We start from the raw sequence: 72,089 nt of genomic DNA, 5'->3' as shown, positions 1-72,089 counted from the left end.
GGCCACTTAAGCAGTATGGAGTGATCAAGATGGGTGGGATTGCTAGCTGGTGGTTGTACAATGTTCTTACATAGAATGTGTGGCTAGTGTTGATGGTGAGGTCTGATTTTCAACAACTTGAGTGTTGCGGACCTAAACCAAATTATTGTGAGATCAGTTTAGATTATGGCACCATGTAAAATTTTAAGGTAAATAGCCAAAGATTGTTGTAGTAATCTTGTCTTACTCTATGCACAATTAAAAGTAGATAAAACTAATAAAGGAAACAATGCATTACTTTGTGATCCTTGAAATGTTGGAGAGAGTATTAAAGCAACATAACTATCTACAACAAGAACAAGAAGTCTTATTATGTGGGGTTAGCTACATGAATCGAATGACATCATTGTGCTCTCTCAATAACCAAGTCTTTGGATAGCTTGTTAACCAAAAGGTCAGTGTTTTCCTCGGTCTTCCTTTGCCTCTTTACAAGGGACTCTAAACTGTTTGATCCACCTTCCTTATCAGCGCCTCTAATGGCCTTTTTTGCACATGCCCAAACCATTTCAAACGATATTCAACCATTTTCTCTTTGATAGGTGTCACACTTACTCTTGTTTTAATATTTTCATTTTGAATCTTATCTTTTCTTATATGATCACACATCCATCTCAACATTCTTATTTTTGTTACCCTAACTTTATGCTCTTTTTTTCCATTAGAGCCCAACATTCACTACCACACAGCACAACTGGTCTTATCGTAATCCAATAGAATTTTCTTTTAAGCTTACAAGGTATTTTTTTTATCACAAATAACTCTGGTAGCCTTTCTTTACTTTGACCACCCATGTTGTATTGAAATATCTCCATTAATTTCACTATCGTCATGTATAATTGGTCTCAGATATTTGAACTTTGACACTTGAAGAATGATTTAATCTCCCATCTTAACCTCGAAATCACCAATGACTTGCTTTCTCCCAAAGTTGTAGTGTATATATTTTGTTTTGCTCCTGCTCAAGTGAAAACCTTTTGGCTTCAATGTCCTTCTCCATAATTTTAATCTAGAGTTAATCTCTTGAAAAGCATGCACTTATGGATTTTTTCTTAGGTAAGCTCAATTAGGACGTCTAGAATAAGATCAAACAAGTAATGACTTAAGATTCTTAGTGGAGGCCAATTTTGATAGGAAAGTTCTCTGTGTCACCTTTAAGTATTCTTACACTAATAGTTACCCTCTTATACATATCTAATATGGTTTTGATATATGTAACCCTGCAAACCTTTCTTTTCCAAAATTTTTCAAAATACTTCTCTTGGCATATGATTATAAGTTTTTTCCAAGTCAATAAAAACCATATATAAATCTTTTTACTCCTACACCTTTTTATTAATCTCTTAGTAAATAAATCACTTCTGTTGTGGATCTCTAACATAAATTCAAATTGGTTTTTTAGAAATGGAAGTCTCTAATTTTAACCTATGTTCAATCATTTTTTCTCACAACTTCATTGTATATCTCCTTTATTCTTGTAAGAATTAAAGTGTTTTAACTCCATTCATCTGGAGTTGGAGAGAGTAAAAGATTTATATGAAACGGAGGTTACATCTTACTTTGTTTCGAAATAAATCTTGTCATCTTACACATTTGTAAACTTCAATAGAACATTGTCATGTCTAACGGCTTTACCATTGTCTATTTTTTTAAGAGCTGCCTTAATCTCCCCAATGCAAATCCTGTAATAAAAAGCTTATATCTTGAGAGCGTAAAAGATTGATATGAAACAGAGGTTACATCTTACTTTGTTTTGAAATAAATCTTGTCATCTTGTTTTACTAGAAAGATGAGCTTGGTGCTTCTTATATTGAATAGTGATGTAATATGTTTAGTGGATGTAGATATACTGGTTTCTATCTATGCTTCTACGTGTCTTGTTGGATTCACTACAAATAATCACTTATGCACTTTACGAGACAAAACTCCTCTCATATATTTATCTTATACATGTAAATTCATTTAAAATAAGCTGATCCAAACAGGCACTACAGATCTTACTGCATTACTATTTTAAGTTGTCAGTTTTGTTGGGATGATTTTCTTGGCTTTGATGCCTGTATTGTTTTTATGCACTTTCATTCAACAAGTTTAGAGTCCTTATACTTCATTATTTTTCATGTGTTAGCAGGATACAAACAAGCGGTTGAAGTTTAAGGGGTTTGTAAGTATTATCTTGCTGCTATTCTCTTGTAACAGTTTTAGATACTATTTTATTTGCTTGTGTGATGCTATTAGTTTTTCTTGCAGTCTTAGAATCTTGATTGCTTTTTCATTGAGATTGAGTGAAAACTAGAGCTGAGATTGTGGTTTGGTTTGGCCCTCAATGAGTTGTAAAAAAAGTGGATCGAGCTAGGCCAACCCTCTTTTTGGTGATCTGGGATTTCATTAACCCAAGCTCTCATGGGTGGCTTGGTAGGCACATAACACACCATAATTTTTTCAAAACAAATTTTATAAATTTAGGAGTTGAGATTTAAATTGGATAATATACTTATGCTTTATGATCCTTAAACATTAAATATAGAATACCCTTCATGATTTAAATTTAAGCATTATTCCATTATTCAAACATAAAATATGAATTTTCACCCAAAAAAACAAAATATGAATGACTTTCATGGTTCAAATTTAGAAATCAATGATCAAGTCAAAAATGAAATTATCCTTCTAATTGAAACAATTTGATAATTTCTTTCATATTCCCAAGGAACAAAAAACCGGACCGGGTATTAAACCGGTCGAGACAGTGGGTCGAACCGAGGTCGAACCGGGGTCAGACCGGTCATATTAAAATAATATAATTTAATTCACAATATTAAAATAAAACAAAATTTATAAATAATAATCACTAAAAAAAATATAAGAAACTACAAAAGTAGTTTAAATATTTAGTAGTACCAAGCAAACACGTTTTTAATTCTCCACATTAATTCAAACTATCCTTCTTGTAGGTTCTAAAATAGCTTTCAGATTTACTTCCATATTAAAACTTCCAGACTTTCAATTTTGTTAGCACTCAACCTCCTACAAATGCATCCATTCTCCAATAGCCTTATAATCTCCTTATACAAACTTTAATCTATGCCAACATATCCTCTTATCATTTAAAATTCCTATCCATTGGTTGGTAACCTCAAGTACATTTCAACAATAAATTTAAATAAACTCCTCTACCTTTTATAACCTGGAAATTATTCCCAAATTTAAAACTTCAATTCAAGCCTATCCTTTAAACTTAAAATCGCATATAACTTAAAACTTTAAATTATCTAAGACCCCCCTTTCAATTCATCAACTCCAAGCTTCTCCTATCCCTTCAAGAATGTAGATCTAATCAATTAATTTAATCGTTCAACATTCAAGACCCCCAAGTTAAACTCAATATAATATATTAGTTCAGTTCTTCCCTCTTATCTCCATGAATTCGAGTCCCATGAACCAAACATATATATTCAAATATATATCTATGCATATATAAAACCCGAATGCTCCAAATGCTCATATACAACAAATATAGAAATTTTCCAGATTCAAAATACATTTTTAGAACCAGCCTCACTAATCACAGAAGGCAAAATAAGCACCATTCAAGCTTATATATTTATTTACGTATATCCTGTTTCTAAAACCAACCAACCCAACACCAATGCAATAGAAAGCCAAAATTACAGTTCCCAACTTTGGTTACTCTTGGCTAGCATCAGTATACCGCACTAAGAAAAATAAACAACATGCAATCCAACAAGCTCACTCCATAAACACAACCCCTAGTCATCCTAAACCAGCGACTTATTCCCTTGTTTGGCTAGCAACGAAACAGAGCATAGAATTTGAAACTCAAACTTGCAGAAATTTCAACATCTGTTCGGCCAACCCAAAACAGAAGTATCTAACATCATGCAATGACTGCAATTTTGAAGCTTAGACTTGCGGCGACTTGTGCTGACTTGCGATGCCATTTTGGAGCTCAGACCCTCGGACTTGCGAGCTCAAACGGTTTAGGGAGACCGGAGATTAGACTTGCGATGAGGTTGAGGGAGACCGGAGATCAGACTTGCGATGACTGTGATGCTGGAGCTCTACCGAACAAGGAGCTCTGCCGTAGACCGTCAGTGATGCTAGGGAGCAGGGATTTTGGAGGAGGCGATTTTGGTTTTTGGGAGGGAGGCGAGCTGCTGTGCGAGCCAGAGAAATGAGAAATCAGATTCAGGGGAGGGAAATGGGGGGAATTCGACGGGAAAGGAAATTAGGAAAAAAAGAAGGAATTTTTTTTTAATTGAAACGATGTTGTTTTGGGGTTTTGGCAGATAAAAAAAACAGGGAACCGAGTAACCCAGTGAACCAGGATTACCCTGTTCACTACCAGTTATTACCGGTTCAACCGGTTTTTTACCGGTTTGATTGGCCCCCGGTCTAGCTACTGAACCGGACCGGACTGCAGACCGGTTCACCGGTTTTCCAGTCGAACCGGCCGGTCCGGTCCGGTTTTTTTCCCTTGGCATATTCCTCATCAACAACAATATTTGAGGTGTGCTTAGACAAGAATATCAACTTTTGATGTTGAATTTTCACCATCAGCTCCGGCTAAAATAGATGATGAAACAAAGTCTTCTCTTTTAGTTGAGAGAGAGAATTGTGGGTTAAGCAGGCCAGTCCATCCAATTCGCAGGTTAACTGCCCAAGGCTATTGGTCCACTGTCAAATGGGTGGCATTTTTTTAACCTGCCATCCTTTTTGGTGGGTTAGGTGGGCTGATTCAAAAGTTTGGACTCATTTTCAGCTCCATGAAAAAAACTGACTAATGTATGAATGTTCTATGTATCAATTGTAGAGTTGGGAAGATCGTTTGAAATCTGCACATGAACAAGGCAGACTTGTGCTACTTCAAAATTTGGATCCATCTTTAACCTCCAGGGAGGTAGAGGTAATACTTATTCCTTGGAACCATCTGGGTTGTTAATAAAATATAGTTGTCGTACATCATGTGAAAATTATTCGTTGATAAATGTTTAAAAATTGAAAGTTTTTCTTCAAAATATCTTTATTTATGGGGGAGAGAGTATAAGAAAGAGAATAAGAAAATTATTATAGTAAAGAGAATTCTAAAAGAGAGAGAATGTGTGATAGAGAGAGATTATATTAAAAATTTAAGAGAACTTGCAAATGTTGCTTATAAAAAGGGAAGGAAGGAGTATAACTTTTGGGAAGTATGTTGCTTGTTCTTAATATGCTTGGACCTTCATATTCTATATCAGGATTTAGTTGTGCATGCATTCCAAGAAAATTGCACCGCAAGGATGATCCAGGCAACTGCGTTTTCTAGCCCCCATTCTGGTGAGACTACGTTTTCATAGAAGTTTTTCAGATGAATGTGTCAAATATTCTCCTTCTGAGGTCACAAGTTTTAGCAGTGTTACACTGTAGCAATGCTTTATCAGCATCCCTTTGTACAGATGATGATGTGTCGAATATGATGTAGGTCAAGCTTTTGTTATATTTGGAAGAAGGGAAGCAGCGGAAGATGCCATAAGAAAATTAAATCAGAGTTGTTTATTGATGTCCAATGGACGGTATGTACACACTTTGATTATTGGAGAACCATATTGTAACATGATGACTACAATCTCTTTATATACCTTCTAAATAACTTGTATTGGGTGTATACATGTCATCTTGATTCTGTTATAATTCTTGCTTCCGTTATTTTTGAATATTGAGATGAGGTAGTATATAAAAGTAGATTTGGATGAATATAAGTGTAGTTTGTGTTTAGCAGGCAAAGTTTATAGGGCTGTCTTGCCATCTGCTCATTTGAGAGGGCAAATCTACTTTTTAAACACTGATATGATAATTGATGGTGAAAAGAATCATGGACGCTGCCTTCTTTTGTTTGTTCATGAATCTATAGAAAATTGAGCTGGGAGAAATACTGATTTGTGCAAAGATCATACATGGAATTTAAATTTTAAGCATTAGATTTCGATTCATTATTTGCTTTGCTTTTGGAATAAATTGGATAGCTATGGTGTGTTTTCATGTCATCCATTTTTGTTTGGAATCTGTTGCGGGCCACAAGGTTCAATGCGTGGTATATGAAATTGACTTCTAGAGTTAATATACTACTATACTTCTCTAGTCCTTAATATAGGACCTAATTGTTAAGTTAATTTTAATCATAAATATAAGATCTATTTCTCATATTTATCATTTTTTCCTAAATTACCCTGTGGATACTTCCTCGACCATAATCAAGTAAGTGAGGGAGAAAAGAAGGATATTAAGAAAGATGATTATGGTATTTTAGGAAAAACATGTCATATTTTTATAATTAACTAACTTACCTAACTTCCTTAATTTAATCAAATTAGTTAAATATGTTTTATATTAAGGACCGAAGGAGTACTATTTTTGAGGCTTAAGGGCTTTGAGGCTGTTGTAGTTGTTCAAGATTCAGGTTTATTGTCATAGTTATATTAGTTAACTTGTTAGTCTCCCCTGTGTATGTAAACCTTGGTATCTGATGAATAATACATAGTTTTCCAAATTCATTCGTGGGATCAAGGTGATTCTGATCTCTCTTTCAAAATTACAAGCAAATTGTCAGAAATGATTAACACGCAACTGAAGTTTAATCCTTGGGGTTTTTCAAACTCTATTTTTCTGCAACTAGGCGAAGGGAACTTTGTGATTTGGAAATAGTTGGCACTCATAACAAAAGTGTACAAATTGCAACAATTTATCTTTGGACAAGCATGCAGTGCCTGAGAGATTTGCATCATAAGATGAGGTTGTGGGAAACTTCACAAAGTGATTCCTCAATCGGGAGTAGCAGGACTAGTTGCTCTGTAGATTGTGGGATATGAATATACCCATCAAATTTGGTTCATCTTAAACCTTTCTTCATGCGGCAAGCTAGGACCAAAGTTGAACAGTTTGAGAACCCACTTAAGAATGTCAAGAAAAATGAGATGAGCATCATCAATTATCACCTCAAAGTAAAGAAGTAAGTTGATGCATTGGCATCAATCGGAGAATCAATGACAATAAACACTCGCATAGACGCTCTCTTTGAAGGATTGCCTCTAGTTTTTGATGACCTCATCACAATGGTGTCCTCTTAACTTGATCCATATTTGGTGTGACAACCCTCAGGAGTTTGGAGAAAACTTCAACGAATACAAACAAAAGTCAAGACTAACATTGGCCTAACAAAGGGAAGTAGGCCATTCTGAGCGCAGTTGGCTACAGCTAAGGAGATATTGGTCGCAAACAATATTAAGCAACAACTAACATTGACCTAACTTCGGAAGCCCATATCTTGAGCTATGAACCCCTAAATTGGGCGATTCTAAAGCCTACAAGCAATATTTGATGCCCTATGTGTGAAGGCACCAAATACAAACCCCAAGATCTATCCCTAATCTATTTTGGACACCAAAACAACAAATCCAAGGGAAACGACTGGTTAACGATGAGTTTGAGTTCAAATCTCCAAACACAAGGCTGAACTCCAAAACAACCAAAATTTTGTTAAGTCCCTAATGTGATCCTACAACTAGTCAATACAGGTTGTATATTTCAGAGACGGTGTTGGTCCTCACTAACACTCAAATTTGTGGGGGCATTGGGTAGTGAGGCAGTTGTAGCAGTTAAGAGGTTTAAGTTGTTCTTGTAGTAGTTATATTAATCTTTTAGAATCTTGTGTATACAAACTCTAGCATGCGATGAATAATACACACAATCCCCCATATTCATTCAGACGCATTGATTTTCTAAATACTGAGATTCCTTTATTTGGTTGCTTGGCAGTCCCCTCGTTGGGTCCATTGGAAATCCTTGCTTCCCACCAAGGAAGCGAAAATTTTGTGGCCACATTGTTATTGATCAACTTCGGATGCAAATGCAACGTGAGATGGTATACTTCTTATGCGTCTTGTTCACATTCTTGGATGAATCTTAGAAAGTGGTTTCCCCCACAGAGGTATTCCATTCTTATTTGCTTGCTTTTCTTTTGCTTTTGTTTGCACAGAAAGATGCTCTCTCTACTTCACATTGTTCCAAGTCCAATAATGTTGAATATGATATGGCGTTGGATTGGTGCCTACTGCAAGAAAGAACTGATTATGCATGGAGAAAACTGTTTCAGGTATGTACGATTCAAGTCTTCAGGTGAAAATTATTTTAACTCACATTGTTCCTTGAATTTATTTATTTAAAAATTTCTGCAGCGACAAGGTGAGGAGCTGAAAATAGTCAAGGCAAAGCTGAAGACAAAATGACCTTGCGCTTAATTTCTGGCCAAATACTCCCGGGTGAAACAGGTATTTCCTTCATTGCATCCTTCAAGTCTATAATTTAGCCGTGGAGGTTTCTTTCGTTGTAGTTTGTCTTAGTGGATATAGAAAGCTCACTATCGGGGCAATCTATTGTTTTTTGGGTTTTATTCTTTTCATTTACCTAATAATTAGTATTATTACTGCTATTGATAATTTATTAGATTCACACCTTTTGCATGTTTCGGTAACATCTTGTATGATTTGGTTTCTTTTCACTCCTGAGTGTAGGTTGTCAGTTGGACCATCCTCTGTAATCTTGTATCTAAAACCCAAAACCCTAATAAGTGGATCTTGTGACTGGTTCTATGCTTACAGTTATTTCTGTGGATGGAAGAGTAATGCACCTATATTTGTCTGTTTGGAATTTGTTTGGGAGAGTAATAACCATTCAATTTAGAACCTTTATCAATTTTTTGGGGCAGAATATATCTGGCGTTGAGAACCTACATTCCAGTGTTGGTAGGTTTCTAGTAGCTCTTGGATTTATATGTACTCTCCAATCATTCCTTTGCAGGAGTAAAGGATTTTGGCAGCTCCTACGCATGGTTTTACCACTTTCCAGATAATTGTGTTTTTGGTAGACAATCACCTGAAGTAGGTCACCACGGTGTCCATTTAGGCTTCCGATGAACTAGGCAATTTCCTTTTACTTTCGTTCTTTTTAATGCAACCGCTGCAACTACTACTGTGTACTGGCTCTGTAATGTGTTTCTTCCAGAACGACTCACTTGCAAGTACAAACTGGTTCAATATGTATAACGCCGCTGTTCAGACAATAGATGATTTCCAATACGAAACCAAACACGAATGAAAGAAAGATGAGGGAAATGCTATATTCTTAGTTTTTTACGATGTGAAGGAGTTCGGCACTCTAGTGATGAGATCCCTAGTGGTTGAACACACTCTAGAAACAAGTAGAAAAGGGACTGTTTATCTTCAATAGTTTAGGGATACATCCTTGGTGGTTGAGCACTTTGTAGATATAAAGAAGGGATTGCCAATAGCCTTATAGCTCAATGGCAAGAATAGTCTACTTCTAAGTAAGTAAAAGCTCACGAGTTTGATCCCGCTGTTAACTTTATGCTGTTAGTATTATTTCAAAAATGTTAAACCCACTCTTTGTCTTCGTATTTTTAACAAGTTTTGATTTGGGTCTTGATATTTTTCTTCCATTGTTTTTCTACCTTGTGCTTTAAAAAACATTAGTGTTTGTAGCGTCATAAAGATTTTGATTAAAGCTTAATGGTGATAACTTCCTTGATGTGGTGTTAATAGGGATAAATGGGCTAATTAAACTTTTGATTTAAGAATGATGTGGCTCACATGTGGAAACCAAAATTAAAACTTGTTTAAAATATAGAGATTTGGAGTGGGTTAAACATGTATGCTCTATATTACTATTATGTGAACAGTAGTGGCTTAATTTAGTGTTTGGGCTCAGCGTGTTAGGCTCTGTGCTAAAGTCCCGTCTGAAAAGTAGGAGAGAGCAAAGAGCAAACCACCACCCATGATCTAAGAGTCTGCGTATTGATTTTAACTAGCATTGATTCCCCGTGTCGCACGGTATGAATTTACTGTAATATCCGTCACTCTAAACAATAGTAGTGTAATTACCACAGAATCTTATCCCTTTTGTACCTTTTTATAATAAAAGTCATGCATGGATTATATGAAGCCTGTCATTGAAATAAGTTAAAGAAAGAAAAGAAAGATTATATTGCAGAGAAGAAAAAGAGGATATATTTATATATAGAAATAAAAGAAAGAGTTTATCTCAAAACATTTGCTCCCCATACATTACCCAGGGTAAATATAATTTCATAACGGCATAATTGAAAAGAAATTTTATTTATTGGTCAGAACTTAATATCTCTCACAGGAAGGAAGATGATAATATTATGTAAATTAGAACTTCATATAAATCATAGCAATAATAAGAATATTAAGTAAAATAATTGTAAAATTATAATGTTCAAAATTACACATTGCTTTCTTAGAATTTAAGATCATATGGTCCTTTTTCTTTTTGAGTGGAGATCCAAAATATTCCATTAAAGGCATATCTATTTCTCATTTGGATTGTCTTGGGAAAAATCCAAAAAAACTTGCATCTTCAAGTCACATAAATTAAGTAGTTTTGTGTAGATGGACTGCATCTTCACCATTAACACATCAAGAGAATTAACTTGTCAAGAGCAAAGATAGGGTTTAAAGACATGGAACACTCAGCAATCAGTACAAGATGGATCGCATTGACTCCTCCTACGTTCACTTCAAGATAATCAATAATCCTACGTTCACTTCAAGATAATCAATAATCCTAGCTTACTGCAATCTCCGTCGCTCCATGATATCACCTTAACATCAATACAATCCACGTACAAATAATGGGATTGCAATTACCATGATAAAACTAAATGTCAACTTGTTATGCGTCCTTTCATAAAATCAAGCTTTATCAACAAAATCTCTACTAATAAATAGTAATTACAAAAACATTTTAATTAGTTTGAAAACAAAAATTCTATTGCACCACATTTTGCTAGCAAGGCATGCCCTATGCGAGGCAGGTGAATTATATGCTTGCAATACACTAAAACAAAGACATTGTTCTAATTTTAAATATCACAGTAAAATACAATAATCATAACTACCAAATCTGATCTAATTGGTATATTATTTTAAGATATGTATTATATCTCATGAAGCTTCTTTCCTTCTATTTTATAAACCTAGAATATTATCCACAATTAGTGCCTTCATCAGTCTGTTGTGACTTTGCTTTCTCTGTCCAATGTTCTTCTTGTTGCTTTGCTTCCATATGAATATAAATTCCTTTACTGTATTACTCTCCACGTGCTTCCATCTTTAACTTACTGTATAATAACTCCATTGCACTTCGCTCCAAGCACGAATTCAAATCTCAAGTAAAGCATCTTCAGGATGAGTGCAATATTCATTTACTTCTAGGGTGCAAGTCATCAAACCTCAAGGATGGAACCAAGTTATCCTTATCAATACAGAGTCAATGTTACCCAAGTGAGTTGACATTTGAAGGATTCATCTTACAAATAAAGAAAGAAAAGAATGTTAACTACTGAGATTCAAGCATGAAAGTGAGAAAAAAAAATTCTAAGAAAGAACATTTGAATATGACTATAGTTCTAATTCATTTGAAGCAAACAGCTTTGTCATGTTGTGGTAATATTGGTGTCAAAAAAAATAAAATATATTTTTTTATTAAATCACCTTAAGACAGCAAAGATAAAAGACACTTGTTTATGGGCTATAGAATCATCTAAGCCATAAAAAAAGCTGAATACAATAATCATTATTCATTAGGAAATGCTAAAACTAAATTATAGTAAGCAAAATACAAAACAAAGATCTTGTCCTATAGAAATGCATTGAAATTTGGTATGCCATTACCACAATAGAACCAACCTGCTAGCACATACATACTGGTATTGCACCTATTAAACCTAAACACCAGAGCAAAGCCCATTTATATTTTCACAGTATCAAATCTCATGCCTAGATGATGTACAAAGTCCCAAACAAAACAAAAAAGTCCTTTAACATCAAAGTTAAATATAGAATTATAGGCTTACTTACACATTGCTGTCGCAAGGATCAATCTATCCCAATCATTTGGTTACTCCAAGTTAAAATTAAGAGAAGCTGCTCCACCCACTGAGTGCCCTTTATAAATTTAGGTTGCCCTCTCTACTAAAGTCTTGCTGTTAATTAAAATAGAAAGCATAGTCAGCAATATTTTCTTGACAATTTAAAATATTACAGCAACAATTGGTCATTCAGAAAGACAGAGTCCATAGCATAAACACCATATCCATATGCAGCAATGCTTTTGGCTACACTAGAAATTTTTAGGACAGTATTTGTTAATTAAAGAAAGCACAAATTACTACTCTAGGTAATCTTAATGAAAATGGGACATTTTACCTCATTCTTAAATGGCATTATGACAAACCTTCAAAGAAGTAGGAACAACTACTGCCATACTCATGGCAGACCACACAAAGCTACCGTGATTGGAACTCCATATTCTAGCATCCATCTGTTGCAAAAAATTTCCAAACCCCTCAAACTCCATTCGTAGCACTAAACAGAAAAATTGAAAGCCTTTAACTGTTAAACTTATGAGTCAGGGCATGATTGCATTTTTGTCCAGATGCAAAAGATGTGATTTCGTAAGCATATCATTGTAAGTATGAAACTAAACACTTTACTTTTGCACGTTTTCTTCTACTAAGCCAAACATATAGGATAAAAAATGGTCCCCCCCCCAACAATTTTTTTAAAAATACAAATTCATAAAAGCAACCAAAACATGGATGATGAAAGAAAAAAAGGAAAGGAATAAGAGGGAAAAGAGCAAAGCGTCGCCTCTGGCACACCAACTTCAAGGCATAGTGGTGGAGCAAATGGTGTTTTGGCTTGAGCGTTGCAATGTCAGAAGGGCCCTTGATTTCTTATTGGGTTAAGATACAAATGTATTTGTGGGGTATATGCAAACTTAAAACTATAAGCTTTCTTGAGTACAAATATATATATATATATATATATATTTATATATGAAGGCCTTAAAATGGTGTAAAAATATCATTCATTAAGTTGATCAATGTTGACTGTATCAATCAAAGAAAGTGGTATAAAAATACACATAAAATTGTCAAAAAGAGGCATAAATGCTATGGTTGTTAAGTCAACTAATATTAATCATTTAGCAAGTTTGTTTGCCACTTTGGGGTTTTTCACATGATGCAATGGTTGCACAATTCACTATTTTCGTTTGGTTTCTTCGTAATTAATGGATATCAACAATAGTTTACCAATATTTAGGGCAATGGCTTGATTTGGTTTAGTTTTGAAAATTTAGACAACAGTTTAGCATTTTGTTTTATTAATATTAACCGCTTGAAGTATGAATTTTATCAAAGTAGTTGTTTTTAGAAAAAAATCACAAAAAAAGACTGCCAAAATTAAAAAATTATAGACAAGGACCTATTCATAAAAATTGTTGTCAAAACTTATACTATTATTGTCAAAACCCAAAGTAATGTTGTAATGGGTCTCTATTTGTAATTTTTCTATTTGAGCGGTTTTTTTTACGATTTTCTTTTGTTTGTACCTTTATCCATATCAAAATATTTTTAAAAAATTAAATAGGCTTAAAAGCCCCCAAGCCACTACTATGGGGGCTGAGCTTTGTAAAATGGGAGCATTACAATGACATTCTAAAGAAAAAAATAATTACTAAAAAATCTCAATAATAACCTAAGCAATCTGTATTGACAAGTTTCAAAATAGAAAATAGGGATAATTAATCCACAGCTCCTTATAATTTCAACTAATTTTGAATTAGGTCCTTATAGTTTTTTTTCTTTTTATCAGGTCTTTATACTTTCACTTGTTTTTAATTAGGTCCTTGTATTTATTTTTCTTTTTATCAAGTCCTTATAAGTTCACCTTATTTTTAATTAAGTCCCTGAATTTTTTATTCTTTATTTTATAAATTCTAATAGTACTATTATATAAACATAAAATAGTATATATTATTTAATATTAGTTTATAAACAATAATATTCTAAAGATATTGAATTATTATAATGATTTTAATTTTTCAGCAAAAAAATTAATTGTTCTAAAAAAAATTTCCTGAATTAATAACTTTTTTATTACATAATTATTAATTTAATTTTAATTATTAATATTTTATATTTCAGTATTACTCTATTTAATTAAGCTTATATTTAATTAATAAATAAAAATTAAAACCACATGGACCTGATTAAAAATTTAGTGAAATTATAATGACTTAATTAAAAGAAAAATAAATATAAGGACCTAATTAAAAAAAGATAAAAATATAAGGACCTGATAAAAAGAAAAAAAACTATAGGGACCTAATTCAAAATTCATTGAAAATATAAGGACTTACGGATTAATTAACCCTAGAAAATAACTACTTCTAAGACTTATTTTGTTTTTTTTTTTGTTTTTGAAACCTCATTGTAATTCTCCCTTGTGAAATGGCTACTTTCTTGAAAGTGCCTATTTATGCCGATGACCTGTGAAGGGATAGCCTTTTAAGGTTGGGTCGACCGTTTTCCCAATACTCATGAAAGCAGTATCTAGATTTAAACATACATAAAATAAGGAAACCAAATTGAACTCGAAAGCTAGTGAAGAAATATCCAACCATTTTGCCGCAATTCAGAGTAGAGAGATTTGGTTTCAATCATTTTGATTAAAAATATAGTATAGGTTCAAGGCAAATCTTCAAAACAAGATTCGAATAGATTTACAAAGGAAGAGTGTTGTCGATTAAATCTGGACATCTTCATGATCGCCAATCAAATGATGGAATCCCGAGGGAGGGCGAAGATAATGAAGGGAGGGCGTTGTTGGGATTACGATGGATGGCTGAGATTGGCAGAGGAAGGACATTATTGGAGAAGGTTGTTGATGAAATCTATAAGGAGTATGTCGCCGAAGAAGAAGGTTGCTGAGGGAGAGGAAGGGTGATGGAGAATGAGTAGTGATGAGATGTGTCATTAGGCAAATTTTAGAAGGGTATTTCTGTCAGTAAATTTTTTATTCTCATATTAAAATTGCAATACCGGAAGAGGTGGTATTAGTGAATTTCATAAGTGTGGCATTGAACAATCCCAAGTATTTACAAGTACTTTATACTAGGTGTATTAAGTTGAGTTATTTCCTAGTCTAATCTCAATCCTAACCCCCCATTCCCAGGCACCAAATAAGGTCAAAGATTTCCCATAATATCCTAAAGATTGGAGAAGGGGGTGGGGGTAGGGGAAGAAGGTCTGGTTCTTTTTCTTTTGGCTTCTAAAATAAAAAAAATAAAATTAAGTTTACAATTAGAATCAGTGGTCTTATGGTTTTTTTTTATTTTATGGCTGATTATAAGATAAATTAATGAAAGCATTCTCTTCTAATATTATTCCATACTAAACCAATTTTTAAAACTCGAACCGAACCAGACGGTCGGCCGGAGAATTTACCAGCTCATTTTTCCTGTTTGAACTGTTTTAGGCTTTGGACCAGATTGAGTCGTATTTAAGTGGTGTTTTCAGCTGGAAGCCGGGGTTCGATTGCTAAGCGGATCAAGTTTTAAAGAACCAGCCAGTTAGAGTTGGAGTGAGCGAACGACACTGTTGGTTGTTATTTCCTCTGAGAAGATGGAAAAATAAGACGGGAGGTGAAGAAGAGAAGAGGAAGAAAAAGAAAGAAAACTGAAAGAAAAAATGAAAGAAGCAATGAATAAGAAAGAAAGGAACAAAAAAAGAACGAAAGACACAGATAAAGGAGTAGCAACCTGATAAATACCGGAAAGAATATTCGAACCTAAACACCAAAATGAGTAGTTTGAAATTGTTGAAGTGAAATAGAGTTGATGAAAGCAATATATTACATGAGGTTTATAATTTTATCCAACAGTCAAGTGAGAGAGTTGTCTTGAGATATGGAGAATTTTGTACCTTGTAAGTGAGAAAAGACACCACAAAGTTAGAGCTGGGAAAACAGGCTGAGACACCACAAAGTTAGAGCTGGGAAAACAGGCTGAGTCTGTTAGGCCCAGCCTGTTTAAGTCAAGAGCCGAGCTTGTATTTTGGAGTATTGTTGAAGTGAAATAGAGTTGATGAAAGCAATATATTACATGAGGTTTATGATTTTATCCAACAGTCAAGTGAGAGAGTTGTCTTGAGATATGGAGAATTTTGTACCTTGTAAGTAAGAAAGACACCATAAAGTTAGAACTAGGAAAACAGGCTGAGTCCGTCAGGCTGAGCTTGTTTAAGTCAAGAGTCGAGTTTATATTTTGGAGTCTTGAAAAGGAAGTTGGGCTTAAAAAAACCTACCCTGTAGGGTCGAAAAATAAACGGGCCGGCCTGCCAGCCAACAATTTCTTTTTTCTAATTTCTATATTTTTTTCTTAACTTAAACAATGAAACCCTAACATTTTACAAGCAACAAACTCTCAGTTTCACTCAGCCTAACAACTCACATAGACATCATTCACAAAGAAAAGAGAATCACTATAGTTGTTGGGAAAATAACAAAAAAAATGTGGGAATTACAACATTTAAAATTAGGTATATTCACAAAAATGTATTGTTATTTATAAGTTGTCAAAATCTATTAAAATATTGTATGTATAATTTTTACAGTCTTTATTTTTCATTCTCCCATATTTTTTCATGTTTGAAATAGAATTGATTAAAGAAACTTTTGAATTAAAATAAAATCTATATCATTTTTATAGTTAGAAACGAATTTAGAACTAGGGTAGATGGACTTTTTTTTTTTGCCAATAGAATGAATGATTATTCTTTATGTATACTATATTTATTAGTTAAACTTTTTTGTTAATTAGTTATAACTAAACCAGATCATCCACATTATAATTATTTACTGAACTTAGTACTTATTTAGTTATTTATGTTTGTCTTCTATTTAGTTTGTTTATTTAATAGACTCTATTGCACTGTGATCGGTGTTTAGATACGATGATGTTTATGTTTGTGACTTAATTTTATTTATATTTATACATTTTATTGGTAATATTACTGTATTATTTTTATTATTTTGATAAAATATGCGAAAAATTAAAAAATTGCACTTTAGTTAAACGAGCCAAAAGCCTACGAGCTGACCCTAAACCCGTCATCTTAAAGAATGGGCCTAAGAAAATTGGATATTTCTAAGACTCGGCTTAAACGGGTCAGCCTGTTTAGGCCCGAGCTCATGATGGGTTGGCCCATTTAGGCTTGAGCTTGTGACGAGCCCTGACTCAACCTGTTTCCCAATGCTACATGAAGTAGAGGTAGGAATATGGATGGTCTGATCCTCTAAGGCCGACAAGCTTAAAAAGGTAGCCCTATAAAGCCAAAATTTTAAAAATTTTCCAATTTACTAGGTTCGGCCTTTAGGCTGACAAGCTTAGGGCATGCCCATAGGCTATTGACTTGTTTGAAAAAATGTTGTTTTTCATATTTCTCATTTTTTTTCAAAAAATAAAAACAAACCAATGAAATTATTAATAAGAGATATAAATGTGAATAAAATTAAGTCAAAAATACAAAATATCATCATATCTAAATATTAGGGCTAAACACAAAAGCCGGTAACCTGATAAACCCGATCTGGCCCGAATCTACCCGCTTAAGCCCCCCAAAAAGGGAAAAAGCTTGATAAAAATCAGGTCAAATTGAGTCTGACCCAAAGACCGGGTAGGACTGGGTTCCGGGTAAGTATGCTAGACTGGTTAACCCAATCCTACCCGGTGATACATATTATTTTTTTAATATATATATTAGACATCATATTGATTTTTAAAAAAAAAAAGGAAAAAGAAACAAAAAGCCCAAGCCCCAGAGAATGACACCACGAATTGATAGAGGGTTAGTACCACCATCCTCAAAACCCAATATGATTTGAAACTCAATTCAAACCCTAAGCATTATGTTTTTAGCGCCTTCTCTCTTCCTCCTCCCACTCCCACTTCCTTTTCTCACTTCCCTTCTCCGTTCCTCCTCCTATTTCCCTTCGCTCTTCGGTGCTTTTGATCCTTTCACTTCCCTTCTCTCTTCCTCCTCCCACTTCCCTTTCTCTTCGATCTACTGCTCAAATGCTCAATACTTCCCTTCATTGTTGCAGACTTGCAACCCCCTTCTCTGGCCTCTTCGTCATCTTTAAATATTTGTCCTGAAGCTTGTTATTGTCCTGCTGTATTTTATTCTTACCAATGTGATGTAAAACAGTTATGGTGATAAACAAAATAGAGTCCTGTCTCCTCTAATTCTAATTTCTATGTTTTAATCAGTCTTCTTGAGATCTTGAGTGGTGATTTTTCATCATGAATATATTTCTTTTCCAATTCTTTATATATGTATGTATTTTTACTCTTCATACTACATCGTCACACTCATTTTTCTAACCCAACTGGATCATTAACCTTTGGTTGGAAAAAAAAAAAAGAAACTGGACCATTAGCCCGGTCCAATCCGATTGGTCTGCCCAACCCGATGGGTAGCGGGTTTTCCACCGGGTTGGATCAGTCTTAAGGCTAAAATGGCCAGCCTGAAGACCAAACTGGACCAGACCATGAGCTAATGTCCTGCTCGGCCTGGCCTGGTCTATGTTCAATCCTACTAAATATCCATCAACATCTAAGATATCTAAAACATCAATCAATAAGACAATAACATTCAAAAATTTCATCAATAGTGTAAATATGCAATAAACAAATACTATCATTAATTTTTTTGAAATATTATCATCACTATAATCAATTGTTCTTTTTTTGAAGAAAAAATATAAATTTTTTTTCTTTATAGGAATTTCACTTTTAAATTTTACATTCTAGCTATTATTTTAATTTAGTTTGAGAAACATTGTTATTAAAACTCATAAATTTTTAATTCAAATTATCAAATCACAAGTTATATAACAATACTCTTTGTCAAATATATATAGTTTAAAGATATCAATACATATAATATAAATCAAATTATTATAAAATCCAAATTAACTCATCATTTTTAAAATTTAATTGGATAAATTATTATTTAAAACTAAATAAATCAAACCATCATGTGAAATTTAATTTTAAAATGATAATAATAACTAAATATTCAAAATATTATTAATGATGTAAAAAAAAATAATACTTAAATTACACAAAAATATTTTTAAAAAACAAAAAAATTATAAAAAAAACTTAGCCCGTTTAAGCCCTCGGCTCTATAAGGCCAATCTTTTTAAACTCATTTCCCATTTGAAGGAAAAAATTTGAAGCTTAGCCCTCTTTTTTTTTTTTTTTGGGTAGACGTGACCCATTTTTCTAGCTCTATCATAAAGCGGAAGCTGTGCACATTCTTAATTTCTTAATAGGTTTTTAGGGAAGACCATGGTACATAACAAAATATGAAAGTTATTTCTGTGCATTTTTCTGTTTATAACTTTTACAATAATTATTGACGACTTATTATTTATCTTCTCTGGATGTTTAAGTTATAAATTAATTTATTACAAAAATTTAAAGTGTTTTAAAAAGAAAAATAGATGTTATTATTATAACAAAATGAAAAAAAAGCTATCAAAATTTAGAAATTTTTTTTGTATATTTGTATTATTATGCTTCTAACTATTAATTTGTATAGTGGAATTATAATTCTGAAATTCGACTTATTGTGTATATATTTGTTATACATTATATATGTGTATGATTGTGTATATATAAATATATATTAATTTTTATTAAATTTTTATTTAATTATTATGTTACCAATTGGTCCGGATTGGATTATGAGAACCATAAACCAATATCCGATTCGGCTTTTAAAACACTATATTAAACATAATTTTGAAATCTCAATACCAATATCAATTCATCAAAATTTTGATAGAGTGTGACGTATTTTTTTCGTATAGTACTTTGTATTGTAAAATAATTTTTAGTATATTCAATTTCTTAAAGTATTTTTTTAACAACACTTAGTATCATAAGTATTAGAAAAATACTTAAGAGTAAAATACATAAAAAAGAATTGAGTGCTATTGAAGAAATATTTTATATTGCTAAATAAACTACAAATTAGTTTAAGATAGGGGAAATCACAAATAAAGACCCTCGAATTAGCAAAATCACTCTATGGTCACCTGAATATGCCAAATTACCATGAGGGACCCGGTCTCAAATTGCAAATAGCAAATGTTGGTGAAAAGACGAAATTGCCCCTCAGTCAATCAGATTCATTAATGAAGGCTGAGACAAACAATGTGATCGTGGAGAGCTTGGAGGAGAAGATTGGTGGTGCACATGGTTGAGAATCAAGTAAGTAATGCTTGTAATGTTTCTAAGTATACTCTTCTTCTTCTCTACCCTGTAAGACCGAGGAATGTGATGTTGTTCTTGAATGTGGTGAGTGGCATTGTGGGTTGTTGGGTGATAGGTATGGAGGGAGTGAGCGGTGGAGTTGATCATGGAATAATACTGTTTAAGGAGGGTTCGGTTGGGTTGAGATTCAAAATATTAGTCTTTGTAGTCAGATTGTTGACCTATGATTTTCATGACGCAGGTTGCCACTGATCTCTGTTAGGAATATCACGAATGGGAGAGTGGGGGAGGGGAAATGGAAGGAGGTAATAATTATTAGTTTGAGTATGAAGTTTACGGTGGTGCAGTGGGGGGAGAGGAGTAAAGATCTTGTCATTTAGAATGTCCAACTTGTAAAACCCTAATGTCAAGTGGGGAAGAGAAGAGTTAGTTGGTCTTGATTTGTAAATGCAAATTTGATTGAATAAAAGTATAGTGAAGCTGATATATTTTTTTATATGTAAATTGTTGTTCCAGGTTAGGATGACAAAATGAACTGTACAATGGGTCAAGCTGTTGGAAGGAATTGTTTTGTTTTTTCCATGTTGGTGGGTATTTTGAAAGAAACAGTGAAGGTGAAGTTAAATACGGTGGAGGGAGTGTGAGAGCAAGCAGCATAAAAGAAGGGATAACACTGGAGGAATTAAGAGGAACAATATCACAGTTGGTACACAATGATGCTAAAGGGTGCGAAATTAAGTACACGGTTAAGTTTGCTGAGGGCACACTGGTTGATCTTTATGATGAAGGTGATATTTGCAATATGTTTAGATATAACGATAGCAGTGCTCATTTGTATGTAGCAGCGAAAGGGAACCAGAAGGAAGGTGGAGCAGTGAATGATGGAGAAATGTAAGTGGTTAAAGTTTTGCAGTTAATAGTTATTGTTCGGTAATGGATTATTGTTAATACCCAAAGAAATGTTGTTATCATGTGCACTGCGCAGCAGTAGAAAGTTGTTATTTGGTAATGAATTGTTGTTAATTTAGATATAAATCTTGTAATTAAGGTAATGAAGTTGCGGTTGGAAGTTGTAATTTGGTAATGAGTTGTTGCTAATTTCCATTCAAATGTTGTTATATTGCTTAGTTTGTTACAGTAGTAAGTTGTTATTTTATAATGAATTGTTGATATTTCCCATATAAATCTTGTTATTATGCTAACTTTGTTACAGTAGAATGTTGTTATTTCCTAATGTGTTGTTGCTAATTTCTATTCGAATGTTGTTATTATGGGTGTAGGGGTGAGAATTTGTTTGGGCTGTCGGGAGAAATGACTGAAGGTGTGGTGAACCTTGGTGATAACTATGAACCACTCATTGTTGACTATGGTGCTGAATGCCTAACGTATGAAGGAGGGGGTTTAAGTCAGACAAACTTCAGTGACGGTTCAGGGAGTGAAGGGACATTGAGGGGTAATTTGAATTGCATGAAATGGGTTGGAGTTTTTGCAGGAGTGGGGCAATATATTCCACATGCCCAAGCTTTTAGGGAGGCTGTGTACAGGTTAGTATTGCACAAAAGTTTGCAACGACATATGTGAGAAACAGTAGGGAGAAGATGAATGTGAGGTGTAAAGTGGAAGGGTGTCCATGGAAGATTTGTGCAAATGCTGTTGGGAGGGATACTCTTTTATTACGCGTGACCACATTCGTTAATGAACACATTCATTCAGCGCAAGATAACCTAGATGTCACTTTTGCTGGCAATGCTGCGTTGACGTCATCAATAATACTTGAGGAGATAAGGAACCACACCGAAAAGCGTCCTACTGAAATAAGGAAGACACTGGAAAGGGAATATGGTGTGAGGCTAACATATGCTCAAGCTTACAGAGCAAAGGAAAAGGCCATGGAACACATACATGGGAAACCGGAAGAATCCTATATGTTCATACCATGGATATGCCAAAGATTAAAGGAAACTGATGATAAAACAGTTGCTGAATGGGCTTCCATTGGTAATACATTTGAGCGGGTTTTCATTGCATATGGTTCGTGTATTGAGGGTTTTTTGAGTGGTGCAAGGGCTATATTATATGTTGATGGAACTCATTTAAGTGGTCCATATAAGGGGACACTACTCTCAGCGTCGGGATATGATGCAGATAATGACTTGTTGCCTTTTGCAATAGCAGTGGTGAAATCAGAGAACCTTGATGACTGGACTTGGTTTCTGTTCAAAATTAAAGAAATTGTTGGTTTGGTGCAGGTGACGATTGTGTCAGACCGACACAATGCCATAATAGGAGCTGTCCAAGCAATATTTGGAGGTGAAAGACATGCGTATTGTTATAGGCATGTGAAGGAAAACTTCAGCGCTGAACAAGTGAAAGTAAACAGAGGTAAAAGGACAAGCCAATGGTCAAAAGAAGATGCATTAAAGGTTCTTGATAGAGTAGCTTATGCAAGGGTTGATAGTGACTTTGATAATGCAATGGCAGAGCTGAGAACTATGTCTCCTGAGTTACATGATTGGGTTATCAATCAAGGTGATGTGAATAGGTGGGCAATGAGCAAGTTTCCATTTAAAAGATGGGACAATATAACAACCAATATAGCTGAGTCTTTCAATTCTTGGATGGTGAAGGAGAGAAAGTATAATGTGGCGCAAATGATCCATGAGCATCGGGAGAAAGTAGCAAGGAAGATGCATGCATCATATATGTGTATGAGTAAGTGGAGGAATTGTGTTGGGCCAAAAACCGAGGCAAAGGTTCTGGAGAATGTGTATTTCAATAGGTATATGAGCTGTGACAATTATGGAGGCGGAAGACTGTGTGTACATACATCTCGTGGAGATCAAAGAGTAGACCTTGGTCTACACCAATGTAGTTGTCTTGGTTGGCAAATGTCAGGAATTCCATGCTGCCATGCTTGTGCAGCCATTAAGACTGTGGGGGGAAATGTATATGAATATGTTGAAGATTGTTACAAAATTTCAGCACAGGAGAAAATATATGGCAGGAGCATGGTTCCAGTGGTAACAATCGATATGCCTAACCCAAATGACTATATGTTTGAGAATCTTGCTGAACAAACCCTGCTTTTACCACCAAATACAAGTAGGCCTCCTGGAAGACCAAGGACTAAACGGCAGGAATCACAATTCCAGAACAAAAAAGTCTACCATTGCACCAGATGCCACCAACCTGGACACACAAGGAGGAGTTGCAAAAATCCCAACCCATTTTGAAGTTCATTTCTACAAGCGACAACTAATTTTTTGGTGTATATACGCTCCACTCTTCTTAATTTTTTTGGAGAAGGGTGTTGCTAGTTGCATAGCTACACAGCTATTTTTGCAAGTAATATGTTTGCTGACAAGGAAAAAAGAAGTCAACGACGTTGTTAATGTCTTTTTGTTATTGACTATTGCAAAATTTGGTTGTTGTAAACGGACCTCTTACTTTTTGCTAAATGACATTGTATTGCTGTAAATTCCCTTGCTTGTATTGTAAATGCAGACTACTTACTTGTTATATCAGCAAATAGAGGTTGCTGTCAAACCACCTGCGCTTTGTGGTTATTTGGCATACTGATATTGCCAATTGGTTAACAAACTTGTTATTTCGCAAAGTGAAGTTGTCACTGGTAAACAAAAGTGGAAAGGCTGTCATTTAAACAGAAAAAATGAACTTCGCCAATTCCACTTCCGAAGTTGTTATTTCGCAAAGTGAAGTTGTCACTGGTAAACAAAAGTGGAAAGCCTGTCATTTAAACAGGAAAAAAATGAACTTCGCCGATTCCACTTCCGAAGTTGTTATTTCGCAAAGTGAAGTTGTCACTGGGTAAACAAAAGTGGAAAGCCTGTCATTTAAACAGGAAAAAAATGAACTTCGCCGCTTCCACTTCCGAAGTTGTTATTTCGCTAAGTGAAGTTGTCACTGGGTAAACAAAAGTGGAAAGCCTGTCATTTAAACAGGAAAAAAATGAACTTCGCCGCTTCCACTTCCGAAGTTGTTATTTCGCTAAGTGAAGTTGTCACTGGGTAAACAAAAGTGGAAAGGCTGTCATTTAAACAGGAAAAAAATGAACTTCGCCGCTTCCACTTCCGAAGTTGTTATTTCGCAAAGTGAAGTTGTCACTCGTCAAACAATAGTAGAAATACTGTAACTTCATTCGAAAAAATTGAAGTTCATGTATCGCTTAACCGGAGTTGTTATTTAGCATACTGAAGTTGTCAGATGTTAAACAAAAGTGGAAATAGTGTCATTTCATAAAAAAAAAAAGGTACTTCATATATTGCTTAATGGACTTGTTAATTGGCATATTGATGTTGTCATACGTTAAAGAAAAGTGGAAATAGCATCACTTGAACACAATTTCAATGATGTCAATAAAAATGTCATTTCACCATTACTAATTGTCATAACTGGGTAGCAGTTAGGCCAGACAACAAGTTCACTACACATAATGATAACGCAGTAACATTATCTACAGTCAATGTCCTTCATGGCCCAAATTCTTTTTCTATAGGGACTTTCTCCTCCTTTTGGACGTTCGCCCCTTCTGTGGATGTGGAATAAGATTCAGCGCATCCTCACGGCATTCATTGTTATCATGGTTCACCAGCCACCACATTAGATCACGCCGAAAAGCTGCCACATCTCCCTGCAAAACAGATTCAACAGCAAGTTAATCTTACTTTGCCCCTTTACCAGTCACAACAATTAAGCAAACCACATCACCTGGGTGTATTCTAGTGGAACATTGGGTTCCCATCTGCTGAGCCATATTAGGACATGCACCCCACAGTCCCTCCTAGGAACAACACCACCATCACAGTTTAACAATTCGAGAATAAATATAGGAAATCAGCAAATTACATGTGCAGTGTATGTATACTCACAAATTACTCTGTTGAGGTACATCAGGCCGCACAATTTCCAAATTTGGCATTTTCTCAGTCAAATCTGGCCTAACCATGCCAATAATGTCGTGGAACCTTTCTCTCTACACATATATCAGATATTCATCAACATCACTATAATTTCAGACAATAATAATACAATGTAATATGCCCAGGTGATTCTTACACATCCTGCTATGGCCATTTCCTGAGGGTCATAGGTGACTGCTTGCTTCTTCTTAGTTGTGGTCTTCTTAGACTGAACAGTTCCTCGCATGGAATCCAGGACATAGAACTTCATGGTGTTGGGTTCAAGGGCAAAGCAAAACCAGTGCTCACCAACAAGTGCAGGACCCATAACCAAGTCACAGTCACCTATGTTGTACCCGACAAATTGAGGAATTATTTGTCGTGCATGGTAGTTAGGGTCCCACCGAGCTGGGTCACGGATCATTAACTCCTAATAAAGAACACAAATTGATTTTGTCAGTTTGCAATTAGTTTCTTTAGACGGTTATTTGCCTTAACAGTGTTGTTACTTTATATACTACACTTGTCATTTGCCTTTGAGGACTTGTAATTTTCATATACAAACTTATCATTTCACAAACTAATGAAGAAACCTCACCATGAAGTCCGCATAAAAAATATGCCTCCTTACACGCCCTTCCACAGCCTGTTGCTCATCCACCACGGCCTTACAAACTAATGACATGACCCTGTTACTAACTCTGTTATTTCCCCCAAGAGAATGCAGCAAGCGTCGGGTAATATCTTCATCATACATTTTAATCAAAGGACTGACAATGGTTGAAGTGAGTTAGCATATGGGTTATGTTAACAAGTGATAACAAAACCCCATCACAAAAGCTGAGTATCACAATACTTACTAGTCGCCTTCATCACCTTTCACACTTCGGCTGACAATGGTGAAGAAAATGTCTTTATCCTCTGCAGGCCTCTTCAACCTTGTTTGTGCCTTCAACTCCAACCAAGGAGACTTAATTTTGTTGAAGCGAACCCTGCTAGATCTCCTTACTTGTTGTGCCTGCACACCTTCAGCTGCTGTCAAAGGTTCCACCCTGATGGGGGTTTGCCTCTCAACAGGGTCAACATATTTGACAATTGCTAGGGGGGATATAGTGACGGCTCTGTCACCCTCCGCATCATCACCTTCAACATTAGATGACAGGTTTATGGGGGTAGTAGGCGTGGGTATGTCACCCTCCATTTCATCATTGTCCTTCTGTGCACTCTGTCCCTCATCCTTGTCCTGACTATCTTCATCATTCTCTCCATCATCCTTTTCCTTGCCTTCCTCCTCACTTGTCCCATCATCACTCCCCCTGTCACCTTTCTCCTTGTCCTCCTCCTCCTCCTCCTCTCTTGTCTCATCATCACTCCCCTCGTCATCTTTCTCCTTCTCCTCACTACTCTCACCATCACTCCCTCCATCATTCTTCTGCACAGCTTCACTAGTCTCACCAGCATGCTGTCTCTCCTCTTCATCGTCATCTTCAGACCCACTAACAATTGATGCGAGTGTCTCAGCAGGAGCCTTTCCTTTTCTCTTCCCATCTGCCTCTCTTGGAATGTGCACCTTCAACAGCTCCTCATCTACCATATTCATCAGCCTCTGATGGCTTTCTTCTATCCTCTTCATTAATCGTGCACGCAACTGCTTCAGCTCCTGCATGACAATGGCGTTTATCAATTTACTAGCAACATAATTATACCACATCATGATCTCACTATTGCAGATGACAAGCTCACTTTACCCAATGACAAGTTAAATATTATAAATAACAACTTCAGTATATGAAATTACAAGCTTACTACACTATAACAAATTACAACCTCTCCCTATTGCGAATAACAAGTTCATCAGTAGTATAAATAACAACTTTGGTATGTCAGATAACAACTTTACTATATCAAATGACTAGTTCAGTTTAGCCAATCACAACTAATAAATTATAATTAGCAACTTCGATACATCAAATAACAACTACATTGTAACAAATGACAGGTTCACTTGACCCCATCACAACTCAGGCATAATCAATAACAACTTTATCAAATAACAACCCAAACCTGAACTTTACCGAATGACAAGTTCACATTACCCAATCACAACTTTGGTACCGTTTTTAACAGGTTAAGTTTATCAAGTAACAATGTCAACTATAACAAATGACAACTTCACTAAACCTAATCACAACATAAGTTTTATATATACCAAGTCAATTTATCAAATGACAACGTAACTATCACAAACAAGAAGTTCACCAAGAATATCACTCTACCAAAGATATACATACCGGGTCCAGAGAATCAACATTTATCCTCTCGTCTTTGCCAGACACAACATCACTCCCTTTCTCACCATACAACAGCCCCCTAACGCTCTTCCTCTCAGTATTTGCCAATTCTTTGATCTTCTCATCTGTCCAGTATTGGATAGCACTGGTGGAGCCTCGCTGTGAACCTTGAATGAGGTTAAAATGCTCACCAAAAAAAGCTGCAACACCACATATCATCACCAATTGCATTGTTCATATTGCCAATAAAGTATTGCACAGTGAGAAACAAAATAGTCATACCAGAAGCAAGTATACGCAGCCACCAACAGTACTGCTCCCCTGCCCATCATTACCCTGTCTATACAACTTCACAAAGTCAGCCATTTCTTTCCATAGGTCCTCCATAACATGTGTTGCCCAATCATACTTTCCAAAGTCATCCATCGTGGAACGCATGACTCTCACCAGCCTCTCACTCACTTCTGAGCTAGATGACGGACATAGAAAGGTACCCAGCGTGTATAGGATAAACAAGAATTCAAATCTGTGATCTTCCTCCCCAGAAATAATGTCATCTAGTATTTTGCTGAATGGCACTCTCCGATACTGATTCTTCAAGTTCTTGTACATTTCATCATCCTCTGAAACTTCAATTTTAATCTTCTCCCCACCATGGCGTATTCCTAGGAGCTTGTCAACATGTTTTGCTCCTATTTCCTCAGTTTTCCCCCGTATTGTAAATTGATGTGTTGGTGGGTCATATGATCTTAGCATAGTCACAATGAGATCGCGGGGAAGTCTCTTCAATCCAACCTTCAACAAGCTTCCAAATCCTATCCTCTCCACCCTATCCCTTAACTCATCATTATTATTCACAAAGTGCAGTAATTTCTTAAAACCTTTCAAGGACACTCGGGTTAAAAATGATGGTACATATTCTTGTTCTTCTCCTCTTCAATCTTTTCTGACCTTCTTTTCTTCGCCTCCTCTGTGTACCTCTTCCTCTCCTCATCAGACAAAGCTCTCCATGCCTTTGACACAGCGTCTCTTTTTTGTTTGCCTCTGATATCACTATCACCTAATGTTGCCAAATACTCCCTTCTGAATAGCAACCAGCCATTGTGTGCCGGCTTTGATCCGGAGGCTCCCTCAGATGCCATGTCCTTTTTCCTGCAAAATATTCAACATAATAGTTCACTAACACAACTTATTAACTGACTAACAACAATTCTGTCAATACTCGTTCTGTCAATCAAACGCCTATGATAAACTTGTTATTCTCTCTATAAAAGTTGTCAATTCTTTAAGCTCAACTTGTTATTCCCACATACTTATCATAATTGTTATTTTTGATCATACACTAGTAGTTTAACTTGTCATTTGAAATGATAAACTTGTCTTATTGTCATACTCAGCTTTGTTATTCAAACAAGTCATTTCCTATTATCAAATTCTTACTTCCGCATACAAATCTTGTTATTCACTATTATAACCTTGTTATTTCCCATTACCAACTTGTCAGTTTCGCATTGACATCTTCTTATTCCCAATTAATCAACTTGTCATTTCCTATTCTTAAATTATCATTTTCGTTACAGAACTTGTCAAATCCCACCGTCCACCTTCTCATTTATAACAAAACACACTTAGTACCTCTTCAATTCAATTTACCCTTGACTATATCCTATGTCGTTATTTTCCCTACTATTATTGTCATCTACGAAACTGATATTGTCATTCCCTCCCCACATAAATACCATTCCCACAGGTTATTTAACAGAAAAAACCTATATTTTTCACAGTAAAACATTCTTCATCACTCAATCAAAATTTGGGTACTTCTACTTTCCTACCCTAAACTCTTTTACTCTCACCAATCATTCGCACATTCTTGCAGCAACCAATCCAAACAAAATTAGCCAACAAACTTACTACAATCAGTCGCCCAACGTAGCTGCTAACTCTGATCACCTAAAGCGATTGCTGCCGCACTGTTCAACGATGCCTTCGACTTCTCTGAACCCTTCCACAATGCCGATAAACCACTGCTTTGTTCACCTCTGTCACAGCAAATATGCTCTTCACCGTCTCAACACTCCTCTCCACACTACTCTTACGGCAAAATGGCAGTACGCAGGTGCGCGAAAATGGAGACAATAGGGAGAATGTAGAGAACAGTGGGAAGTTGTCGATAGTGGGGGGACTACGTGCCGCGGGTTCAGCAGGTTCAAATCACTGAGGGGCAATTTCGTCTTTTCACCAACATTTGCTATTTGCAATTTGAGACCGGGTCCCTCAGTAATTTGGCATATTCAGGTGACCATAGAGTGATTTTGCTAATTCGAGGGTCTTATTTGTGATTTCCCCTTTAAGATATTGAGTAGTGTTGAAAAAATACTTTAAAATGTGTTACGTGCATTTGATTTGTTTGTTTCAATTTAAAAATTGTTTGAGTGGGGATGGCATGGTGACTAACTAGGGGTGAGCATTCGGTTTTTCGGTTCGGTTATCGATAATAACCGAATTAACCGAATAACCGAATAGAGTAATTTTAAACACCGAACCGAAACCGAATAACCGACTAACCGAAACCGAATTAACCGAAAATTTCAGTTCGGTTAACCGATTAACCGAAATATATAATATGAAAAATAATTTTAAATTAAAAATAATAATAAAACACAATTATAACCATTAATTAATAAATATTTCATCATTCAATGTGATTTATTATAATAATATTTATTGAATATAAATATATTTAAAAAGTTCACATATACCCACATATATATTTATTATAATAATATTTATTAAATATAAATATATATATATTTATTTCGGTTATTCGGTTATAACCGAGTTTTTTTTCTACTAACCGAACCGAACACTGAAACTGAATTGTTTAAAAATAAAAACCGAATATATATAAAAACCAAAAACCGAAATTAAATTCGGTTCGGTTTGGTTTTCGGTTACGGTTCGGTTTTGCTCACCCTTATGACTAACCGTGGAATCAAATTTCAAAATTGTGTTTTAATGTTGTTTTATGGAACCGATTTGGGTAAGATGAGCACTCAAAGCCCATTCTATTTGGACTGTATAGATTTAATTTGGATGAGCTAGATTTAATTTTTTATATTTTTGTGTTTTTTGAAATAAAAAATAAATTTTTATTTAAAACAAATTAATTGAAAATACTAAGTCTGTACTGTTGAAATCAGATCTCCACGTCCAGAGCCAAACCGGTTCCGTCTATAAGATATTGCTCCCTAAAATCCTCCTCAAAATTAATTATAAATTATAGCCGCTCTTGTCTCGGAACAAGTAGGGAACTGCGAACAAGCACCCCCCAGTTCACGCTTGGTCGAGCTCGCCGTCAGACACCGTCCGCCTTTGTCAGCCCTGTGCGGTTTTTGTCGGGCAAGTATTGAAGAAGGTTCGAGCCCTAGGGCTTTGTCTACTCCCCAAAATACGGTGAGATTGATTTGTTGAATCTGTCTTTGAATCTAAATTTGAATTTATTCCCTGGGTTATCTGTTTCCTTCGTTGTTATCATCCCTGTGCCGGACGCCTTTTAAATTTTTCATTTTAATTTGGCTTTGAATCTGGTCGTATAATGGTTTGAATATTGACGCTTTTAAATAAAGGTTGATTTTTTCTTTAAAAAAGCTTTTATTACTAGTTTTTGCTTCAATGGTTTGTAACCGCTATTATACTTCTGCCCTCTTCATTTTGATTAGTAACGACTTATATGCTTTGGATTGTTTTGTTGTGCAATATTAGACTGTGTATTGGCATTCTGTTTATTAATCTCTTCATATTATCATCTATTTAGAAAATTCTCGAGGTATTTGTGATGCATGATCTAGTAAATGACTTGGCTCAAGTCAATTTGTAAGGTTGAGTTAAATTTGTCATTCTTCAGTGGCTTGGAGGAGTTACCTGAATCAATTGGCTTACTAAGGCATCTTTGTCAAAGTATTTGGTACAAAAAATATAAGAATATTACTCCTCCTGTCCTAAATGTAATGCCTATTTTGTAGTGTAAATTACACCAAAAAATAGGTCTTATATTGAGAACTGGAGGAGTATATCAGCTATTCATGATTAAAGGATTTCAGTAGGGGCATTGAGCTTAATCTAGGTCCGCCTCTGACCATGTCCCTGTTGGATTTGCCACGCTTTAGTTATACATGGACACTTAAGATCGATTCTCTTACATGCCACAATGACCTGTTTCCCTGCATTCCACATATGTTTCCAAATTCATAATCAAATTTAATGGATTATATTTGTGGAATATGACGTGGTTTCTTGAATTTGCTGTCATAGTAACTAGTAATATGGCAAAACCTTAGCTGCACGTGAATAAGGCAGAATTTACTTGGTGTTGCTGCATAAGTCAATCGGATTTGAACCATGTGCCTGAGTTTGGGGTGTGCCCTTCTATACTGTACTTGTATTTACGGACGTTCTCATTGTATTTTGTTGATAGAGGGATAGAAATTTCTAGACCTGGTTCAAGACTTTCAATGGACCAATTGGATTTATTTTCGACATTCTTGAACCATGAGCTTGTTTTGGTAGTCGTCTAAGGATAACTTTTGTTGTCATGGCTCAATTTACCCTCTTGAAAACGTTTTTCCCCGTCAGAAAAAGACTCTTTTTTTGGTGTCATCAAGCTGAATGCTGATGCAAATTCATAGCCAAGGCCTCTCTTTATTGACATAGAATGGTCTAGAAAATGCAAAGTATTTGAAATTCAATAGATGGCACTGAGGTAATTGTTTTAGTTTGTAGTGCATTAGCGTTAGATGCATATAAGTACAGGTATTGGCTTACAGATTGTAGTTATTTGACAGTGGGAATCAATGACTAAGATTTGGTCTTACAGAGCTCGAACATGCTAATGAAAGCTTGTTTATTATGTCCTTAAACATTGTTTCTGAAATTCTCTCATTGTAGTGTTGGATATAGCTTTTAACACTACTCATTCTCTGCATCTGTGGGTTAAAAATCAATTTTCATTTTCGACAGCACTTGGAATAGTAGCATAATGCTGTCAAAGGAGGCATCCATGGAAGTTGATGGTGTCCCATCTGAGCTAAAACCTTTGCCACCAAAGCCACAGTTTGAGCCTTTGAAACCTCATGAAATGTCTGACGGTCGGGTTCAATTCCGGAAGGTGTCTGTTCCACAACATCGATATACCCCTCTTAAGAAAGCTTGGATGGAAATATACACTCCAGTATATGAACAGATGAAAATTGACATTCGTATGAATCTAAAGGCTCGAAAGGTTGAGTTGAAGACGAGAAAAGATACACCTGATATCAGCAACTTGCAGAAATGTGCTGATTTTGTCCATGCTTTCATGTTGGGCTTCGATGTCATAGATGCAGTCGCCCTTTTGCGTTTGGATGAGCTCTATGTTGAGTCCTTTGAGATCAAGGATGTTAAAACCCTAAGAGGTGACCACTTGTCTCGCGCTATTGGAAGATTATCTGGTAAAGGTGGTAAAACGAAGTTTGCAATCGAGAATGCAACAAAGACACGTATTGTGATTGCTGATACCAAAATTCACATATTAGGATCTTTTGCCAACATTAAGATTGCTAGAGATTCTCTTTGTAGCTTGATCTTGGGGTCCCCAGCCGGAAAGGTATATTCGAAACTAAGAGCAGTTACTGCTAGACTGGCAGAGAGGTTTTGACCTCCTCTTTATCATGGCATTTATGTGAGCAACTTTCAGATCTATAGTTTTGTTCTTTCTTTGGGTGTAACCCCTGATTAGAGATTGAGTGTGCTGAGAGTGAGTTGTGGTATGGAAGCTTTGCTATGCATTAATGGCTGCTTCTTTCAATTTTGGATTTCTCTAGTTTAGGATTTTGACAATGTCTTATATGTCAAGTTCAAATTAAATTATAAATTTTGAGCTGATATTATGCTAATTACTGGCATTCCTTGCCCCACCAAATGCCTGTCGACATTATTATAATGTAGGGAAATGGCAATTTGAGTGATTGTTCCATTGCTGCTTTACCTCTTTGTGGAATTGGGATTTACATTCTCTATTTTATCTGAAATAAAATAATAATGTGAGTATTAAAATAATGAATAGTTTTGTCGTTGAGAGTGAGTTTCAATTATACGCTTTGGATGATGCTATAAGAATCAAGCTAAAAATCTGGAATTGAAACTCTACGGTTTTCGAGAATCACTCTAGCGGCCCAGCCTTTTGCTTTAAGTTCCTGGATCGGCAGCTATGATGAGATTTAAATTGGATTTGGAAATCTAAGGTGTGCATGTGTTTGGCAACCTTGTCAAAATCATTTTTAGAGCTTAAATCATGGTTTTAAGATTTAGGTTGCCAAACACCTAGTATTTATACGAAATCATGGTTTGGCTCCAAAACCATGGTTTGATCCACCCAAACCATGTTTCATGAAAAGCAAAAAAAAGTTGTTTTGGGAAAATGTGGTCTTTTTTTTACATTGTAATATTACTTCTAGTTGTTAATATAAGAGCTAGTTAACTAATTTGGGTAGATTAAAAAATTAGTTAAGTCAGTTATTTGTAATAAATATGTAGTATTTTTTTTCTAAAATAGTCTTTCTAATTATATGTACTAACTAGAAGTACCATTTGATGAAATATTTAATATGTGTAACTACTACAAGAACTATTTTAGAAAAATGGATAAATATAAAAAACAAAATAGAATAGGGTTTTATATTTAGAACCAAATTGAATATCAAAATAGCTCTTATATTAAAAATCAGAAGTAGTATGTTGTTAAAAAACTAGCTATAAAAAAATTTTATGGGATTTCATGTTTAAAATCTTTAAGAAAAAATATTATTTTTCAATTGGCAAAAAAATAATCATTTTTTCTGAAAACATATTTAATCTTATATTTTATAAATACATATACACATTAATTATTTATTAATTATATTACTTATATATTATTTATTATGTTGGCAAAAAAAAATATTATTAACAAATTTATTACTTCAAATAAAAATATATTATAAAATCTATATTTTATGTAATTATCATATTAATATATGTCTTTTTTAGTAATTTGTACATATGTAAAGTGCTTCTAATAACAACTATCCAAACACTTTTGCTTTATCAAAATCACTTTTTCACAAAATCTATTCTTCTAAAATCTACTCTCAAAAACCACTTTTTTTTCTAGAAGCTATTCTTCAAACTATGGTTTGGTTTTATCCAAACACCCTATTAGTTTTATTCATGCATGTTTTATCAAAACTAAGAAAAATCTTAAAATTAACTAGTTATGTTTTAAAATTTAACATTTCAGCTAAATGAATAGTAAAATAGCATGTTTATGTTACAAATTCAATGAGATGATTTGCAAATATGATAAGAGAAACTCTTCTTTAAAAATAAAACTAGAACAGCAAATTGATGTTATTGTTTAATGATTTGAGGATCACTGCATTTTGAGTTATGCTAAGGGGATGTTTGGATGAAACTAAATTATGGTTTGGAAAATAGTTTCTGGAGAATATATTTTATGAAAAAATGATTTTGATAAAGTGCGAGTGCTTGGATAGTTGTTATCAGGAACACTTTTTATATGTACAAATTACTAAAAGGGACATAAATTAATATGATAATTATATAAAGGATAGATTTTATAATATATTTTAATTTGAAGAAATAAAATTATTAATAAAATAATTTTTGGTAAGATAATTAATAATATATAAGATAATATAATTAATAAATAATTAATATGTATATATATATTTATAAATTATAAGATTAAATATGTTTATAAAAAATTATTTTTTTTCCTAACAGACAAATATTAATTTGCTTTAAAGATTTTAAACATGAAATTCGGTAACATTTTTTCACAACTAGTTTTTATAACAACATACTACCTCTCATCTTTAAGATAATTAATTAATTGTTACTATGGTGTAAAAAAATTTATAAAATATAAGATTAAAAATATTTTTGGACAAGATGAATAATTTTTTGTAAACAGAAAGGAAATGAATAATAAAAAAATACCGAAGTCAGAAGACAATATGACAACGTACTACCTCTTTTCTAGTAAAAAAAAAAAAATACCACCTTTGAACAGCGAAGGACCAAAGGAGGAAGATTGAAGGGCATCTGTGTCTGATTAAAAAAAAAAAAAAAACCATTTGGAGGGTGTTTGGCAAACATGTGAAAAGTGCTTTTGGAATCCAAGTCAAGGTTTGGTACCAAAAATAACCAAACACCCCCTTTTTTTTTAAGACTATGGTTTTGTCATGAAACCATGATTTATCTGATCAAAACTATGGTTTCACCATAAGCATATTTTTTTTGGGATTTTGGAATATGGCGGCTGCTGTAGTGTCAGTGACATTTTTTGCCCCTCACGCCTTTACATTGCATCTTCTTTCTCTTCCCTCACTTTTTTTTTTGACCGGTTCTCCTCCATTATTAACATAACGTAACATTTTTTTTTGGAATTCCTTTTTTCTAAAAATATATTTAATCTTATATTTTTTTAAATATATACACACATATTAATTATTTATTAATTACATTATGTTATATATTATTAATTATGTTGGTAAGAAAATATATTATTAACAATTTTATTCCTTCAAATAAAAATATATTATAAAATTTATCTTTTATATAATTATCATATTAACTTATACTCTTTTTAGTAATTTGTACATATAAAAAGTACTTCTGATAACAACTATCCTAGACATGGTAATGCGGGCTGGTGGTGCGGATACGGGCCAGCCCGTGACGATGCGGGCTAAAGTAGCCTGCTCGCCAGCCCGCCTACATATTCTTTTTTTTAAAAATAAAAACTATAATTATTAATATAGGTTGAGTTTAATTTGAAATGTTAAAATTAGGTTTCGAATCTTGAATTTGAGTAATGAATTATGATAAAATAAAGTGAAGATTAATTTATAATTTAAGAATATATTTTTAAAAACTAATATATTTTTTATAAATAATTAATTTAACTATTTTTTATTCAAAGTAATTTAGTTTTCTTATCCAAATTAATTAAGTAGATATTTTATGTATAAATTTATAAGTATCACATGTTTATTTAATTTTATAAAGGCTTTTATGGTGACACAATAAATAAATGAAAAATAAAAGATGGACGATGATCTTCGTATAACTACACACAAAATCACAAATATATAAAGTGTTTAATTACTTATACAATGATATGAAAGAAACAATGTTTAATTGTTCATGTGGAATTTGAGGAATTAAAAAAAAAAAGCGGGCCAACCTGCCAACCCGCAGGAATAGCTCGCACCTTGACGGGCTGGCATATTGCCAACCCGAGCCCGCCTTTTTTGGCAGGCTAATGGGCCCAGCCCCGTATTACCAACTCTAGACTATCCGAATATTCTCATTCTATCAAAATCACTTTTTCAGAAAATCTATTTTTTACAAAATCTATTTTTCCAAAATCTATTTTCCAGAAACTATTCTCCAAACCATAGTTTAGTTTCATCCAAACACTCTTAACACTCTCCGATTTTCTTCCCAAAAGCATATTCAGAACGCTTCTCCCCAAACCATGGTTTTTTATTTTGATCCAAAACCATAGTTTCTGAGTTTTTGCCCAAATTTTTTGTCCAAATCATGGTTTTGGCAATTACCTAGACAGACCCTAAATTTATAACCAAATAGGAGTTGGGATTGAGCTTCTTGTGAGTCAAACATTAATGTAAGAATATTAGAATTCAAAGCAAAGAAATGTTTACCGTTCCATTATGTTTTAAATGAAATTGTTTCCAATAAAAAAATATTTATCTCTTGCATGAAAAAAAATTCAAAAAAAATAAAAAAAATGAAACAAGGGGAATTATTTGGTTACATATTCTTAAAAAGAATTGACCTTTTGACTTTGTAGGATCAGAATTTTTTTACCAGAAATCGTCTCCTTTTTCATATCTATAGTTTGATCCGTCCGCCATTAATCAGACTTGGATTAAATTAAATTATTCGTGCTAATTTTTTTCATTTTACTTATAATCATTTTTTACGTCCCCATCACACTTATCCAAATCCAGATGGACTAATCTAATGATGCTATTAAGAATAAGCAAATGAATATTAGATAGATGTACAATTGAGAAACTGTAACCATCGCTAGTTCTTAACTTGTCCTTCACTAAGATCAAATCAAGGTGCTGGCATTTAACCCTAACCCTACTTCAATTCCCAAATTAAATTACATTACACGGTTTATATATACACACACACACACTTACATGTAAGATTTCACCAGGTCGCCTAATTCTTTCTTCTTCAACTCTCCAGAAAGGAAATGCATTAATTATTGGAGGCATCGGTGTTAGTAGAATAATATGGGCGGCGGCGCGTGATCGTAACGGAGGACGTCGGCTGAGTGGACATTCTCTTTGATCCTCTGGAGGCCATCTCGGAAGACGCCGAAGCCGAAGAGGAAGCCGACGACCAATATTAGCAAGAAGACGCAGAGCAAGAAACTGCAGCAACTTCCCCCCAAGCACATGTCTCGATCTCTTATTTCTCCGATTCGATTGGTTGGGGGAGGATTGGATCAGCCATTGTTGGTTCAAGCAAAGCTTTTAAAAGAAGCTGAGCGATTAGTGGAGGGAGAGCCCACTGGTAATAGCGTTCCGGCGTTGAAGCCGGCTCCGTCTCTTTCGCTCTCCATTCAAATTTCATATCCATTTCTTTTTTGTTTCTTTTTTTTTTCAGCCGAAAATATCCATTTATCAAAAAAAAATTTTAAAAATAAAAACAAACAAGAGTAGGACGAAAGGAGTTTAGAGTGAAAATTCAACGCAACAATTGGATCGTTAAGGATCAAGTTGAGATCTGGGATATTTAAATCCAATTTGGATTACCTAAATTTCATTTGTTTTTAATTTTGAATTTCTCAAGGAAGAAATTTATTTATTTCTAAATATTTAAATAGTATCTTCTTCTTAAATTCTGCATCTATTAAAATATAAATATATTATCAGAATTAAATTAAATTTGCATATTCAACTATTAATCTAGATGTTCAATCCATACAAGAGTGCTAACCCTTACATTCATTTTGCATATATATCTTAATCGTTTATTCATGGTAGGCATTCTGTATCCAATCTCGTATTTGCCAGGAAAAATGAAGAAAATTATATTTGTTAAAGGGAATTATAAAAATTATAATTAACTAGAAGGACCAAACATTAAAACAAATTTTTTTTAAAAAAATAATTGTCTTTAGTCAAAACCTCAAATTTCCTCTTGTTAGTCTTTTTTTTTTTTGACCGGATGTTAGTCTTTAACCTTCACTATTTTCAAATTTATATTTTGATCTTTAATCGTTTTAAATAATTAAAATTTTTATTATCTCTAATAAATTTTATTTGTTTTTAGTCATTCATTCTAATTTTCCTTATTTATTTAGAACTGAGAAAGTGAGTCAACCTAATAAAAACAATTTTTTTTTGCTAAAATATAGGTATCCTTTTATTGAAAGTAATCTTATTGAACGCACTATCAGGCACTAAATATAGACACTTCTTACAGTAGAGATTCAAATCTTAATTCACTATATTGTGGGGAACTAATTTTTTTTTAGGAAAAATTAATCTTTTAGTCCCTATAGTTTTCACTCATTTGTAACTCAGTCTCTATATTTTGACTTGATGCAACTCAGTCCCTTTAGTTTTGACTCGGTCGTAACTCAGTCCTTGAAATTTGACTCACTGCAACTCAGCCCCTATAGTTTTGTCTATTCAATAATTTAGTCCTTGTGTTTTTGAAAAATAAAATTATATATCTAATAAAAGGAGGGACTAAATTATAAAATGGTTAAAATTATAAGGACCGAGTTGCAACGAGTCAAACTTCAATGACTAAGTTACAACCGAGTCAAAACTAGAGGGACTGAGTTGCACCGAGTCAAAATACAAAGACTGAGTTACCAATGAGTGAAAATTATAGGGACCAAAAGATTAATTTTTTCTTTTTTTTTTATTAAACCGTTAGTTAATAAAAACAAATTAACTAAACTAGCCACATCCCACTTTTTAGGTAGGAAAACACTTTCTTCAGCGGGCTAAGATTTTCCCAGCCCAACTTGCCTACAAGTTAGCCAACCCTTACTTTGTTTTTGGAAGAAAAAAAACTTTATTTTCAAAGTTTATTTTCTATCACACCAATAAATTAATTATCTATCACATGCACTCCTAAATATATTTTAAAAAACATGATTATATAATTTTTTTAAAAGACAAGTTATTCCAATAACAGCACCACCCATCATGTTTGGATGAAGTAGCATTGTAGGCTCAAGTTTGGTATTAGCATATTTAGATACATGAGGGTGTTTAATTGTATAGAATAAGAAAAGAAAACTTTAAATGTTGTTCGTTATAACATTAATTAACCTTTTAAAACAGGCTAACAACCATATTATAAGTCATTTTTTTAAGCTTACCACACTTTCTTGGGCCCCTAAATGTGGCAATTACCCTTAATTTGAATAGAAAGAAAAATACAAAGGAAAAAAATCAGGGGAAAAAACTCTTGAAAATAGTAAAATTATTTACAATTTTAAAAAAAATTTCTTTCCAGTATTCTCTCTCCTATTTTTCCCTCCATCTATACTAAGCCATTTAATTACTACAAATTAATTTTCCTTCCTGCCATCTATTTTATTGAATGTGCGATGGCAATGCAAGCAATAGTCCAAGGTCACCATTTTCATATAGTATAAGCAGCCATGGATTTGTCATCATTGAAACACAAACGCCCAAAGAATAATCCAGGAGGCAATACAAAATTTAATTAATCTTAAAAGTTAAGTTAAAACCTTCCATTTTTTAAAGAAATCTGATTTCATTGGATCATCACATTGTCATTGTTGGGTTGCAGGACTCAAACAAAATTGTTACTAATATTTTATCCCATCCTTCCCCTTATTCTTCCGTATGGTATGAGGGGAGTGAAGGAAAAAAAAAAAAGAAAAAAAATTTAATGAGCTCTATTTAAAAAAAATTAAAGAAGTGAGATTAAAATTTTTTAACTGATTTTGTTTACTCTTTATCTTATATTTTTTCTTCGTCAAAATTTTATAACCTCGCTTTTTCAATTTTTTAAATCAAACTCATTAAAATTTTTCTTCCCCTTCCCTTTGGTCTAAAGCATCGATTTTTTCTTTAAATGTCTTTTATTTTTTTATTTCTTGACTACCTAAATGATTTCCCAAGTGTCATCTGCTTTGATATTTCATTCATTTATCAAATTCATTGATACTAATTTTAAAATTTTGAAAGTGTGACCTAATTTTAGCGGAATTTCTCAATTTAAGTGAAGTTTATGGTTCCTTTTTTTTTTTTGACCATTTATGGTTCCTAGTGATATGAACCAAAGGAAGATATACTTTCAAAAAGTTACACAAACATGATTTCTATAAGCTGAGCAAAGTAGTATGTTTGTATTCTCAAATAAGGAGTTGCTCTTCTAATATGGTTTTTAAATCAAGCTTAAATTGAAATCTTAGTGCATGTTTGGGATAGAGTTAAGAAGTGTCAAAAATCAATTGAAATTAAAAAAAAATTCTAATTAAATGGAAAAAAAGAAGAAGCTTAACATGGTTTTTAGGAGAACTAATTTTTTAACCAAAAACCACTTCAAAGTTGAGACAATGTTTTTTTTAGCTTCTTACTTTGAATTTTTGGCTTTTCTTCATATTTGAAGAAATAGATTAGTTAGGATTAATCACTAATATTTTTTTGTTTTTATTGTGAATTGTGTAATGAAGTATCAGTTGGCTAAAAAAGAGACAAAGAGAGTAGTGAGCGAAGCACGTACTAAAGCTTATGAAGGGTTTTATCAAGAGTTAGGAACAAAGACGGGAGAAAGAAATATCTACAAGATTGCGAAGCAAAGGGAGAGAAAAAAGAGAGATCTGGACCAAGTAAAATGTATAAAGGATGAAGATGGTAAAGTGTTAGTTACTGATGGTGATATTAAGGACAGGTGGAAGGCTTACTTTTACAAGTTGTTTAATGAGGGAAGCAATTATGCGACTCAGGACTTGCAGGACTTGCTAATTAACGAAGATGTTGGAATTTGGCTTTCTACCGCATGATACGTATCGGAGAGGTTAAGAAAGCTCTCAAAAAAATGGACAATGGAAAAGCCGTTGGGCCTGATGGTATCCCTATTGAAGTTTGGAAATGTTTGGGTGATGAGGGTGAGGTGTAGCTAACCAAGCTTTTTAATGAAATTCTACGCTCTAAGAATATGCCGGATGATTGGAGGAAAGCATTTTAGTTCCTATTTACAAGAATAAAGGAGACATTCAAAACTGTGCAAGCTACAGAGGGATAAAACTTATGAGTCATACAATGAAGTTGTGGGAAAAAGTGATAGAATATAGGTTGAGGTTGGAGACTTCTATTTCGGAAAACCAATTTGGATTTATGCCAGGGAGATCCACATCAGAAGCAATCTATTTACTAAGGGGGTTAATGGAAAGATATAGAAGTAAAAGAAGAGATTTACATATGGTTTTTATTGACCTGGAAAAGGCTTATGATCGTGTGCCAAGAGAAGTATTATGGAAGGCTTTGGAAAAGAAAGGTGTACGGGTTGCTTATATCAAAGCCATACAAGATATGTATGAGGCGGTAACTACTAGTGTAAGAACATCTGGGGGGGAGACAAAGGACTTCCCTATTAAGATTGGCTTACATCAGGGATCCTCTCTGAATCCGTACTTGTTCAACATTGTTCTAGATGTTCTAACTGAACCTGTTCAAGAAAGAATTCCTAAGTCCATACTTTTCGTGGATGATATAGTTCTCATGGCAGAATCAAAAGAAGAGATTAACACTAGATTGAAGTTATGGAGAAGGACTTTGGAGTCGAAAGGTTTCCGCTTGAGCAGGAACAAAACATAATATATGCATTGTGATTTTGGAGGGAGGCAAGGCAATGGGGATTTGGAGGTGAAGATGGGGGAGCAAATCATTCCTCAAGTATCAAAGTTTAAATACCTAGGATCCATTATACAGGAGGATGGGGAAATTGATGGAGATATTTCTCATAAAATACAAGCTGGCTGGTTAAAGTGGAGGAAAGCTACCGGAGTTATTTGCGATAAGAAGGTACCTGAGAAACTTAAAGGAAAATTTTATCGGACTGCTATAAGACCAGCTATGCTGTATGGTAGTGAATGTTGGGCAATAAAGGGAAAACAAGAGCACAAAGTCGGAGTAGCAGAAATGAGGATGTTGAGATGGATGTGTGGTCATACAAGAAAAGATAGGATTCGAAATGAAAAGATCAGGACAAGAGTCGGTGTGGCACTTATCCAAGAGAAAATGGTTGAAAATCGCTTAAGATGGTTTGGACATGTGCAGAGAAAGCCTTTGGAGGCCCCGGTGAGGAGGGTGGATCAAACAAGATGGAGTCCCATAAAAAGGGGCAGAGGAAGACCGAGAAGGACGTTTAATGAGGTCATTGAACGCGACCTCCTAGTCAACAACATATCTAAGGATTGAGTTGTTGACAGAGCACGATGACGTCGTGTGATTCATGTAGCCGACCCCACCTAGTGGAATAAGGCTTGTCGTTGTTGTTGTTGTGAATTGTGTAATGTGTATCCTTCTATTTGCACTTTACACACACACACATCACGTAGCCAGCCAAAAAAAACCATTTATAACTCATTTCAGCGGGTATTCTTGAGGGGTTTGGGTTTTATTTACTTTCAAAATGGCCACATTGTCAGGCCTTAAAAAAAATAGTCATATTGGGTACATAATAGTTATCTTAAAGTGTTTTTACTCTAATTATGGCGTTTAAGTTTTGTCAAAAGCAATTAAGTGGTGTGAGATTATAAGGCAACCAATTGTACCTTTTCCAATAGACAACGATGACAACGCAAAAGCACATGAATTTATGCAGTTCCTTGATTTGATTTATAAAATACTACCTCAAATTTTTAATATAAGAGCTAGATAATATAAAATTTTAATTCATTTTACCTTTAATATTTATCTATTTTACCTCTAAATAATTTTGGGAGTGATTACGATAGGTAATTTCAATACGTATGATTAAGAGATGTATTTTAGAAAAAAACATCTATCTATTATAAATAACTAACTTAACTAATTTTCACAAATTAATTATCTTGCTCTTATATTAAAGATCAAATGTAATATGTTTTTTTTTTCCCTTATTTGAATTGCGTGTATTCAAGTTTGATTAGAGTTTAATGCAGTTTGAAAGAAAGCTTGATCGTACGAAGTTGCATGCTCCCTCTCTTAAATGGTAAGAGGTAGACAACTACTTCCTCCGGTTTATAAGATTTTATTAACTAAATTCGTTAAAATTAGTTAAACACAATAAATATATAAAAATTAAATGTCTTTTTTTTTTCTTTCAAGTATGTCCTTATTTAATGAGAGAGTAAATAAGATAGAGAAATACTAGTAATGCCATAAAAGATGAAAGAGAATGAAATATGAAGAAAAGATGAGGAGAAATAATAGAAAATTAATTAAGGAAAAAATTGGTCAAAATACATCTACTATTTAGACAACCTTTACTAGGATCCTATAAAAAAGGTCAAACTAATTTAAATTTTGGGATATTATAAATAGAACCTGACGAAGTAATTTACTGATATTAATAATTTTTTTTTGGTTAAAAACATGTATTGTTTTCCTCAAAATGCACATTCTTAATCATTTGTTTTTAAAACTACTCCATTGATTGGGAAAAAAAAGAACTCTTAATATATGTGAACAATAGAGACATTTTAGGAAAATAATTATAATATTAAGGGATAAAATTAATTAAATTCTTACATTTAATTGGAATTAAAACACACTCGTTTATTAACTTTGATATTTGCACTTGGGGCATTGCCCTAATGGCAAAGTAGCCCCCCTTGCATAGGGCCAATAGGGAGCTTCGTCCCCCGGCGCAGGGCCAGTTTGGCTTCCTTTCCAATTAAAAGAAGAAGAAAAAAAATTTGATGTTTGGGATTGGAGTATAAACCTTATATCTTTATCAAAATAAGATAAATCTAGAAGATCCTTAATTCGTAAGGTAAGCTAGGGATTCATGCAATAATGCAGCTAAAAAGTACGTATAGTAGAATATGTTAGTGAGAGGAAAACTCTTTATGGGAGGTAACCTTTTGTTCTTTGTCAAAAGACAAGAAAACAATTTGATCCTTAATATGGCAACCTTTTTATGATTTGAGTGGGTTTTGTCCAGAATTTCTTCCTCAAATAATCAAAGCTTAAAAAAAAAAAGAATTAGACACATATTTTTATAATATAAATAGTGCTACCAGTGTGTTTGAAATTAGAATCCTAATTATTATGTAAATAATATTGCACTTGGCATAACATGTGTATTGCACAAAGTCTATTTTTATTTCCTAGAAATTATATATATTGATATATTAAAGATATGATAAAAGCAGGGGTCTTTCACGCTATCAATCATCAATCACAAATTTCAATTATATTCTTAAAAACTTTTAATACCCGATTCGTTTAAAAATAGGTCGGATATGATATTATCGGATCTGAATATATTTAATTAATGAGATTTAAATAAAAAATTAATTAAAATTTGAATATATTGAATTAAATGACAAATATTATAAATAAATGAAATTCAATTAGGGGCTTAAATGAAGAAATTAATAATTAATTTAAAGTTTGAATAATATCTTAATTGAAATTTGAATATATTGCATTAAATGTGAAGCATCATAATTAAACAGTATATCAATTGGAGCCTTAAATGGAGAAATAAATAAATAAATAATTTTAACTTTTTATCGATTCCTTTTAAATTCCGCATCTTTAATTCAAGTTCTATTTGAATGAATAAAAAAATCGCACTCCTATAAAAAGTAGATCTTGAGCTATAATAGATAATACAATTTATTATAATTTTAAATTTAATCAAATATGCTAATCCGTGCATCGCACAAGGAAAAAATTTCTAGTTACAATTACGATCATGTGGAAAATGAAGGATGCTTTGTTCTTTGTCAATCACGTTGGCATTTGGAAATAAAAGACAAGGAGCCAATGGCATGTAGGGTTAGTGGGACTAGTAAAGGTTTACCCAGTTGTTGAAAAAGAACCACAGGCAATCCCACTCAAATCATTTAACTTTAGAGTAGGATTGTGGGGGAAAAAAAACCAGTGTTTCATGTAACCTAGTACGACTCAAGGGAATTCGGTTTGATAAAAATCAACATGACAAAGAAATCATACCAATTAGAGACTAAACTAATTAGTCGAGTTAAATCGGTTTCTAAACCACTTAGTCTGGTTTGATCTAAATGATATATAATTTTTTTTTTAATATGGTTACTAAATAGAATTTAACTGAGAGACGTTTTTATTACTTTTACACTTGTTGATGGCTCACCTCAGTGTCGTTCCATTTGGTTCTTCTTCTTCATCCATGTCACTCCTTTTGGTACTCATTCTTCTCTATCACATAAAAAGACTTTCAAGAGAAGTTAAAAATGAATTTTTAGTCCAATTGTGATATCAATGGAACTCATGATTTTGTACACCATTATTCAAATTATTACTAGTATAGAAAATTTTTTCAGACCAGTTAAATTTAGAACCATTATAAAAAGTTCTGAACTACTAGTTCAAGGAACTAGTGATACCAACAAAGAAATTTGAACCCACATAGGGGGAGAAAGTGATGGTCCAAAGATATTTTCAAGTTACACCTAGATCTAGTGAAAATTGAACTGGTGGGCAAATCTTGAAGACGATGACAATTATATATAGTAATTAATTAATAATGTAACTACATAAAAATACTTAATTATACTTTTTAAGTGGTGCAAATTAAACTTAAGCTACAAAAATGAATAAAATGATTCACTGAATTTTCAATTATTCTATTACTACCTGCTTATTAATAATCATGTTAATAAATAATGGTTTTTAGTTGGAATATGAATAACATTCATGCCTTGGGGGATATGGACAATGAGAGAAAAACTCATAAGATCGATCCATACCCAAAACGGAAAACTGTATTGTTAGTATGAAAACCGTGTTAATTTATATAGCTCTTTTATTATTAATAATGTTAAACATCATTATTTTTATTTCCCATCTCCTTGAAATTTTTTAGCTCCTAAATTCGTCAATTCAACAGCTTATCGACTAAATTAGACATACTTACATTTAAAAAAAAATGTTAAGTTCGTGATTTCACTTATTTCTAAAGATGAATTAAGATTAGAAGGAATCTAAGAAACCTCATTAATTTATATGTCTCTTTTATTATTAACTACTATCTCTGATCTTTAATATAAGACCTTATTTGAATTTTATTTTGGTCTTAAATATAAGACCCCAATCTACTTTGTCTTTTATATTCATCTATTTTTTTCTAAGATAATCCTTCTAACAATAATAGCTTTAGCCAATACACTTGATTAGTAAGGATATTTTAGGAAAGACAACACCTATTTATTACAAATAACTAACTTAATTTCTTTTCTTAATCTCTTTAAATTAGTCAGCTAGCTCTTGTAAATAGGACCGGAGGTAGTACTATATATTTTAAACATCATAGCATTAGTTCTCCATTTTGTAATTTTTACGGTTCCTAAATTTGTCAGTCTAATTGCTTGCAAACCAATTCAACATGCTCATAAAGGATGTGCTTGTTAAGCTTGAGATCTCGCTCCCTGCCTTTTTCTGAAGTCTTATTTCTAAAAATATAATACTGTTCATATCTTTAATGTAGGATCTAATTTGAGAGTTAATGTTGGTCCTATATATAAGATGTATTTTATATGCTTATCAATTTTTTTTTTAAATTAACTCTATTAGTATTTTTTAAATAATAATCAAGTAGGAAATAGAAGGAAGGAATTAAGAAAAATAATTACAGTGTTTGAAAAAAATATTATATGAACTAATTTAACTAACATTCCTATTCTACTCAAATTAGTTCATTAGGTTTTATTTTAAGGATCAAAGGAGTATAATGAGATGAGAATGAGTTTGAGATCAGCATATTGTTTAATATAAAACATAAAATTTATAACAAGTTATGTTATGCATGATTAAATTATAATCGATAGGAGTTGAATTTAGTGGAAGAAACTAATTCCTTTCAGTGCAAAGAATCAATATTTAAATTTTCGTTGAAAAAAAATTCACATTTATTAGATAAAAGTGCCTCAAACATAAAGAATACTTCTAATTTGTGCCAATAAAAAAATTATAAAATTCTAAATAATGTGAAATTACATAGGACTAATTTATAAATTTCCACCTAACACGGGGAAATAGAATTGATTCATGCATCAATGTATAAGTGTCAAGGATAATGTTAAGTATGGGATAAATACTCTCACCCTGGTTATGGTTATATAATTAGTAGTATTTTTTTTTGAGTTAATTTTATTATTGGTTCTTAAAATTAAATTGAATTTTGGTTTGGGTGCTTATAGTTTTAAATATTGTTTTTTTTAAAGTTTTATAAGCACTTAATTTGAGTTAAAGCGCAGAGATTAAAGCCGACAGTCATTAAAAGTATAGGGGGTCAAAATCAAAACTTGTTTAGTTACTTCAATTTTAATAAGCTTTGGGTTTGATCCTTATACTTTTAATAAATTTTGATTTTGGTCCCCATACTTAACAAGATCTTTTTTTGGTCAGCTATACTTGACAAGATTAATTGTTGATAAAAAACTTAGTTGTGTTAATTAAAGGTTAACGCCTGGGAAAGCCCTCATAAAATTATAGCATAAAAAACTGCAATTATTTTTGAGAAAATTGCAATAAGATCTTATTCAAAGGAATTAAATACAAAAAAGTTCCTTAAAATAATCAAATTATTCTCAACTCTCAAAAGACTTCATTGTAATAAATTTTATTTATTTAATTACCAAATTTTTTTTTTAAGTTTGCATTGACAACTGAAAGAGCAATCGTTATCAATATTTGCCGTGATAATTGTTAATCTTTACATCTTAAATTGTCAACGACTACTCCTTTAATTGTTAATACAAACTTTTAAAAAAAGATAATTTGGTAACTAAATAAATAAAATTTATTGCAATGAGGTCTTTTGAGACTTGATAATAATTTGATGATTTTAATTTGGTTATTTTTCTGAATGGGATCATATTGCAATGTTCCTATTCTTTTTTGCCAGCTAAAAAAAAACTGAAACTACATGAACTAAGATAAAAAGTTGACCATACTGTCCCTTTTTCTTTGGGATTATGAAAGATAATGTGCGCAAGAAAAACTCATCACCCACTTGGTTTATAATAGGTAGTAATATGTTCAAGAGACTAACCCATCGCAAGGCAAAAGCCAAAAGGTAGTGTGAGAAATTCAAAGTTCCAAGTTTCGACCCAGCCAGCCAAACTTTAATTTTACAACCTCTTCGAATCTCGGGTCTCACACAGTTCATTTCTCTTCCATTGATACTCATCTTCTCCTTCTGGGGCTGTCTATCGGTGCGGCGTTCAGATCTCAGTGTTGTGCAGTGTATTACCTGCAGGCCTTTCAATCTTCAAAGCCTCACTTGTTTTCTTCCTTCGTCTCTCGTCCCATTTCCCAGGAAATCTTGGGGAGTAGCTGAATCTTCACACGCATCTCATCCTTCTCTCATCAGATTGAATTGGTTCAATCTCAATTCAATCTGATGATGGCTTCTCCTGGGAACCCAAATCAGCCTTCGCCGCCTTTTGACATGCACAAGTTCTTTAAGCCCAATAACAATACCGCACCGCCGAATCCAGTTTCCCACAATCCGTCGCCGTTCCTTCCTCCGACGTCTTTCCCTCCCTCCGCCCCGCCGCCTTCTTCTTCTGCGTCTTACCCTCCTCCCACCGGTCCTTATTCATACCCTCCGCAAAACGCACCGTTCCACCACCAGTTTCCCCAACCTCACGTTCCGTATTCCCAAGAGCACCATTTGCATCCGAACCTGCAGCACCAGCGTTCTCTGTCTTTCCCTACACCTCCGCTTCAGCCTCAGCCCATGCCTCCTCCTCCTCATTCCCTCCCTCCGTCTCCTTCACCGAACAACCCTAACGCCGGTGCTCGCTTAATGGCGCTGCTCAGTGGTCCGCCTACTACAAATCATGAATTGTCTCAGCAATCTAATGCTCCGTTGCATTCCATACACCCTCCTTCTTCGGGAGTTCCTGAATTTCCATTGCCTGCTAATGTGCCGGTAATGCCGACGATGGGCATGTTGGCAGGTACCAATCCGGGGATCGCCGGGGCAGGTGCTGCGCCTGGCCCGATTCGTATGCCGAGCAGTAAGCTCCCAAAGGGTCGGCATTTGGTGGGTGATCATGTTGTGTATGATGTGGATGTGAGATTACAAGGGGAAGTGCAACCTCAGCTTGAAGTTACTCCCATTACAAAGTATGGATCGGATCCTCAACTTGTTTTGGGCCGTCAAATTGCTGTCAATAAATCATATATTTGTTATGGGTTGAAACAAGGGAACATTCGGGTTCTTAATATCAACACTGCACTGAGATCTTTGCTTCGTGGCCACACTCAGGTATTGTTTTAGTTGTAGTATGTCTAGTAAAATCGCTCCTATAGTTCATGCCTGTTGCTCGATTTACTTAGTGGAACTTCGAATTCTATAGCTCTCTGCTTTGATGGGCTTATTGGTGACCAATGACTTCTAATTTTCCATTCTTAGAGTCTTCAGTCCTATTAAAGTCGTCATCACTTTGTTTAAATGACATTATATTTATGCATTGAGCTTGGATTTATTTTGAGCTGTGAACACTTCGTAGAAAACATATTATGTAGGCCAAAGGATAAGTTGTTTAATGGCCTTCCTTTGGACTGTATCCAATGAAGAAGTCCTATTTGATCGACAGTTTGGTGCAGATTGAGTAGTACAAGGATGCGTCAAATAAGCTGCTACCTTTTCCACTGATCTTCATTTAGTTAGACCAGTTGATCCTTGAACCAACCTCGAATTATTGACTAGATGAGATGCTTTTCACAATATCCTTAGGATTGTGACTGTTTTACGTTCGTATTATGATTTTGAATATAATTATTTTATCCTTGTCTTCAACCGTGGTTTCAGGACATGTTCAGTATATACATGTTACCTAAAAGCATACAGCAATTATTTATTTTGTTTATCTTTTGCATTTAAAATCTTTTGATTTTTTATACCAGCTTTCGAACTATGGCATTAAACCACAAAGACACGGAGTAGCTAGCAATCTTTCTTTTCTGTTTTTCTTTTTTCTTTTTTCTTTTTTTGAAATTTAGATCTAGATTTCAATAGGAAATCTATTCATAAATGAAGGGCTCAATCGGAAATATATATATCTATTCCCAAGATTCTGTTTTACTCAATAATATCACTATGTTTGAGTGTCAAATTCGCAAGAAAAAGTTGGCAGATAGCAGAAGTGGGGAGTGGAAAATGTCCGTGTTAAATCTCCTCTAGCAATGTATTGATGTTCAAACTTCAAATGAAAATTAATTTCATAACCAGCATGATATTTGGTGAAAGACATCATTTGTTTTGTTCATTTTTGTGGCAGACTGCTTATACATATTTCAAGGTTGTTGTTGTCTATTTACTCATGCTTTCCATTTCTCAATTTATACTCCGCTATATAAACGTCAAAGGAATGACTAAATTGTTTGTTACCTAATTTTTTCCCTGTCTTTTGTTCTTGTCAGAGGGTCACAGACTTAGCTTTCTTTGCCGAAGATGTTCACCTCTTGGCTAGGTATTTTTTGTTGTCTGAATACTGATGGCCCTTTTTTTCCCTTCTTCTTTCTTTGGATTACATTATGGCGGTAACATTGCTTTCCACAGTATTGGCATAGATGGCCGTGTATATGTGTGGAAGATCTCTGAAGGTCCGGATGAAGAAGATAAACCTCAAATTACTGGAAAGGTTCTTGTTGCAATTCAAGTAGTAGGGCAGGAGGAAGCTTCAAATCCCAGAATTTGCTGGCATTGCCACAAACAAGTAATTTCTCTTGAATTCTTCTTTCCAAAAGCTATATCTCTAATATTTGAGTGCTTGAAATGAAATTTAATATATATTTCGAAATTCATGTTAATTGAACTTTGTTCATACAGGAGGTTTTGGTTGTTGGTATAGGAAAACATATTCTTAGAATTGACACTACTAAAGTTGGAAATGGTGAGGCTTGTGTAGCAGAGGAGCCTCTAAGATGTTCTGTAGACAAGCTCATTGATGGGGTTCAGCTTGTGGGTAAACATGATAAGGAGGTGACTGATTTGTCAATGTGCCAGTGGATGACAAATCGGTTGGTATCTGCATCGCTGGATGGCACGGTATGTGTTTTCTTTTTATATTTCACTGCTAGTCTGCTATCTGCTTGTTTCAATGTTTGAGACAATATTTAAGTTGATGCTATTTATCTGAGATAGTGCTTCATGAGCATTTTGTATGCAATGTCATAAGGTAATTAACCTTTTCTTTAGTTCTTAAGAAGATTTACATGTGATAGAAGGAAAAATAAAGAATTCTGAAGAGTGCGTCTGAGCTACTAAGATTATTTATAGCATTCAAAATCAAAACGAGCATCCTTTCTCTAAAGAGAATTTTTGCATCAGAAGTAAACTTGTGAAATATCTAATGCAAAGCTGTGTGCACAAAACAGAGAGTCCATGTGGGAAATTCAAAATCTGTGGGTTGATTGTGCTGATTGATCCTTTAGCTTCTTCCAGATTATAGTTTTCTTTGTTTCTCAAAAAAATTTATTTCATGAAATTCAGACAATTAATTTTTAATAATAATGTGTCAGTCATACATTTGAGTGGTTAGGAATGTTGGCGTGATAGGTGCGTCCTAGTGCTTTAGAGCAGTTTCTCGTATTTTAGTTCAAAAGGCTTGGTAGACAAAAGGAGACCAAAACATTGCAGCAATTTGCAGTTAAAGGGATTCCCTGCTTTGTATGGTTGAAGAGGAATGTGAGAATCTTTAAAGTATATAATTATTTTCATGGCATCTGTTTGGTACCCCGCACATGCCTCTTTAAAAAGGGAGGTATTGCATCTGATATGCAAAGAGATTGGACAGCTCTATTATATTCATAAGTTTTGGGTGTTTTTGTTACTTAATTCTGTTTTATTTTTTTCCTTATCACCTCTGGTTTGAGGATTTTGCATCTCCATAAATCTGTATTTCCTTCTATCTCTAATAGAATTCCTTCTCATATATATAAGTGATGGCTATCCCAAATAGAACGAGAACTCGTGTTCAGAGATAAGGAGGTCGAACTTAATTTTTGTTGTTGTATTTAGGTATTCGTCATTATTTTTTTACGTTGCTTATTCATTTCAACATTGGGAAATAATCTTTGTACATTTGTTCTATCTTGGTTTTCTTTCATTAGTACTCCCTTCGTCCCTTTTTATAAGCAACAACTACCATCCCTCTTAATTTCTTGGGAATCCTACAAGATCCATTTGCTTTTTTTCCTCTGAAAGATGGTCAGAACTTCATCTGGGTTTGAATCCTACTGAGAGGTCCACTAGAGATCAAGAATTGTTGAAGAAAGAACAAGTTGCAAGTTGTCTTAAATTTTTGTATCAAATTTCCTATTTTACCCCCACTAATTACTTATTTTAATACCCAATATATTTATTATCTCATTTCTCAAACCATCCTCTCTCTCCATTGACGTTCTCTCTCTTTCATAAATAAGGGTATTTTGGAGAAAGAACTTCCAATTTCTACCTATTTGTTATCTGTAACTAACTTTTTGATTTACGTGATGGAGTCTAAGGTTGCTTATAAAAAGGAACGGAGGGAGTATTGATTAGTTCTCTAGATTGATGTTGTCTTTTGAACTTGTGAAGAAGGCTTATTGAGTTTGTTATTAGGACTCAACTGCACTAAGGTGTGGAAGGCTAGTTTGACTTTCATGGAGAAAAATAGAGGAAAAACCTAGAAATTTAATATTTGATATGCAGGCCAGTGATCAGCTGATGGTATTTGTGATGCAAATGACGTGATCAATCTGCTTTAAATGAAACAAACTTGAAAAGTTATGAGATTGAAAAATAACTGATTTCAGAGAGTGAGAGTCAAAATATGATGAAATAATATATTGGTATGGAATGAAGTACTACTGAAAAATGGCTATATATGTGTTGGACTTGGAGAGATGATAGGCTATGCATTTGTATTTGAAATATGGTGACTATGGAAACTATTTTATGTCAAAGAGACCAAAGAAGTGATGCTGACTGAAGTCCAGAATTGCTAACACCAAGGTATTTATGAGTAAATATTAGTTGGCTTAAAATGTGGGGATATTGGTGATCAACTGACATAAGTTCCTTCGAAAGGTTGATTTAATGTTTTTCTACCTTTAAGACATTATTAAAGAGAATCTAAATATATATAAAAATTACTCAGTTAGCAAAATTTATCGATTTATTAATGATATTTTAATTGAAAATTTAGTAATATAATAATAACTTAAGGTTTCTTAAACCATAATTTTGAAACAGGTATTAGGCTAAATGTTTTAAGGGGACAGGAAAAAGAAAGGCGTGCACTTTAGGAGATTGTCATGATGTAATATCTTGCTCTAAATAAAACACTTTGCATGCACCTCTTTGGTCTGCATATTTTGCATATCCGGAAATGCTGCAACTGACAAATTCTGGAAAAGTCTTCGTGGCAGCTTTCTTGGAAAATGGTAGCAGAAGCAGGAGGGGGGCTGTGGAATGGCTAGGTTATGATCTCGACTAAAGAGGTGCATGCGAAGTGTTTGATTTGGAGTCTGAATGATGGGAGAGCACTTTAAGGATCTTATTGGCGAGCGAGTTCGTAGAGTGGTAGCTATGCAATTTTTAATGGAAAAAATTACTGTTGTCAGTTTATTAAGATTTTTTTTTTGCGTGAAATAGATGGTTAGGTTAAGTTGGGTCTCGTGGGCTCACTTAAGTCAATCATATCTTTGGGCTTAGAGCGCTTATAGAGATACTTACAAATCACCCACTATTGAGATCGTCGCATTGGCAATGAGATTTGAACCTATGATTTGTGGATTATAAGCCAATTCCGTACTAACCAGGCCAGTCTTTGCTGACTAAAATATGTTTTTATTAATCAATCGAGGTTAATGTTGATTGAATTTATTATGCATTCTTATAAATTTTCTTCTGTTGAAGTTTTTGCAAGTTTAATAATATACTGACAGTAAACTTTTACGTTGTACACTTGTTAATTTTGTTTTTTAAAATTTTAATATCATTATAGATTATTTTTTACTTAATGATTAATTTTTAATATTATAAAATTATTTTTTTAAAGATGTTGATAAGGTATATTTAAAATTTACATATATACGTTTGTTTAATTAACCCCCCAATCCCCCCCCCCCAAAAAAAAAAAAAAAAAAAAGAGAAAAAGAACTTTGGCTATGCAGCTTCTACCTGGGCTGTCATTAATAAATTCTCCATTGGCTTGATGTTCATAATTATATCGAACAGATATGGGTTGAATGGTTTCTTCTTACTCATGTTTAAAATGTTTGAGGCTTAGGATAGTCCATATATTCGAAGCGGATGAAATGATGATGACCGGCAAGAAAGAGTGCGGTGCTTCCTTTTTTCTTTTTCTTTTTCTTTTTTTTTTGGGGGGGGGGGGAACAAAAGTATGGGTAGTGGAGAATACTTGAGGATGTTGAGCTTATGTGGAAAATAAAGATAGAGATAAGGTTGTCTTTGGATTGTGTAATTTGGAATTTAACATGCAAGAAGTTTAATTTTCTACCAATCAAATTCCTTGTATTTTGAATTCAAGTCCTAAACTTAAGGTAAAACAACAGTTGGGTCCTTGGTGAGGGATTTATTTATATTTTGGTCTTTGTCAAAAATTAGTTGTTACTATGGCATATCATATGCAAGCACACGTCACATGCACATGTATGCATGTTTAGCACATTTGCATGTGTAATTTGCACACGTGTGCTTTTTATGTTGCCTGTGCATGCACAAGTGTGTGTACTCATGTTTATGTATTTGTGTGAATTGTTAAGGGCCTATATGCCTGTCATCTATGCATGCGGTGCTTGTCTGGGTGCATGCATATGAGTGCACTCAAAATGGTTCAAGAAATTTGCCCTTGAAAATTGAGGCGGAAGGAAAATCTCAGATTTCACCTTCTTTGGTGGTACCTGAAGTTATTACCGATATATTTAATTATAGTGACCAAGAAATGTGGAAATCCACTCCTCTTTATTCAATCAGAGAGTTTATCAACAAAGTAATTCAAATACCTATAAAAATCACTTTTCTGAGTATAGGGAATCTGCCTGAACAAGAGCTATGACTATATACTCATTTGAATCTTGTCTGAGTGTACCATATGTATGCATATGTCCTGATCAAATTTATATTTTACCTGCCTCTTATATTTCTTTGATAAAACTTTAACCAACAGATAATGATATGGGGAGATCGAAAGGTGCTGCCACCTGCGGTATTGATACCACACAGTGGGCTTCCTGTATATTCAGCTACATTTTTGACTGCTCCACACCGCCCTGATCATATTGTGCTTATCACTGCTGTAAGTATGCCCAATAAGCTTAATAATCTTTTTTTTTTCCTCAAGCATGTTCTGCTTAATATTTAAAGCTTAGAAAGTTTGCTGGTAGCATAATTTTTCCCCCTGAGTATAGTATCACATCTTACATGCTTATAAATTAAATGTTTAAAAGTTACTACAGAGATACATCATCATCACTCTACTAATGAATGATAGTTGTTATCACCTATTCAATACAACCTTTTTGCAGGGACCGCAAAATAGGGAGGTGAAACTTTGGGCCTCAACAAGTGACGAAGGTTGGCTGCTCCCAAGTGATATTGAGTCATGGAAGTGTACTCAGACACTGGAGTTAAAGAGCTCAGCTGAACCTTCAGCTGAGGATGCATTTTTCAATCAAGTGGCAGCACTGTCTCAAGCAGGTCTTCTTTTGCTTGCAAATGCCAAGAAGAATGCTATATATGCTGTGCACTTAGAGTATGGTCCTAACCCAGAATCAACTCGCATGGATTATATAGCAGAGTTTACTGTGACCATGCCTATTCTAAGTTTTACTGGGACAAGTGATATATTACCACATGGCGAACATATTGTTCAGGTTTATTGTGTCCAAACACAAGCTATTCAGCAGTATGCTTTGGATTTAACTCAGTGTTTACCTCCACCACTTGAAAATGTGGGACTAGAGAAGTCTGATTCCAGTGTTTCACGAGATGCAATCAATGTTGAAGGATTCACCTCCCTGGATTCATCTGCAATTAGAACAAGTGAGATGCCATTAACCGGTTCTCCTTCTAAAATGGCACAAGCAAGCAGTCCAGAGAATGCAGCTGTAGCGAGATACCCTTTAAATTCTGGCCCTGCTGAGGCTAAAGAAATTAGCATTTCAAATGCTGAAGCTAAAGCTGTTAATTTGGCTCCATCAAGCAGTGATGCTGATATTGTTTGTGTCCCATCACCACCTCTTCCTTTGAGCCCAAGATTGTCCAAGAAACCGTCTGATTATAGGAATCTTCCATCTAACTTTGAGTCAGGTCTGGCACTTGGTGACCAGGGTGGGGAGTTACCTGTTGATGATTACGCAGTTGACAGGCAAATGGATACAATTCGTAGGAACTTATCTGATGTACCTCCACTTGGTAATGATTCAAAGAGTGATGAGAATAAAGCCACACAGGATGATGCATCTGTTGTGCTTAATCCTCCTGTTATGTTTAAGCATCCAACTCATCTGGTTACACCATCTGAGATCATTAAAGCTGGTTCTTCCTCTGAAACTAATGTGGTTGACAGCAAAAGTGGGGGAGAGGGAACAATTCAGGATGTGGTTGTCAACAATGACATAAGTAATGCTGAAGTTGAAGTGAAAATGGTTGGCGAGGCAAGATCTGATCAAGACAATGAATTTGGCCTGCAGACACAACAGCAAAACCTAGTTTCTGACAATAAGGAGAAATTCTTTTGCTCCCAGGCTTCAGATCTTGGCATTGAGATGGCTCGTGAGTGTGGTGCAATATCTGGGGAAAATTACATGAATGCCGGTGAAGATGGATCTCAAGACATGGCAAAAGATGTGCATGAAAAAACTTCTGACTCATTTACATCTACCACATTACCACCATCACCCGCACCAAGTACAAAAGGAAAGAGGCAGAAGGGAAAAGCTTCTCAAGCATCAGGTCCATCTTCACCGTCTCCAACTGTTTGCAACTCAACTGATTCATCCAATGAACAAAGTGGAAGTTCAAACCTTCCTGCTGCTGAAAGTGCTTTTCCTCAAATTCAGACAATGCAGGAGACACTCAATCAGGTAGTTAGCATTAGACTCCTTTTTTTTTTTTTTGCTATCATGATCAAGAGCATGGTATACTTTTATGCATTTATCTGCTTTACAAGTGACCAAAGATATCAAAACCAATTCCTCAGCATGGAAGTGATATTTAGTTTCAGTGCCTTTATACCATGAGAGGCAATTCCTTTAATGAGGCACCTTGAGGTGTACGCCTTTGGTGTGCTTTCCTTTGTCACAGGGGTACCTTAAGCACCTCAGTATTTTCATGCTTATAAGAGAAGGGTCGATTTACAAACCCAACCCATAAATATGAAAATAGTGATAGGATTTATAGGAAACTACGAAACTCTACTTTGAAGGTCGAGCCCAACCTTAGGGATTTGGAAGAATTGGGTAAAACAGTGATTTTATTTTGAAAAATTATATTTAGGCTACTAGTTTTTCAGGGTGTTGTGACTGAACCAAAACAAAAAACAAAAAAAAAAACAAAAAAACAAAAAGCAAGGACCCCAACGATGCATTAATGGGAATGATGGATAAAATAGAGAGGAAGAAAGAATAATGTGCAACTTCAAGGCTCACTTACTGCCTCTTTCTCTGATAGCAAAGTAATCTAGTGGATCCTCTTGTCTGAGCTTCTTTGACAAGTCATAACACTTTCTCCGTTATGCCTAGGCTCATCCTCTTCCTCTGCATTTAAAAGCATGCCAATCCATAATTGACGGCCTGTCATATGTTGCTTTTCTCTGTTTTTCCCTTCCCTCGTTCTTTCATCTTTCTTTTGCATGCCTTGGGCACTTCGAGCATTTTGCAGCGTCCTTCTGTCTCCAACTTGGTGCAACTTGGCTCTGCATCTCACCTTTCATAACTTAATTACGATATATGCAATTTACAATATGTTGTCTGTAGACTCATTTAAGAAGTTGTGCTTCCATGTACTAAAGGAAAATATCTATCCATTCTGAGTCCTTTTATTGTTACCCTTCAGTACTTGCTTCCTTGATAACTCAGTTTGAAATAGAGAAAGAGAGAAAATTTCATTTATGCTTTAAAATTTAGAATAAGGGATTGATGCTTTCTTTCCAAGCCTTAACTCAAAATAAGTTACAGTTTTGGATTTTAGAATCATACCAGAAAGCCAAAAGAGGAATTGTATCCAAGAAAGAGTGCTAAAGTGTGAGTAAGGGGGCTAAAATAAATTTTGAAAGAAAGGGACTACAACAACTAGAAGAAGTCTTGTCCCACTAGGTGGGGTTTGTTACATGGAATGCACGACTATCAATAATTAAATCCTCAAATAAGTTGTTAACCCAAAGACCTCATTTAATAATTTCATTGACTGTTGTTTTCAATCTTCCTTTATCCCTTTCCATAGGATTTTATATTGCTTGATCTACCCTTTTCATTAGCACATCCAACAACCTTTGTACATGTCCAAACCACCTTAAACAATTTTCTACTGATTTCTGTTCAATGTTTTGAAAGAATATTGAAGAGAAATAGGTAGAAAAAGAATAGGATAAAAGATTAGAAAGAACACCATATGAAGAATACTAAGGAGAAGGGAGAGGAAGTGAACCTTCTCATGCTTAAGACAAAGTAGAAGGCATCAACGGCATGCGCCTTAGTGTCTCGTTTAAGGTAGCACTTCTCATGGTAGGAGACCTATGACTACTTTGTGAGCCAAGTGTTAGAGATGTTTACAAATACTTACGTCATTATCTTCAGAGTTCCTCAGCAAAATTTATCAATGTAACTTGACTGACTCTTATTTTCCTTATTTGAGTAGTTTGACTCATTTCTGATGTGCCCCATTTTGGCAGTTATTGACCATGCAAAAAGAGATGCAAAAGCAGATGACAATGATGGTTGCAGTTCCTGTTACAAAAGAAGGCAGAAGACTTGAGGCAGCCCTAGGACGGAGCATGGAAAAAACTGTGAAGGCTAACAATGATGCGTTATGGGCTAGGATTCAAGAGGAGAATGCAAAAAATGAAAAGTTGCTGCGAGATCGTGTCCAGCAGATCACAAATTCAATTAGTAACTTGATGAACAAGGATCTTATGCCCATATTTGAGAAATCTGTGAAGAAGGAAATGGCTGCAGTTGGACCATCTGTAGTTCGTGCAATTAGTCCTGCTATTGAGAAAACAATATCTTCAGCAATTACAGAGTCCTTCCAGGTCAGGTTATGTCAATTTTCCTTGTAGAAATTAGAATAGAGTTGTCTTGTATCTAAGTGACATTGTGCATTACAGAAGGGAGTGGGTGATAAGGCAGTGAACCAACTTGATAAATCAGTTTGTTCAAAACTTGAAGCTACTGTGGCTAGGCAAATCCAAGCTCAGTTTCAGACAACTGGTAAACAGGTGCTTCAGGTATGTATTTTTCTTGCTTTATCTTTGTGATGCACATCACATTAACTGTTTCTTGATATCATTAAGGTATTTATTTTTTCTTTCCTTCAGAGGCTTATTTTGTTTTAACTGTTAATTATTTCTTTTGTAGGATGCACTCAAATCAAGTTTTGAAACATCTGTGGTTCCTGCATTTGAAAAGTCATGTAAAGCCATGTTTGAGCAAGTTGATGCCACATTTCAGAAAGGCATGGTTGAACATACCTCTGCAGTGCAGCAGCACCTTGAATCTGGACATACCTCATTGGCAATGACTCTAAGGGTCTGTTTATCCTTTTTATAATTTTGTGCTGGGCAGAAATGTTGTCTTTCACAGAGATTATTATGATCTGTCTTGACTTGCACGGTTTATCATAAAGCCCATATTGATTTGTTAGCTGGTATTCCTCTGTTCATTGAATTTGTTTCCATTGGTCACACCATTTAACACATGTAAATGCTAAGATAAATAGAAGGGAGTGATAATTTGAATCTTATGGTAAAATAGGAGAGTTGTTCGATGAAAGATAGAGTTTATTAGTGTTACATGACTATCTACTGCTATTGTTATGTTTGTCATTTTAGTAGTACTTTCCAAGCTGAATCAGCACAGTAGAGGCTGGCATTAGTTAGGTGGGATAGTGTATGTAGTGAAGCTTGGAGGCCAGCGGAACAAACCGAGTTTGATGCAGAATACTCCTCTGGTCCACAATACAAGTCTGGTTTAACCATCTGACCTAGACCAAAAAACAGGTGGTTATAAGATTGAATTGTTTTTAAAAAAAAAATGTAGAGCTTTCCAGATATGCCCTTGACAAAAGTCAATACTACATTAATCATAATGATCGAGTTACTTATATAGTTTAATTGTACAAAAAGGCAAAATAGGGAAACAAATATTAAATGCTCTAGATATTATCAAACTGGACTTGTATTATGGATAGGAGTTTGTGGGTGCTAATGGGGAGAAGGTTGATTTTATGAATTGATTTTGAGGAAAGGCAGGAAAGGCCTTTATGAGTAGTCTTCTAAGATACTGATTGGTTTCTGCTTAAAAATTTAAGAGCTCATTTGTCAATTTGAAGGCTTCAACTTACATATGATTACCATCAGGTGACAGCTTCCAACAGAAAGCTAACAGACTTGTGACTCTGATTTCTTATTCCTTTATATTATATAAATCCTAATTTCTTATTTCAGACTTTATGCAAGCTTTAGTGCTTTAAACCTTGTTAACACGGTTGATGGTTAGGTTATAACTAATGTATTTAAATCTCCTACTGCTTCTGATATGTAGCTTTAATTCCCCCTGCATTTTAATTTTAGTATTTCTCTGAATTTGCAGGATGCCATTAATTCTGCATCATCATTTACTCAATCTTTGAGTAGAGACTTGGTGGAGGGCCAGCAGAAGCTGTTGGCTCTAGCAGCTGCTGGAGCAAACCCAGGTGCATTAAATTCATTGCCTTCTCAACGGACTAATGTTCCCTTACTACATGAAAAGGTGAGTTTTTTGGGTCTCCGTGTTAGGAAAAGAATAGCTTAAGCTGCGATTCTTCATTTAACTGTTGATAATTGACACTGTAATTTTGAGATCTTTATCAGGTTGAGGCTCCGATGGATCCAACAAAGGAGCTAGCGAGGCTGATAGGAGAAAGGAAGTATGAGGAGGCATTCACTGTTGCTCTACAACGAAGTGATGTGTCCATTGTGTCCTGGTTATGTTCGCAGGTATGCCATGCATTTGTCTATATTTACAATATACTCTGTTTAATGCTTTCAAGCTGGAAGTGAGACACTGTTGCATATGTTTTCTCATGATGGGTTTTCTTAGACACCTATGTGGAATCGATGAGAGAATTTCCCATGAACATGGCTATTGTTTTTTTTCTTTTTTGGGTAATGTTGCAGTTGCATGCTTTGTAACTTAAATGATGTGGGTCCTCGTTTTGGTTGTCGGTGCTATTGTTTTTTTTCTTTTTTGGGTAATGTTGCAGTTGCATGCTTTGTAACTTAAATGATGTGGGTCCTCGTTTTGGTTGTCGGTGCTATTGTTTTTTTTCTTTTTTGGGTAATGTTGCAGTTGCATGCTTTGTAACTTAAATGATGTGGGTCCTCGTTTTGATTGTCGGTGACTCAAATTTCTGGTTATGAACTGGATGTGGATTGTATATTTTGTGAGCTAAATCCAAGGATTACCCCATTAATTATCATAACTTTTGGGTTGTTCTTCAAGCAGTTACACTGAGGTGTTACTTATCATCAACATATGTCGTAAAATTTATATTTATAAGTCTTACTATTCATAAACCATAAGCAGCATAGCTCATTTCAAAATCTGTGTGAGCGTGTGCCCCGCATTCTAGTATTTCTATTCAACACTCGGATAAAATATTTGACCTTGACTGAACCACCTGGTGGTGTCTCCTTTGTAAAAGGTTGATCTACATGGACTTCTGTCGATGGTTCCTCTTCCTTTGAGCCAAGGTGTAGTTCTTTCACTTCTGCAACAGCTGGCTTGTGATATTAACAATGACCGGCCTCGGAAAATGTCTTGGATGACCGATGTTGCTGCTGTCATAAATCCTGCGGACTCGATGATTGCAATGCATGTGAGGCCAATCTTTGAGCAAGTGTATCAGATACTGAATCACCAGCGTAGCCTGCCCACAATTACTGGATCTGAGCTCTCCAGTATCCGTCTTCTAATGCATGTTATCAACTCCATGCTTATGACATGCAAATGATTCTATATGTTCTTTTGTTATAGAAATGTGCTAATTGGTATCTCAAGACTGCTAGTACGATTGGAATTTTGTACAAAGCTCAATGGCTTTCATTGGAAAGTTTACAGATCTGTAGGATCAGTTGTCTTCAATGAGGTAGACAGGTAATTCACTCGTTCAACAACTCTGCCACATCAATGAAAATTTTTGTTTCTCAGTTTGTCTTATCTCTTCCTATCTTCTAATTCGGGCAATGCATTTTGAGAGGGGGGGGGGGGGGGAGGGGGGAAGAATGGAACTCTCCTAATGTATCATAACTTTGAAAATAAAAGGTCCGGGAGGGGAGATTGTGTTGAACCTTGTAAGGGGAGTCTTTTTTTTTTCCTTCCTGATTTTGAATGTAAGTACTAGTCAAAAGATTTGTTTTGATCATAAATATAAGATGAATTCATTTCTCTCAAATTTATCCCGTTCCCAAATGCTTATTTATTATTCATTTTGTAAGTGGTTTGTTTCATGTATCGATAAAAAAGGTTTTCAAAGTGAGTAATTTCTATTGTAAATGGTTGAAATTGGTATTTTAAAGAAATGACTACAAACATTTTACAATTAACAAATTTAACTATTAACCAATTTTCTTAATTTTTGTAAATTATCCTTTTTTTCACATTTAAGATTGAAAGGAGTAAAGTGGTATGTATTCTTAGGCATCGCCGAGGGATCTAGGGGCTCAAGCATATGCAAATTGATTAATATATCTCATGGAAAATAGTACTCTGTTATTCTCTGACTTATTACAAAATTTAAATAATCAAATGTGTAATTTAAAAAATGGTTAAAATTAAATAAAAATAATAAATTTGTAGGTAGTGTATTTTTTTTCCTTCAAATTTATCCTCATTTTAATAAATATGCAAGTGAGAGAGAGAGAAAATATTTTAATTAAAGGTAAAATAAGAAAATATATTTAATATTTGGACAAACTCAATGAACCTTATAAAAAGATACAGAACAATTAATGAAGGGAGTTTTATTCAACAAAGGATAAAATAAAATGCTGAAACCATACATGGAAATTGTGATTTATATTGCTTAAACTCCATCCCCTTTAACCTACGATTAGTCTCAGTAAGCCGCTTGAGATTTCTTCACTGATTTTCACAAGTTTAATAAATTGTGCACTTTTAAGCTATTACAATCCTTCTCTTTTGTAACATACTTCAAAACACTATTGATTTCTAAGGATGCCGATAAAACCTTGTCTTAAGGCTCTCAAAAATACTAGAATTAAGTTTTAGAAGGATAGTGGCTCAACCCTAACTGGATTCACAAGGAGGTCAATTGCTTAGGATTTTATTTTAATTAAATGCCAATGTCAAATTAATTGAGCAGAATGATGAATGAATTGATTATCTAAGTACCTAATCACCTAAACTTTTTTTATTTGGTTTCTGATTTGAGAAGAATGATTAATGATATAGAATAGAATCATAGGCAAGTAAGAAATGCAAGGATGATGATAATCTTTCTAAGAGTGTGACTTCACCTTCATTACCTCATAGAATAATGAAGCTGAGTGCATTTAGAAAGACACATGCAACACATTATGAATAGTTGGACCAAAAATTCCCAAAATAATATCAACTGATAACTACCATATCTCATTCGATTCAGTTACAATATCAAGTCAAACCATTCCTAATAATGCAACTAAATCTACTCAAAGTCAAGGAATACACCATCGTTTCAATCACAACTCTAATATGTTTACACAATATCATTCTAAATGCAAATTAAATCTATTCCAAGAATCACAAATTGTGATGTGGAGTAAGAAAAGGAAAGTGGGAAGAAATGACTTGACTTTCATTAATGATATATGATGGTATATATACATACTAGTTCAGATATAACTGAATAACAAACTTTACAATTCAACTTAATAGAATGTTAATCTCTATCCTACACTTGGCATCCCCCGAAAGCTGGAGCATGCATGTTTTTCATGCCAAGCTTGGAAATGAGGTCATGAAATTGTGAAGGGTGTAGGGGCTTTGTAAACACGTCAGCAAGTTGATCTGAGGTTCGAATAGGGAGCAAATGGATGATCTTAGCTTGCACTTTTTCCCTGACAAGATGACAATCCAACTCTATATGCTTTGTTTGTTCGTGAAAGGTAGGATTGGTTGCTATGTGGATGGTAGATTGGTTGTCACAATATAATAGTACTGGATCAATATGAGAAATGTTGAAATCAGTCAACAAATAGAGTATCCACTGCAACTCACAAGTAGTAGCAGTCAGTGCTTGATATTCTACCTTTGAGGAAGAGCGAGAGACAGTAACTTGTTTCTTTGCTTTCCATGAAATTAAGGAAGAACCAAGAAAAACAACAAAGCCAATAATTAAACGACGAGAGTCCACACAGCTAGCCCAGTCAGAATCACTAAAACTTCAAAACTTGAGGTTTGAAATAGAGGAGAAAAAGATGCCAACACCTAGAAACTATTTAATTTATCTAAGAACTCTATGGGCAGCTTGTAGATGAATATCCGTAGGGCTAGCCATGAACTGACTAATTGGGTTGCAAAACTTAAATCAAGCCGTGTGGTAGTCAAGTATTGTAACCTACCAATGAGTTTTCTATAGACCTAAGGATTATCTAGAGGCTGCCTTTTAGTTTTTGAAAGCTTTAAATGATGATCCATTAGGGAGGATGTAGATTTACAAGCCAGATAGCCAATATCTTCAAGCAACTCAAGAGCAAACTTCCTTTGTGAAAGAAAAATTCCTTCTCTAGAGCAGGCTAATTCTAAACCAAGGAAGTGTCAAAGTTCACCAAGGTCTTTTATTGTAAAAGCATCATCTAGCTTCTTCTTGACAGAATTAATTTCATTCATATAATTTTTAGCAAGGACCACATCATCAACATGGACAAGGATCATTGTAAAGGAATTAGAAGATGCTTTGTAAAATAAAGAATGATTAGAAGGGGACTATGAAAATCCATAGGAAATCAAGGCAGTAGACAATTTAGAGTACCATTGACGACTTGCTTGCTTAAGTCCATAGAGGGACTTCTGCAATTTACAAACCATGTTAGGCTTAGAAGGTGTAAAACCCTTAGGTAGTTTCGTATACACTTCTTCATGTAAATCAACATGAAGAAAAGCATTATTTACATCAAGTTGATGTAAGAACCATTTTTTGGTAGTAGCTATAGACAGCAATAAATGCAGTGTAGTCATCTTAGCAACAGGACTAAAAGTATTAAAGTAATCAACTTGTCCTGTTTGGATGTAGTCTTTTTACTACTAGAGGGGCTTTGTACCTTTCTAACTTAGTCTTATACACCCATTTACAGCTAATAGTTTTCTTACCAGGTGGTAATATAGTGACAACCTAGGTCTGATTCTGCTTAAGTGCATGGATTTCTGCATTCATAGTATCCCTCCAGTGTGAATGTGTAACAACTTGCATGTATGTTTTAGGATTAGGGACAAAAGTAATATTCAAGACAAAGTTTTTATAACTAGAAGAAAGAGATGAATAAGACAGAACAGAGGAAAGAGGATACCTAGGAGCTCCTGTGTTGGATGATTTGTTAGCAATAGAAATAAGGGCACAATGATATTCTTATAGATATGAAGGAGCCTTGCGTGATTTGGTGGAACGACGAAGGTTTTGACAAGAGTCAGGATTGGTATGTGAAATGTGAGAGCCAGTAGGAGATGAAAAAAATAACAGCAAGAGGAGAAGGTTTTGGGTCTGATATGGGAGGTTCTGAAACAATGTTTGGTTCAGAATCAATAGTGGGTTTAGAGATAGTTGTGGGTTCAGGAGTAGTGGAAGATGAAATGTCTCCTAGAAATGAAGGAAAAGACTGAATACTAGGTTTTGTATCTATGGTAATGGGAGGGAGTGAATTGGTTTTCAATGGAAATTCAAATTCATAAAATATAACATCTTGAAATAGAAAAATCTGATTTGTATGGAGATCTAATACAATGTAGGCTTTAGAACCAAAAGGGTATCTAAGGAAGACACACTTTTTAGCTCTAGGATCAAATTTGGACCTATCATGTTGCAAAGTAGATGCAAAACAAAGGGAACCAAAAACTTTGAAATCATAATAAGAGGGCTTAGTATTGTATAATTTTTCAAAAGGTGTAAAATTCTTAATAATGGGAGATGGGAGTCGATTAATAATAAAGACAGCATGTAAAACAATGAAAGACCAATAAGCAATAGGTATATTTGATTGAAACAAAAGTGCTCTAGAAACATTCAAAATGTGCTAATGTTTGCGCTCAACAATACCATTTTGTTGGGGAGTTGCTACACAAGATTTTTTATGAATAATGCCTTTTGAAGCATAAAAATTGGGCATGAAAAACTCAAGTCCATTGTTGGTTCTTAAAATCTTGACAAAAGTAGAAAATTGATTTTCAATCAAAGCTAAAAAATTCTTAAGCTTAGTTCTAGTATCTAATTTACTTTGCATTAGAAACAACCAAGTGTAGCAAGAGTAATCATCTACAATTGTTAAAAAATATTTATGTCCTTGAATAGAGGGAATAGAGAAAGGACCCAAAATATCAACATGTATCAACTCAAAAATTTTATTACTAGAAGTATTGCTTACATGGAATGAAAGCTTTTTTTGTTTGGCAAAATGACAAGTATCACATGTAATTGAATGAGGATTACCATTAAAACTAGAAAAATGTTTATTCAAAACTGAAAAGGTAGAATTAGATAGATGACCCAACCGTAAATGCCAAAAAGTAAAATCTGAATCAGAAGCTGTGGAGGACATATTGATCTAAGATTTGTGGGTTGATGGTAGCATATCTGCATTTAAAATGTATAGCCCCTCGAAGACTTTAGCTGAACCAATCATCGCCAAATGTTGGAGTAAGTGTATCTGACAAGAATGGGAATAAAAGGTTAGAAAACAATGTCGAAAAAGAGTAATTTGAGAAACAGAGATAATATTGAATGTGAAATTAGGAAGATACAAAATGTTAGTCAAGATCAAAGTGAAGGAAAGAATGACTATCCTTGAGAACGATGCAATCAAGTAAGATCGAGTAGGCAGACGAATAGAAATTGGGGAAATGGACTAATAAGAAGAAAATAATTCGAGGGAACAGTAGGCATGATCAGTTGCACCAGAATTAATGATCCAGGTAGATAAATTTTTAGAGGAGGTGGAAAGAATTTTACCTAAAATAAGGGATGAAGCGGAAGCATAGTAATGATTAATAGAGGAAGTAGAGGATTAAGGAGGGTAAGAAGACGTTGGTACTGAGCAGCAGATAATTGTGGAAGAACAGCAACTATTGAAGAATTTGGAGGAAGAGACGTAGCAATAGAAATTTCTTAAACAAAAGTGGAACCATGGTTACTTAATTAATGCACCGTGGTGGGAGAACCAGCCGAATGAAACTTGAAGCCTGGAGGAAATCCATGTTTGTGGTAGCAAGTATCTTCAGTGTGTCAAGGTTTACCACAATAGGTACATTGTTTATTGGTAGCTTGCTTAAAACCAAAGGAGGCAGGACGAGGAGCCTTAGCCAACAGAATCTTGGAATCGGGAACTATGTGGAGCTCTCATTCTTATTGAAGGACAAGGGAGAAAACACAATTATGAGAAGGGAGAGGATCAATGAGCATTATCTGTGACTTAACATATGAGAATTACTCATTCAAGCCTTTTAAGAATTGAATGACCTAATCCTCTTCACAATGCTTAAGAGCACTTCCTGTAGAACTACAACCGTAGGCCTTGAGCAAACTAGTGTTGAAAAGTTCATCCCATAGAATCTTAAGATGAGTATAATACTTACGCTCATATTGGCTTGTTTCAACAAGTAGATTTCTTTCTGTAAATCAGCAATTCAAAAAAGATCTGATTGAGAATAACGTGACTTTAGATCGCTCTAGATTTCAGAAGCCTTATCAAACCATAAGATGCTCTTAGTGATGGTCATTAATAAGGATTTGACCATCCATCCTTGAATGAGATTATTACAAAGCTCCCATGCAGGATATGGTGAATCTTTGGTTGGTAGTGGAGAGATAGAGCTATCGATGAATTGTAATTTATTCTTTGAAAGTAACGCCTTTTTCATTGATCGTCGCCAGTCATGGTAATTTATCCATGTACTGGTGGAGCAACAGCACTAAAGCCGGATTCTCACTAAGATGTATGTAGTACAGGTTGTTTGGGTCAATGACAAGGGAAGAAAATTCAGAAGAGAGGGCTATGGAAAAGCATATTCGAAAAGGATAGGATTCGAAAGAAAGAGGGAAAGAAGGTTGAAGAAGAAAACAAGAAAAGAAAGAAAGAAAAGTCAAACACAAGTGGTGAAAAGAAAATTAAAGAGAGAATTATGGAGTTCCTTTGATAGCATGTGACTTGGAGTGAGAAAAGGGAAAGTAGGAAGAAATAAGTTGACTTTCATTAATGATGTATGATGGTATATGTACACATTAGTTTAGATATAACTAAATAACAAACTTCACAATTCAACTTAACTTAACAAAATGTTAATCTCTATCTTACACTTGTCACAAATAACTGATACAACTACATAAGCTAATCATGAATCTAAGACATAGACAAACTTCCCTGTCAAAGCAATGGTTCCCATTTAGCTCCACATCTTAGGAAGGAAATTACCTACTCATGGAGATTAAACGAGCTTCACTGAGCTCGAATCCCCATTCGTCCATGATAGACGAAGACGATGACAAGACTCAGTAGAGGGAATCATGATGGAGAATGTTTGGGAGTAGAAGAGAGAATGGAATTGATGATGAGATGAAAGAGACGGAGAAAATGATAGTGAAGTCAAGAGTGAGAGTGGAATCTAGTTGAAGTGGAAATGATGATGAAATATGATAGAGTGACCCACATGATGAAGATATGATTCCTAATCCCAAATGGTGCATTTTGTTGTCTTTGATCCTTTATTGTTATTTCCTCAATTATTCTTTCAACCACAATATCTTGTAGTCCTTGATTGTCACTTTTCCATTTTGATAATTCTCTTAAGTACCCTACAAATAGAATCATCAAATAGTGTAATATCATCCAAGTAGGAAAAGAAACACTCAAAGAAATTATTAAAAATGATTAAATAAGCCATTTTATCAATTTATTCACATAATCATTGCAAGATACAATTTATCCCTAATTAAGACATTTGAGCTCTATTAAAGTACCCCAAAAAACCCAAGTTTAGACCATAGGAAACTATATAAAAATAGTGATCCATCAATGCCTTATTTTTCCTTTAAAATGATTGATTAAAAAAAAATATTTTCACTCAAAAACACTCTCTAAGAGTATGAGCACATTAAAGCTCAAACACTCAAATGAATAAGATGTGGCATTTTGGCTTATGATGAATATTTTTGAACAAACGAAATATGAAAATTAAAACTCATTTCATCATGTTCTAATTGTTCAAGTTTAGTAAAATAAGTTTGAAGTGTTACATTTATATCCCATTGGAAAACATAGTTGTTAGAACAAAAGCTAGCCTTTCATCAAAAACCAAAAAAAGAACAAAAGCTAGCTAATTTATAATCATTAGAAACATAAGCATTTGATGAGAGAGCTTAGCAAGTACCAAGTGTGGCCAGCGTTACTGAATATTAATTAATATTAACAAATAAAAAGTTCACTGATATTTAAAGATAAAAGGCATCATTCACTCTTGGTAAACTAAAGTGTTGTAGACCCCTAGTAGGCGGTTTGCCTACTTTCTTTTTCTTTTCTTTTTTTAACTAAATTGCAAATATAACCATAAACAATTTCCAAATGTGCAACTAGCACCATAAACAAAATTTCGGATGCAAAAATACTTATAAAAACTTGAAAATAGGGCAAAATAGTACCACCATTAGTAATTACAAACCACCATTAATTTTGTATAATTATATGGGTCCTATATTTGTTTACGTCACTTCTTCCTCCTCTTTCATCTCTTCCTACTCTTCACTAACTCCATGGCTTTCTTTCCTATTTGAGCAATCTTTGCTGCTACCTTAAAAAAAAAAAACCAAAGTCAAGGCAGAGAAAGGAGTTCAATCCTGCCAAAACATTCAAATGCTCTTTGTTTTCAAAAGAGAAAAGCCCATTGAGAGCAACAATGGACTATTTTGCCTGAGCTTTTTGTCTTTCAGTTGCCGAGTTTGCTTCTCCTCCGTAAGATTCCCTGAGAATCTCCGAATTGAAGTGACACAAAATGGGTTCTTCGATGACGTCGTTTGGCTTCAAGAATTCCTCAAGGATTCCTCTTAATTTAGGGTATTTTTCTCACTCACAGTTAGGGCTATTCATAGGACGGATTGGGACTGGGGCAGGCCCATCTCGGTTCCATCTTGATGAATAGTAATGGGACAGATTTTTTGTCCCATATCCCGTCCCAATGTTGTCCCGGTCCCGTCTCATCTCAATTTTGGGCTTTTGTTTAAGGGTGCCCAAACAAATAAAAAAGAAAATAAAAAGATGTTTTACAAGGCCTAAGCCCACAAAACTATAATAAAAAAATCAAAATTTATTAAAAAATTTAAAAAAAATACATTGGGATGTCTCGGTCCCATCTTGTCCCGGTCCCTTTTTTTGTCCCATCCCATCCTAATAAGGCTGGGACCGGAACAGGCCGATCAGGACAAGCTAGCCTTGAACACCTCTACTCACAGATAAGTTGAAAAGAACATTCCTTAAAACCACAATTTCATAATAGTTTAAAAATTAACCATGATAGATAAAGAATTTGGTTAGATTATCAAAAGCTACCAGAATTATAAAGAATCCTAAAGAAATCAAAGTCTTCCAAACCAATAACAATAACAAGTAGGGCCTAAGATACAAAAACTGCCCATAGAGCTATTCTAAAAATTCATCATACAAAGATTTAGGATACAAAAAAAGTAAGGGTTAAGCCCAACCCACAAGTCACACGTGCTTAACTCTTACAATCTCAAAATCATAACGACTATTAATAAGATAGAATTTTTTCCCAAACAATAATAAACATGGATTCACAAGGTTCGTACGTAA

General features: G+C 34.3%; 4 protein-coding genes and 1 pseudogene across 4 annotated transcripts; all 5 read left to right on the top strand.

Moving 5' to 3' along the window:
* The window catches only part of LOC114712452 (protein ANTI-SILENCING 1-like), a 17,756-nt pseudogene extending 8,669 nt beyond the window's left edge, over positions 1 to 9,087 (top strand).
* An 11,448-nt stretch (positions 9,088 to 20,535) lies between these two features.
* Positions 20,536 to 21,843, top strand: LOC114712432 (uncharacterized). Its single transcript, XM_028896967.1, has 3 exons — positions 20,536 to 20,567; positions 20,866 to 21,153; positions 21,543 to 21,843. Exons 1-3 carry the CDS (start codon positions 20,536 to 20,538, stop codon positions 21,841 to 21,843), a joined length of 621 nt encoding a protein of 206 aa, XP_028752800.1.
* A 17-nt stretch (positions 21,844 to 21,860) lies between these two features.
* Positions 21,861 to 23,495, top strand: LOC114712430 (uncharacterized). The gene has a single exon (XM_028896966.1). The coding sequence runs from the start codon at positions 21,861 to 21,863 to the stop codon at positions 23,493 to 23,495; it is 1,635 nt and encodes a 544-aa protein (XP_028752799.1).
* A 7,254-nt stretch (positions 23,496 to 30,749) lies between these two features.
* LOC114712442 (RNA-binding protein pno1-like) lies at positions 30,750 to 33,431 on the top strand. The gene is made up of 2 exons (XM_028896979.1): positions 30,750 to 30,928; positions 32,492 to 33,431. Exon 2 carries the CDS (start codon positions 32,511 to 32,513, stop codon positions 33,165 to 33,167), a length of 657 nt encoding a protein of 218 aa, XP_028752812.1. The 5' UTR covers positions 30,750 to 30,928; positions 32,492 to 32,510; the 3' UTR covers positions 33,168 to 33,431.
* Positions 33,432 to 48,863: 15,432 nt separating this feature from the next.
* LOC114712441 (enhancer of mRNA-decapping protein 4) lies at positions 48,864 to 63,239 on the top strand. Its single transcript, XM_028896978.1, has 12 exons — positions 48,864 to 50,077; positions 51,235 to 51,284; positions 51,374 to 51,530; positions 51,644 to 51,862; positions 55,989 to 56,117; positions 56,347 to 57,906; positions 59,712 to 60,071; positions 60,147 to 60,266; positions 60,397 to 60,567; positions 61,630 to 61,788; positions 61,890 to 62,015; positions 62,723 to 63,239. The coding sequence occupies exons 1-12, from the start codon at positions 49,205 to 49,207 to the stop codon at positions 63,029 to 63,031; spliced, it is 4,233 nt and encodes a 1,410-aa protein (XP_028752811.1). The 5' UTR covers positions 48,864 to 49,204; the 3' UTR covers positions 63,032 to 63,239.
* The last annotated feature ends 8,850 nt before the right edge of the window (positions 63,240 to 72,089 follow it).

The sequence above is a fragment of the Neltuma alba genome, unplaced genomic scaffold (genome assembly GCF_004799145.2).
Source record: "Neltuma alba isolate B1F8T4 unplaced genomic scaffold, ASM479914v2 tig00011361_pilon, whole genome shotgun sequence".
In the NCBI taxonomy this organism is placed as follows: domain Eukaryota; kingdom Viridiplantae; phylum Streptophyta; class Magnoliopsida; order Fabales; family Fabaceae; genus Neltuma; species Neltuma alba.
Note: the sequence above shows the minus strand (reverse complement) of the source record. Positions and strands in the feature narration are given on the sequence as shown.

Excerpts from the sequence above, each read along its gene's own strand:
- LOC114712432 (XM_028896967.1), top strand. The coding sequence starts at position 20,536 with ATGGGAGAGTGGGGGAGGGGAAATGGAAGGAG. Across the intron at positions 20,568-20,865 it reads GGGAGGGGAAATGGAAGGAG|AAACAGTGAAGGTGAAGTTA; the intron begins GTAATAATTATT and ends GTATTTTGAAAG. Across the intron at positions 21,154-21,542 it reads GCAGTGAATGATGGAGAAAT|GGGTGAGAATTTGTTTGGGC; the intron begins GTAAGTGGTTAA and ends TTATGGGTGTAG.
- LOC114712430 (XM_028896966.1), top strand. The coding sequence starts at position 21,861 with ATGAATGTGAGGTGTAAAGTGGAAGGGTGTCCATGGAAGATTTGTGCA.
- LOC114712442 (XM_028896979.1), top strand. The coding sequence starts at position 32,511 with ATGCTGTCAAAGGAGGCATCCATGGAAGTTGATGGTGTCCCATCTGAG.
- LOC114712441 (XM_028896978.1), top strand. The coding sequence starts at position 49,205 with ATGATGGCTTCTCCTGGGAACCCAAATCAGCCTTCGCCGCCTTTTGAC. Across the intron at positions 60,568-61,629 it reads CATTGGCAATGACTCTAAGG|GATGCCATTAATTCTGCATC; the intron begins GTCTGTTTATCC and ends CTGAATTTGCAG. Across the intron at positions 61,789-61,889 it reads TTCCCTTACTACATGAAAAG|GTTGAGGCTCCGATGGATCC; the intron begins GTGAGTTTTTTG and ends GATCTTTATCAG.